Source organism: Homarus americanus, unplaced genomic scaffold (assembly GCF_018991925.1).
Source record: "Homarus americanus isolate GMGI-L3 unplaced genomic scaffold, GMGI_Hamer_2.0 scaffold12259, whole genome shotgun sequence".
In the NCBI taxonomy this organism is placed as follows: Eukaryota; Metazoa; Arthropoda; class Malacostraca; order Decapoda; family Nephropidae; genus Homarus; species Homarus americanus.
In genome coordinates this window covers 57,604-129,692 of record NW_024746250.1, presented here as the reverse complement: position 1 = coordinate 129,692, position 72,089 = coordinate 57,604, and the positions used below count along the sequence as shown (strand labels likewise).

General features: G+C 44.8%; 1 protein-coding gene across 1 annotated transcript; it reads left to right on the top strand.

Moving 5' to 3' along the window:
- Positions 1-29,624: 29,624 nt before the first annotated feature.
- LOC121879191 lies at positions 29,625-59,254 on the top strand. Its single transcript, XM_042385788.1, has 2 exons — positions 29,625-29,796; positions 58,847-59,254. The coding sequence occupies exon 2, from the start codon at positions 58,874-58,876 to the stop codon at positions 59,252-59,254; it is 381 nt and encodes a 126-aa protein (XP_042241722.1). The 5' UTR covers positions 29,625-29,796; positions 58,847-58,873.
- The last annotated feature ends 12,835 nt before the right edge of the window (positions 59,255-72,089 follow it).

Sequence of the window (72,089 nt, the reverse complement as noted above, 5' to 3'; positions counted from 1 at the left end):
TGTTTTTTTTTCCTTCCGCCTCGTTAATGATCTACAGGTTTTTCTAATATATAAATACTTTAGTGTATATATTTAATTTTTTATTTATTTTGTTTGAGGGGAGAATTTGAGGATGCAGGGGGTCATGTTGATGGATTTGAGATATTTTCGCTCTTTTTATCTCTCTCTCTCTCTCTCTCTCTCTCTCTCTCTCTCTAATTCACTCAGCATTAACGCCAATCTATTTTTTCCCTATTGTTTCCCTTTTTTTCCCTGTATATATTTCCCCTCTCATCGCTTCCCTCGGTCTATAAGATATTTTCCTCTTAATTATTTACCAGGTGTAGGGAAAAGTCCATTGGCCATTCCCACCAGTTAAATATTAATTGGTGTTTGTATTGAGCGTTGATGAAGCGCACAGCGACCTGCTCAGGTGTACAGTACAGGCACAGCGACCTGCACAGGTGTACAGTTATGGCACAGCGACCTGCACAGGTGTACAGTTATGGCACAGCGACCTGCACAGGTGTACAGTTATGGCACAGCGACCTGCACAGGTGTACAGTTATGGCACAGCGACCTGCACAGGTGTACAGTTATGGCACAGCGACCTGCACAGGTGTACAGTTATGGCATGACCTGCTGGAGTGTACAGTTATGGCACAGCGACCTGCACAGGTGTACAGTTATGGCACAGCGGCCTGCACAGGTGTACAGTACAGGCACAGCGACCTGCACAGGTGTACAGTTATGGCATGACCTGCACAGGTGTGCAGTTATGGCACAGCAACCTGCACAGGTGTACGGTTATGGCACAGCGACCTGCACAGGTGTACAGTTATGGCACAACGACCTGCAGGTGTACAGTTATGTTTAGCGACCTCCACAGGTCTGTGCAGTTATGGCACAACTGACCTGCTGGTGCTGGTTATCGGCGCAGCGACCTGCACAGGTGTGCAGTTATGGCACAGCGACTGCCTGCACAGGTGTACAGTTATGGCACAGCGACCTGCACAGGTGTACAGTTATGGCACAGCGACCTGCACAGGTGTACAGTTATGGCACAGCGACCTGCACAGGTGTACAGTTATGGCACAGCGACCTGCACAGGTGTACAGTTATGGCACAGCGACCTGCACAGGTGTACAGTTATGGCACAGCGACCTGCACAGTACTGGAGTAAAGATTTAGAGGTGAATTTCTCTCCTCTGAAGACGAAGTTTTGACATCAGAGAGAACCAACTGGACAAGAAATATTTAATGTGCTTCTGGTGGCGCTTTGTGTGTGTACGTACCACATACGTACACTGACTGGCTGCTCATGTACGTATACACACTTACACACGTATACATATGACTGATTATGATTGGTGTTGTTCATTTTGTTTGGTCCATCTATACCCATCTCTTAAATCATAATTCAGTCTTCCCCCATCTCTCTCTCTCTCTCTCTCTCTCTCTCTCCTCTCTCTCTCTCTCTCTCTCTCTCTCTCTCTCTCCATGTGCCTCATCATCCTCCGTCCTCCCCCCTCTTCCTCCCCCTCTTCCTCCTCCTCTTCGACTCCTTCCCTCTTGGAGTAACTTGGTGGGGATCAAAGGGCAACACCCCTGGAGAGCCCTACCTGGTGTCTGGTAGGGGAGACCCCCCTCTCCAATGCCCCCTGCGACCACCTCTCAGTGCCCCCTGCCACCCCACCTTCAGTGCCCCCTGCACCACCTCTCAGTGCCCCCTGCCACCACCTTCAGTGCCCCCCTGCCACCACCTCTCAGTGCCCCCTGCAGCCACCTACAGTGCCCCTGCCACCACCCAGCAGTGCCCCATCCACCACCCTTCAAGTGCCCTGCCACCACCCTACAGTGCCCCTGCCACCCACCCTACATTTCCCTAACCACCACCCTTCAGTGCCCCCTGCCACCCTTCAGTGCCCCTGCCACCACCCTTCAGTGCCCCCTGCCACCACCCTTAAGTGCCTCCTGCGACTACCCCTTCAGCGTCCTTTTCAACACCCCCTTCAACGCCCCTTTCAACACTCCCCTTCAACGTCCCTTTTTACTCCCCCTCTGACGGCTACCCTGTCTGGCCAGTGGACCCTTGACGAGACGTGCATTAACAACCCCCCAAAAAATATTTACGATCGCTAATATTTACAAACGGAGCTGAAAAAAAAATAAATTAGCTTTCGTTTGCTTTTATCCGATCATTCATCCATTCATTCAATCATTCATTATTTTTATTTACATCTTTATTACTCGTCTCACTATCATTCTCAACCTAAGTCAAGTGAATGTTTCTTTTTAACCTCTCCTCACCACCAGACCTGACTTGAGCTTTGACCACCATGATCCTCCATTAACCCTCTACCCCCTCCTGCACCCCTACCTACCACTCCCCTCCCTCCACCCCTCGTGTACCTCCTCGCTCCTAGCTAATTACCTGCCCTAGTCCTTATGCATTCAGCGGCCGGCAGGTGTGATCAATCAAAGGTTTTCTCAATGCAGGTGAAGTTTGGATTTCTTCTAATATGTGGTGATGGATGGAGAGGCTGATGAGGTGAAGTGATGGAGAGGTGAGGTGATGGAGGGTTGTTGGAGAGGTGAGGTGACGGAGGGTTGTTGGAGAGGTGAGGTGACGGAGGGTTGTTGGAGAGGTGAGGTGATGGAGGGTTGTTGGAGAGGTGAGGTGATGGAGGGTTGTTGGAGGTGAGGAGTGGAGGTTGTTGGAAGGTGAGGTGATGGAGGTTGTTGGAAGGTGAGGTGATGGAAGGATCTTGGAGAGATGAGGTGATGGAGGGTGTTGAGGGTGAGGTGATGGAGGAGTTGTTGGAGGGGTGGTGATGGAAGCAGTAGAGGTGGGGTGTCCTTCCTCCCAGCAGTAGGTGGAGGGGCGTCCTTCCCTCCCAGCAGTAGGGGTGGAGAGGGTGTCCTTCCTCCAGCAGTAGGGTGGAGGGGCGTCCTTCCCTCCCAGCAGTAGGGTGGAGGGGCGTCCTTCCCTCCCAGCAGTAGGGTGGAGGGGCGTCCTTCCCTCCCAGCAGTAGGGTGGAGGGGTGTCCTTCCCTCCCAGCAGTAGGGTGGAGGGGCGTCTTAATCTATGGTAATATATGCGTCTCATTCGCTTCTTTTTACCAACTTCATGAGAAGAAAGGAAGGTAATTTTTTGAGTTACTTAAGTAGCGCTTATCTCTCTCTCTCTCTCTCTCTCTCTCTCTCTCTCTCTCTCTCTCTCTCTCTGCACCTCACAGCTGCCCCACACCATACCACACTATACCACACCTCCCAACACCACACCATACCACACCTCCCAGGGTATTTAATAACAGATTGGATAAAAACAGGAAAGAAAAACTGCCTCTTGGGTGAATCCATTGACCCAGGAGCTGCCTAGAGGTCACGTGATTAAGACGAATGACTGCAGGGACGGACCAGGTGAGACAATTATCCCACCAGGTACACGACCAGGTGAGACAATTATCCCACCAGGTACACGAACTGATGGATCACCTGAAGATTAGCCCACCCCAGCTTAACCACCCTAACGCTAACCGAAACTAAGCTAACCTTGCTTAACCTAACTTAACCTGACCTAACCTAAATATCCAGGTGAGTATTCGCCTTACCTGACATGACTGATGGATGTATTTGGCGGGAGAAGATATTTATATTTCACTAGTGGTTTCATGTAGTCAATAGCCAGGGCTCCGTCACCACTGTAGTGTTTTGTGTTTGGTTTTGTTAGGTTAGGTTTTGAGAGTTGGGTTGAATTTTGCAAAATAGAAAATGACGAGGAAATTTACTTAATGTATAGACGTGACATTTGTAACACAGGCGTGACCTTTGTACCACAGGTGACCTTTGTACCACAGACGTGACCTTTGTACCACAGACGTGACCTTTAGTTAACCTTGGCCATCTAGTTGTCAGTATTATCCTGAGGGGGGCCGGTGGTAGAAGCCGATGGAAGTTGTTTGGACATAATTCCTAGCCCCCTGTTCACCTAGCAGTAAAGTAGGTACCTGTTGTTAGTCGAAAGTTGCGAATTCGTATTCAGGGAGTTCTTGGAGCTTCCAATAACTTGATGACATAAACCATTGACTCTTCAGGCTTCTACGCCCTTAACTCATGAGACATAAAGGCAAGCATGAACTTAGCATGCTTCCCTGTTGGGCGCTGTAAACGCTTCTGCGCTTCACCTTACACAAGGATGTAGGGGAGTGCCCAATAAATAATAAAAAAAAAAAAGTGTTATCCTGCTCTGAGCTCCTGACTTCGTGACCTCAGTGGACTTCATTACCTGGTCTGACCTGATCTAGGCTGACATCTTTTGTGACTTGAGCTATTTTAACTTACTCTGACTTCCCTATCATCTGAGTTGACTTCTTTTTTACCTCTTTAGACCTTGTGACGTCTTCCTGTCTCCGGGATGGGGGGAGATATGGGACAAGACAATGTTTTCACACAGACACACTGACAGAAAGACAGATAGGTAGACCAGACAGGCGGAGAAAGAAAGGAATGGGGGTGATAACAAGGACAATACGTACACAGACACACACAGACAGACAGAGAAGAGGAGAGGGTAATACGCACACTGGCAAAGAGTAGAAGGCAATACGTAGACAGACAGAAGACAGACAGACAAGAGGAGAGGTCAGGTCATAGAGTGTAAGGGCAAGGGTGATACATAGACGGGTTTAGTGTGAGTAATGACACGGTCGTGGTAGGGCACACAGGGGGGAGGTCAAAGGTCATCCGTGTGAAAGATGGGTCATGGATCAAGGTGGAAGGGGAGGTGTGGGTGTGGTAGTGGGAGGTGTGGTAGTGGAGGGTGTGGTAGTGGAGGGGAGAGGGAAAGGAAAGAGGGAGGTAATGAAAGAGTAAAAAAAACAAGGGGAGGATGAGGAAGGAAAGGAGAATGAAAGGGAGGAAGAAAAGGGAGAGGTGGTGGAGAAGAAGATGGGAGAGTTCAAAGGGAGGAGGAGGGGAAGAAAGTGTAAGATATTATAAACCGTGCAATATTAACACAAACACACACACACACACACACACACACACACACACACACACACACACACACACACACACACACACATATACACACACACACACACACAGTAGCAACAACCACTGATAACAAAACACAAACGTTACGACTTGGACAGAAAGAATTGAAAGGGAATATCCAATGACCTTGTGTGTGTGTGTGTGTGTGTGTGTGTGTGTGCGTGAGCTAGTTTAAAGCACAACAAATAGTCATTAGCTAATATATTCTCTTGTAGCTGAACCACTTAAATCCTGTTGACTTTATTTTAGAATGCTGGATAGGTTAGGCTAGGTTGTGGTTAGGTTAGGTTTGGTTGTGGTTAGGTTAGGGTTTGGCTGTGCTAGGTTAGGCTAGGTTGTGGTTAGGTTAGGTTTGCTGTGGTTAGGGTTAGGTTTGGTTGTGGATAGGTTAGGCTAGGTTGTGGTTAGGTTAGGTTTGGTTGTGGTTAGGTTAGGTTTGGTTGTGGTTAGGTTAGGTTGTGGATCGTTCAGTGATTTCTCGAGTACAACCACGAAAGATGAATGAATGAGAGATGAATAACAGGGAAATAACAACAATCACATTAAAACTACAAGTGGTTCCCGTTAACTCACACTGTTGGTCTTGTATCTGTTGGTGTCGACGATAACAGAGAAGTTTATAGCAGTGATAGCATCCCTCCTCTCCTCCTCCCTCTCTTCTTGTTCCTCGTTCTCTTCTCCTCTTCCTCCTCCCCGTACCTCCTCCTCCTCCTCTCCTCCTCCCTCTCTTCTTGTTCCTCGTTCTCTTCTCCTCTTCCTCCTCCCCGTACCTCCTCCTCCTCCTCCTCCTCCTCCTCCTCCAAGAGACCTGACTAGAACTTCTCACATTAGGTAGAATTGTATTGTGTACCAATCTCGTCAGTGACCTGGAGGACGAGTGTCAAGGACGAGTGTGTTGCTGGTGACCTGGAGGGTGAATATCGAGGACGAGTGTGTTGCTGGTGACCTGGTGACCTGATAAAAAATTCATGAATTTGTTTTGATTTTGGGAGTAAATTGTTGTTCTTTTTTATTAAGGGGATAATTAGGGTATTTTTTGTCATCTTCATCGTCGTCATCGTCATTATAACACCCACCTACACCCCCACACCCACCTACACCCCCACACCCACCCCCACACCCACTCATTCTTTTTCTCGCATTCCTTCTCTCTGCTTTTGCTCCTCCTCTTTCTCTTCCTCCTCCTCTTTCTCTTCCTCCTCCTCTTTCTCTTCCTCTTCTTCCTCCTCCTCCTCCTTCTCCTCCTCTTAATTCTACGTCTCCGCCGACTCTTCTTGTCAACCAGTCAGTCAGTGGTCACCGATCAGCCCGTCAACAGTCACCCAGTCAGTAGTGAGCCAGTCAGTGGTTAGCCATTAAACCAGTTAGTGGTCAGCCAGCCAGTCAGTCAGTCAGTGAACCACTCTCCCAGTTACCCACAATTCCACCTTTCTTAACCTCTTATTTTCTTCCTCTTCCCTCCTCCTTTTGTCTCGAGTCAACGGTAGTGAAGGAGGAACTACAAGAGAATAGAGAATAACAACACAACTCTCCATCTCTCTGTGTGTGGTGAAATATATTAATAATTAGGGATTTTAACATTACCATTATTATTTGCCTCCGAAAACTTTGTATAACTCATAAAATAAAATAAATAAATAATGAAGAACTGAAATATGAAAAGAAAGATTAGGTTAACGAAAACAAGCAATAATTTAGATCTGAAATACGAAAATAATGTATTATATCTGATTAGCGAATATAAACAATAACCTTACACCTGAAATTCGAAAACAAACAATAATTTAGACCTGAAATACGAAAACAAACAATAATTTAGACCTGAAATACGAAAACAAACAATAATTTAGACCTGAAATACGAAAACAAACAATAATTTAGATCTAAAATAACGAAAACGGTTTATTATATCTGATTACCGAAAACCAATACTCTTACACCTGAAATTCGAAAACAAACACGATATTCTCAACCTAAAATAGGTCAAAAGAAAGTAGGTAGTGTAGATACATCTTGGTGGGGTCACGCTGTGCTGCCCAACATACAGTATATACCGCACATCAGGGTCCGAATTCTCAGTGGTTCATACGTTAAGTTTTTTCCACCTAAACCGGGGAAGTGGGAACGCATCTAAATGACTCACTTGAAACTCTTGAGGCAAAGATGGTGAAGGTGCGTGGTGGTGGTGAGGTGTGTGGTGAGGGGTGTGGTGGTGGTGAGGTGTGTGGTGAGGGGTGTGGTGGTGGTGAGGTGTGTGGTGAGGTGTGGTGGGGTGGTGAGGTGTGTGGTGGGTGAGGTGTGGTGGTGAGGTGTGTGAGTGGTAGTAAGGTGCCGTTAGGAATCTCTCTCACTTAAACGGGTTCAGTGCTTCAGTGCTTCTCATTACCTGTTAAGGGAAAAACTAAACGATAATGTATGTTAAGGTATCTTGTGAACCTAACCTAACCTAGCCTAACCAAACCAAACCTAGCCTAACCAAACCAAACCTAGCCTAACCAAACCTAGCCTAGCCTAGAATGCCCTAACCAAACCTAGCCTAGCCTAGACTAACCTAACCTAACCTAACCTGCAAGTGATCACAGTCAGAAATTGTGTCAGGTGTTTTGTGTTGATATTGCGTGTTGTCAGGTGTATAGTGCAGGTGTAATAATTAGGTATACAATACAGGTGTAGTATTAATTAGGTATACAGGACAGGTGTATTATTAATTGGGTATACAGTACAGGTGTAGTATTAGGTATACAGTACAGGTGTAGTATTAATCAAATATACAGTACAGGTGTAGTATTAATTAGATATACAGCTCAGGTATAATATTTCCTAATTAGTGACACTACTAAACAGGTAAAGCCTTAAGGATATCATAACTATCTACCATAACAAGACACATTCACTTAAATCCGATTATAAGGTAAAAAAAATATATTACCTTAGACTATTTGAGACTTTAGACCTCAGCAATTGTTACCTGGGATACGTTCTCTTGTCTCCTGTTAAGGGAAAAAGGTATTACTGTACTGTAAGAATCTATGAGAGTTTGGACCCAGGTAATCTTTGAGACAGGTGAGTAGGATGGGTGAGGGGAAGGGAGTGGGGTGAGAGGGAGGGAGAGGTGAGAGAGTGGGTCCTCCCCTTTCATCTCACCTGCCACCGCCACACTAGTAAACTTCACACTACATGGCCCTTCTGGATACGCTGATCTCTCTCTCTCTCTCTCTCTCTCTCTCTCTCTCTCTCTCTCTCTCTCTCTCTCTCTCTCTCTCTCTCTCGCTGATCTACACTACAACCCCCTGAAGGTAATAATCGGATGTTGGCTATTTGTGAGACCAAGGTCCGTCTGTATCTTTGTCTCTCTGTAAGGTAGAGTCTCAGTGCAATTTTGATGTCATTTTAGAAATATATTTTTTTTACCGTAAGTGAGGCAGTTGAGTAAACATTCTTACACCACAAGTTACGAGCAAAGTCTTGTATATGAACCTTTTGTGAATCGACCGACTCACATGATCCGAATTATCAAAATGTCTCTTAAGTTGAATATACTTTCCTCCTCCTTAAGAACACAGTAGAGTGGTTTTAAATATGGCGTCGATGTTGTCCTAAGACTCTACTTTATCAAGGTATCAACGGTCACGTAAACTTGGTGGAAAAAATATCGTGTTTATTTATTTATTTATTTAGTTTTTCTGTTTTGTTTTTGAGAGAGAAAATATTATATGATTGTTCCTGTTGAGAGAGAGAGAGAGAGAGAGAGGATCCCACCATACTGGAGAAAAAAAGATTCTTGATAGGGAAAGAAACACAACCCTGGTGGAAAAACAGGAAGCGAACACCGTCCTAGGGAAAAAAAACCTCTTGACAAACTCCGAACTGGGGAAATTTATTCAAGAGTTGTGTGAGAGAGAGAAGGAGAGGGAAGGGAGTGGAGGAGAGGGAGGGATAGGAGAAGAAAGAATAGGAGAAAAGTTGGGGAGAGGAGGAGAGGGAGAGAAAACAGGAGAAGGAGGGAGAATATAAGAAGAGGTATGGAAGAGGAGGAAGGATGAAGGAGAGGATAGAGTCGAACTAGGAGAAGAAGGGGGACAGGGGTGATGAGAGACGAACTTCCTCCTCCTCCCTGCCTTCCTCCCTTCCTTCCTTCCTCCAGTGCCACCACAACTACTTCCTCCTCCTACTCCATAAACTACCGCCCCTTCCTCCTCCTCTACCTCCTCTTCCTCCTCCACCTCCTCCTCAACACTCTTATGACTTTACGAGTTTGAGGAAGAATCCGCCGCGTCAGGAGAGCCGCCGGACGGTCATCGTGTTTGTAAATGGACAATGAAATTTGAATTAAGGCGCTGTTTACCTGTTGTTACCTGCCACACACACACACACACACACACACACACACTACAGGTCCTGCAGGTCGAGGACTACTCTACCAGGAAAGGTTTTGTAATGTCCTGCTGTCCGGTTCATCCCTCTGCCCTAGCACACCTATCCTAGCACACCTGCCCTAGCACACTTATCCTAGCACACCTGCCCTAGCACACCTATCCTAACACACCTGCCCTAGCACACCTATCCTAACACACACCTGCTACTTTTTACCTATCCTAGCACACCTGCCCTAGCACACTTATCCTAGCACACCTGCCCTAGCACACCTATCCTAACACACCTGCCCTAGCACACCTATCCTAACACACCTGCCCTAGCACACCTATCCTAGCACATCTGCCTCATCTCATCATCCTAGCAAGACCTAGCTCACGTAACCTAACTAGCCGCGTGTCCCCCGTGTTGTACCTGGGTGGAGGACGCTGGGCTTACGATAACAGCTGATAAGACTAGTTTAGACAGGTAGACATCCCACGTGTTTATGTTGACAGCAAATTAGAGGTTCATTCACAACATTGGGCGACGTCTCCATGTGTGTGTGTGTGTGTGTGTGTGTGTGTGTGTGTGTGTGTGTGTGTGTGTGTGTGTGTGTGTGTGTGTGTGTGTGTGTGTGTGCGTGTGTGTGTGTGTGTGTGTGTGTGTGTGTGTGTGTGTGTGTGTGCGTGCGTGCGTGCGTGCGTGAGTGAATTTGTGTTAGTAATTTGCTTAATAAAATGGATTGGAGAGATTACCTTTGTTGACTGTGACAGGGTGAGGTAATTAACGCCATGGGTGATAATTAGTGGGGAATGTGGTGGTAATTAGTGGGAAAATGTGGTGATAATTAATGGAAAAATAACAAGGGAATTAAAGATAAGATAAATTTAAAGATAAACACAAAATAAATAATAATAATAATAATAATAATAATAATAATAATAATAATAATAATAATAAAAATAACCCAAAATAAACAACAACATTATCTCTCACTGAGGTAGAAGGTAGGAACAAGGAGACCAGTGATAAGAGGTAGGTGGAGGTCTCTTGTAGGAGGTAGGGAGTGGTACTATCTACTGCCATGCCGCCTGATAGTGAACCTGAAATATTTGGTAATTGACGATAATGTAACACCCGTATAGTGAAACATTGGAACCTGTCCTGAGAGAGAGAGAGAGTTTTAACATATTCACTATATTTATATCTCTTATTTTCTTTAAAACTTCATACGGATTTATTATGATTCAGTTTCCCATTTTCTATAAGACCTCATAAGCTATCATTAGTCTCAGGTTTCCCATTTTCTATAAGACCTCACACGGTAACTCTTGCTAATTCGGGTATAATGAATTAATCTTCTTAACGGTCGTTAATTTAAGTTGTATCAGGTAAAAGTGTCCCGGCTGGTCGTTAATAAGGTAGTTTTTGTTAAGTCGATGTTTGGGGACAAGAGACTGTGTCGTTTGCCGGGTTAAAGGGGGAGAGGTTGTTAAGTAAGATGATGATGAAGATAATAATAATAATAATAATAATAATAATAATAATAATAATAATAATAATAATAATAATAATAATAAATGTTGAAATTATTAAACATTCATTTTTAATTATATTATTTTTTATTAGTTTATTCAATCCTTCGGTTTTTATTTACACCCACACTTTTAATTAACACAACAAACACTTTTCCACAGTACGGCCAACAGAACATCACTACGGCCCTATAGAAAATACCCCTCTTATATATATTAAAACAAGAATAAATTAAATCCCCTTAAATGCAAACACCGTGAATATAAATAATGAAATAAATTACGTATATCAGTTATATTATTTCTATTGTCATATATTATTATTTAACCACAGGAGAATATAACGGTATAGATGATAAAATATGCGGTGTATTGGAGTATATTTATAAATTATTTGATGTGTCTCCGTACTAGACCTTGTAACAGGTGAGTGTGAAGGTAATTAAGTAAGGTAGGACCCACCTGAGACGCTCACAATGGAAGTTCATTATTGGGAGAGGGGTGGTGTGTGTGTGTGTGTGTGTGTGTGTGTAGTGTGTGTGTGTGTGTGTGTGTGTGTGTGTGTGTGTGTGTGTGTGTGTGTGTTCGACATACACATGCTTATTAAAAGAGAGAGGGAAGTAGAAATAACACACACACACACACACACACACACACACACACAGACCACCTCATTAAAAAGAGAGGAAGAGAAGGAACACAGGAGAGCGAGAGAGAGAGAGAGAGAGAGAGAGAGAGAGAGAGAGAGAGAGAGAGAGAGAGAGAGAGAGAGAGCACACACAACACTAAATCAACCAGTTTTTTCTTAACCTTACAACTTCAAGATAAAATTATCATTATATATTGTGAGCCCTAAATAATAGTTATGATCTAAAGATTTTCACACACAAAATATCGTAAATTCATTTGGATCACCTGAAAATTAGCCACCCCACTTTAGTTTATTTTACCTTATGGTTTATCATCCTATAGCTAACCTAATTTAACCTAAACCTAACCTAATCTAACCTAAACCTAACCTAACCTAATCTTAGCCCAACGTAACCAAATCACATTGCTCTCTCTCTCTCTCTCTCTCTCTCTCTCTCTCTCTCTCTCTCTCTCTCTAAGTTATGACCGCACCTTTCACACACGTTCCTCCGTGTGTAATTGGCCGTGTCCAGTTGCCCGTGGCTCACCTGAATCCGTGGCTCCGTGGCTCACCTGCCCTCACCTCACCTGACACTGTGGCTCACCTTATACCGTGGTTCACCTTATACCGTGGTTCACCTGACACCATGGCTCACTGTGGCTCTTTGGTTTACTCCATCTTAAAAATTAAAAAAAAAAATTACAACGTAGCCTGTAAGCAAGAGACTCTACTGTAGCCTGTGACCTGTAACCTGTATTTAATAGCCTTTTTAATGATACAGCAAGTGTACTGTATTTTTCTTGTTTTTGTAGTTATACTATAATTAAGGGACTACATTTTAACACTACAGAAATAAGGTAGAAAATACATTACTTATTTCTTTAAAAGTTAAAGCTAAAATTAACACTTCAGAGACAAGGTACAAAATATTAGTTTTTTTTTTTTTAAGTTTCGTCCATAATTAAGGAACTGTACTATAATATTTCAAAAGATACAGTACAAGTATTAAAGTAATTTTTTTTTGGTGTGTGTGTGTGTGTAAGTCAGAGCCATAAACAAGAGTCTGCACCATAATGTTTTAAAGGTGCAGAACCAGTTTTTGCTCCTGTAATTCAGAGAGATTGGCGCCTGCGTTTGTTTATTTTTTGCTTCACTAACACTTGTCGTTTGTTACAGTTGGTGTGGTGAGTGTGTGGGTGTGTGAGTGTGTTACTGAGAGGGTGTGAGAGAGAGAGAGAGTGTGTGTGTGTGTGTGTTCTGACCTAAGTACTAGTAATGTTAATATCTGAAGAACGTTTTTCGTATTTTCAATCAGAAACAAAATTAAATAGCACACACACACACACACACACACACACACTCACTCTATATATTTCATTAAAACAAATGGGCTAAATATATTCACTTCAATAAACTCTCAATATATTTCACGATAACTAACAAACACATTATATGAATTTATTCTTAATTTGACATAAAACTTCGACAAAATTAAATCCGGATAGAAAATAAATCAAAATTAAATATATTTCTAGATTATGATAAATGACACACGTTAAGAATTAGTATTGTAACGTAACATAACAAGGGGCAGTCTGTAGCTAATCACCTTGTTATGAGTAATTACTAAAACAAACAGCGCTAAGACTCATCCATCCACCAATCACGGTGTTGGTGGGGTGTGTCGTGAGGGGTTGAGGGGGTGGTAGGGTGGAGTGGAGTGGAGTGGAGTGGAGTGGGGTGGAGTGGGGAGCAAGGGGTTGACAAGGAAACAAAAACTCGTCATATGCTGCATTGTTCAGCTAACTGGGACAATCTGTTGTGTGATGGATGGTGTTGGAAGGAGAAGGTGGTGGTGGTGGTAGTAGTAGTGGTGATGGTGGTAGGAGTGTTGGTGGTGATGTTGGTTGTGCTGGTGGTGGTAATAGTGGTGACGATGGTGGTAGTATTGGTGATGTTGATAATGGTGTAATGGTGATGATGGTGGTGGTGGTGGTAAGAGTAGTGGTGATGATGGTGGTGATACTGGTGGTAGTGATGGTGATGTGAATAAAATGAGAAAATAGGAAGTGAAAGAGGAGAGGAGAGAAGGAGAAGTAAGATGATGAAGGAGGTGGACAGACAGGAAGGAACGGTGTGCGTGAAGGAGTGGACAACATGGCGCCCAGTGGTATTTGAGGAAGGACTTTTTGTGGGTGGGTGATGTTGGCTGGTGTTAACGACGAGAGAGAGAGAGAGAGAGAGAGAGAGAGAGAGAGAGAGAGCGACTGAAAGAAAACGAAGGAAGGAAGGAAGGAAGGAAGGAAGGAAGGAAGGAAAAATGTGTATGTGTGTGGTGTTGTCCTTGATTTCAACCACCTTACATTATAACACACACACACACACACACACACCTACTCAGACAGACAAACAGACAGACACTCACACAGCAGACAGACAGACACTCACACAGCAGACAGACAGACACTCACACAGCAGACAGACAGGCAGACATGTATAATAATTTATGGTTCCTGTAAATACTTATCAACTCACCTACGACTTTGGTCTGTATGTACACGTATCCGAATGTCGTAATTAGGAAGATATATGGGATCACCTGAAGAATAGACACCCCAGTTTAATTCACATAGGTTAGGTTAGGTTAAGTTAGGTTGTTAGGTTAGGTTAGGTTAGGTTGTTAGGTTAGGTTAGGTTAGATTAGATTAGGGTAGATTAAGGTACTGTAGGTTAGGTTAGCCTTAGGGTGGTCAATCTTCAGGTGATCCGACGTTTTTTTTTTGTACATAATCAGACTTACATAATATTTACGATTGTTTACACACATTACAAATACACACATAACCTCAAACATACATCCATACAGCCACGTGTACACAAGCTCCATACAGCCACGTGTACACAAGCTCCATACAGCCACGTGTACACAAGCTCCATACAGCCACGTGTACACAAGCTCCATACAGCCACGTGTACACAAGCTCCATACAGCCACGTGTACACAAGCTCTAAGTCTTATTGTTTTGTTTTGTTGTTTTTTTTTCAGATCCACGTCAACATTTCTCTATTAAAACACACAACAGTAACTCTCAGTGGTGTGTGTGTGTGTGTGTGTGTGTGTGTGTGTGTGTGTGTGTGTGTGTGTTTTATCTGGCTTAAAGAACTGAATGAATTAATGAAATGGGGGGGGGATGGGGGAGAGAGAAGTAGGGGAGGATATGGAGGGGGAGAAGGAGTGGTGGTAGGAGGGATGGGGGGAAGAAATGAGGTGGGGAGGGAGGGTAGGAGGAGAGAGGGAGGAAGGTGGGGGGGGAAGGGGTGAGGGTGCCTGTTTGGTACTCTCATGGGCTGGGTACTGTATATGGTGTCAGGGTGCTGGTATCTGGCCTCTCAGTGTATAATGTATCATTCTTCCTACTCTACTTTCCTTCCACCTTCTCTTCCTCTTCCCTCTACCTTCCCACACACCCTCTCTCCTTTCTCTCCCTCCCCTCTCCTTCCCCTCTCCCTGTATTCCCTCTCACCACCACCACACTCAGGTAGCTATACAGTCTATACATATAATTAATACCTGTGTGTTGAGTGGGACGAGCGAGGATCTCCCTAATGACGACTGCTTCACCTGTCGTCACCTCGCTAAACGCCTCGTTAACCAGGTCTTCGGTGTGTTCTTTGAGTGTCGGGTTCGTTCTGCAGGGTTGGGTCTACTGGGTTCGTTTTGCCGGGTTCGCTCTGTCGGGTTCAATTGGCAAGGTTCTCACTAGGGGGTACAGTCTGCTGGTTGGCTCTGCCGGTTTGGCTGTGTGTGGCTCCCTAATGGCGAGGTTAATGAATCCGTCTGCGTGTGAGAGTGGCGTCATGGTGGGAGCACTGTGCGTCTGTCTGCGTTTGTCTGTCACTGATTCCTGAACGAACGCATGGATTACCTGTGTTACAATGTTTTCTTCAGTAATGGACGCATTAACGCATAGCTTAGCTCTGAGAACCTACCATGATGCTGAGGTGACGCACAAGGTGACGCACAAATACATAGCTAATCTCTTAAAGCTGACACACACACACACACACACACACACACACACACTCACACACACACACACACACACACACACACACAGTGTCCTCATGGCTCCTTAAAGCATCTGTTCGTCGTGTACACAATTGTATGGATTCACAGAAACATGTGCACATAACAAGGAATGTCATGAACGTACATGACCCCCCCAACTCCGGCTTGCACGCACACACGTACATGGCTTCACCGAGCTTCAGTGCTTGGTGCACATTATGTGTACACAACGTCCGTGCAAGGACATGTATGTAATGACTGCATTTACCGTTCTGTTAAAGAGATGCACACATGCATACACACACTTACACACCCCCTCATGCATTTCCTCGGATGTACACATGCCAGCACGACCACACGTTCATGTACGTACACAGATGCAGACACAGGTGTTCACGAGAGCATAAACATGTACGCCCGCCTGGATGAAAGTTGGTCAGCACCCACACATCTCCCGGTGGCCCAACCCACATCCCCCTCCTGCCCACACCACCCCCTCCTGCCCACACCATCCCCCTCCTGCCCACACCCCTCCTGCCCACACCACCCCCTCCTGCCCACGCCATCACCACCACCCTGCCCACACTGCCATCTTCTTCCTGCCCCGCCACCACCACCCCCCTGCCCCTCCTGCCCCTCACTACTCCTGACACTCCTCCTTCCCCTATAGCCAGGTGAGACAACGAGACAGGTAGACTACACCACTACACACCTGAGGAAGGCCAGCCACTACTGACGAGGCTCTGGTAGGGGGGGGGGGGTCCCGAGGTCCAGCAGTAAACAATAGCAAGGTCTTAAGGGCTACAACACTTGACTGAACTAGGCAGGTTAAGCAAAATTATTCTCCAATTTGTCGATGAGATTATCTAATTAACTACCTGTGTTACTTTTGTCTTTACCTGTGTATAAGGGAAAGTAGTTTGTTATGGTAGAGCGTCCAGTGTAAGGTAGACTTCTGATTGATCGCCATCTTTAAAACCTAATCTAACCTGGTAGATGAATTATTAAAACACACAATAACTCCCACCAGGTAAATACTCAACACACGAACGAACCTTTTGAGAATCCATCGTTTGTGTCGTAACTTAAGTGAGTCAGTTAAAGGAGTAGACTTACCGTAAACACCTCTTGAGAATCCACTTTCGTGTCTTAAGTCAGTTAGATACAATTTGCTACCCGGAGTTAAGGGATAAGACTTGACATAAGACCCTTTGATAATCCGGGTCAGAGTTGTGACAGGAGGAGGAGGAAGAGGAGAAGGAGGAAGAGGAGGAGGAAGAGGCGAAGGAGGAAGAGGAGGAGGAAGAGGCGAAGGAGGAGGAGGAAGAGGAAGAGGAAGAGAAGGAGGAGTGGCAAAGATCAGGAGCATCCCGCAGGAGAGTTGTAGACGAAATAAACACGAGGGAGGTCCTTTGAGCTGTTCCTCCTTGTGAGCACCAGCAGGAAGGTTATCAGCTGTGAGTCCTTCTGTACCTCTGTGAGTCCTTCTGTACCTCTGTGAGCCCTGTATTTCTGTGAGTCCTGCTGTACCTCTGTGAGTCCTTCTGTACTTCTGTGAGTCCTGCTGTACCTCTGTGAGTCCTTCTGTACCTCTGTGAGTCCTTCTGTACCTCTGTGAGTCCTTCTGTACCTCTGTGAGTCCTTCTGTACCTCTGTGAGTCCTTCTGTACTTCTGTGAGTCCTGCTGTACCTCTGTGAGTCCTTCTGTACCTCTGTGAGTCCTTCTGTGCCTCTGTGAGTCCTTCTGTACCTCTGTGAGTCCTTCTGTACCTCATCTGCACCCTTATCTAACCCTAAAAACCACTTAGAACAAATACAAAACCACTGTCAGCCTTAAAGCCCTATTTAGGAACAAACAAAATCCCTTGCCATCCCTAAAATTCACTGAGAACAAACACAGTAGCCCTTATCCATCCCTAAACAATCCTTAAGACAAATACAGTAGCCCTTATCCATCCCTAAATTACCCTTAAGATAAATAAAAAATAAATAACATTCTTTCTTAAACTCGTCACAAGCAGAGCATATATCATATTATCATCTTTCTGGCGACCCTCTCCTGTTGAGTGTGCTATTATGTGTAGCTTCAGCCATGTTGAGTGCACTGTTCTGTGTAGCTTCAGCCATGTTGAGTGCGCTGTTCTGTGTATTTACCAAGAATCATTGTTATGAACCAGTGTATACTCCAAGCTACGAGTAGTTAATCATTCTAATCTAAGTGTGTTTGTCAGGTACATTTTCAAGAAGCTTACACACACACACACACACACACGCACACACACACACACACACACACACACACACACACACACACACACACACACACACACACACACACACACACACACACACACACACTGAAAATTATTATTTATAATTTAACTATCTGTCTTTTTAGAATATTTCAACTCAAATTCATTATACTCACAGAAATATATTGCAGGAGAAATATATATGTAGTGTTGCAACAAAGAGCATATTGATTTTCATCTCGAGTAGTCACCCCTTGTAGAAAACGGGAACGATAGAGAGAGAGAGAGGAGAGGGGAGACTGTCAGAAACATTAAATTCTCCATCTGTACCTGCAGATGTGACCTTTGTCCTTGCATATTGAAAATTGTTTGGTCATACATTTATATATGTGAGGTTTGTGTTGGTTGAAGTCTCTTTAAAGATGGTGATATTATTATTATTATTATTATTATTATTATTATTATTATTATTATTATTATTATTATTGTTGTTGTAGTACAGGAAGAGACGCGAGGGGGAAGACGATTAATTTTAGTGGAATAACGTGTGGAAGGAGGAAGGGGAAGAAAAGAGAAGAAGTAAAGAAGGAGGAGGAGGTGGAAGAGATTATGGGCTTAGAGGAGAAAGAGGAGGAGTGGGAGGAGGAGGTCATAGTTTTGAAGGAGGTACTGTTTTGAAGGATATGCTAGGAAGAGGAAAATGAGGAGAAGGAGAAGGAGAGGAGTCCTTTTGTAAAGTGGGTCAGGCAGGGAGAGAGAGACAAGGGAGGATGAAAGGATGGGGGAAGGGAAGGAGTAAAGAAGGGAGAGAGGAAAGTGAGGGATGTCAGGGTCAGGGAAGAGACAAGAAGGGTGGATGGAGGGAGTGAGGAATGAAGGATTTTTTTTTTTAGTTTAACAACTTTATTAACAAAACTTGGAGTACAATTTGCGTAATTCAGTCAGGTCTTGACACTGAGGGTGGTATCACTGCTCACTGCCACACAGGACAGAGGTTCATATACAGTATAAGTCATTTTCTATTTGAGGACTAATCAGTGTGGACCAGCAGCAAATTTTGGATAGACCGCAAGAATGTCCTCAAGCACTCCTGATTCAGTGTAATAATAACATAGTTCATGATAAACTAAGCCAGGTGGCCTGAAGTCTTTGACAGTGTCGCATTCAATAATATAGTGTTCAAGTGTATGCTTTAAAGGTTTATCACAAAGTTTACATGATAAGGAGGGTGATGGTTAGAAGATGGAAGGTGAGGGTGGAATGAGTAAGGAAAGTGAGGATCATTGAGGGTGATGGAGTGAGGAGTAGAGGTGGAGGCAGGGGGGGAGAAGGGGAGTGAAAGAGAGAGGTTAAGGGGGAAACTTGTTCTTAATGCAGGCAGGTGAGGGTCGGCCCAGGTATCATGTGTGCAATACCCCCCCTCCCCCCCCAAGGCTAAGAGACTGTGATTTTAGCGAGTGATAGATGGGTCGTGAGAGGGAGTGACGAGAGAGATAGAGTGAGAGAGAGTGGCAGACGGAGAGATAGAGTGAGAGAGATTGGCAGATGGAAAGATAGAATGAGAAAGTGTGGCAGGCAGAGAGATAGAGTAAGACAGTGCGGTAGGCGAGAGAGATTAGAAAAGAAAGAGTCATTTAAAGTGAGAGAGAGAGAGAGAGAGAGAGAGAGAGAGAGAGAGAGAGAGAGAGAGAGAGAGAGAGTCTGGCCTCACCTGTCATTAGTTAACCTCACAATCCACACCTGGACTCTCAAGAGCTTCTTAAAATAACATATAATAATTAATCCTATACAGTGCCATAAAATAATTATTATATATAGTGCCATAAAAAATATTAATTACTTTTCGTATATTAATTATACACTTAAGCTAATTAATCATATAGGAAATTAGCTTTACATAATATAAAATAATTACTGTATATATTATAGTATAAATGTGAAGGTATAATAAATGAAGATGTGTTGGAATATAATTTGTATTTATTTATTTATTAAGCTGTTTATATTATTGAGTAATTTAAATATACAGAAAAGTGTTCATTTAATATTTTATTATTTATTGGACATTTAAGTGACGAACCACAAGTAATTAAATTATCTAATCTTACTAAATAAAAAAAATATTAAGTTTTTTAATTAATGTTTTATATTTTATTACGTTAAGTAAATGTCTTCCAAAATTATACAAGTATTATTTTATTATTTTTATTAAGTAATTTAAATGTCTGTGTTTTAATGAGTAATTTAAATGTTTGCTTTTTAATGGGTAATTTAAATATCTGTGTTTTAATGGGTAATTTAAATGTATGTCTGTTTTAATGGGTAATTTAAATATCTGTGTGTTTTAATGGTAATTTAAATGTATGTCTGTTTTAATGGGTAATTTAAATATCTGTGTTTTAATAAGTAATTTAAATGTCTGTGTGTGTTTTAATGTTTAATTTAAATATTGACCCAACAGCTGCCTCAGTAGTGAGTCAGAACTATCACCAGTCAGTTCTCAGCGGTGAAAGTGAGGATGTTTTATGACGGTGTTCCGGTTATCATCACCCTCCGCTAATTACACCTCTTGGCCAGGTGGCAAATTAAGTACCTTGAGCTGTGATTGGCTTAATATCCTCTGTACCGTTTTGTATACACACCTTGTACCGTTCTTACCACATCTACCATTCCTCCTACCTTGTACCGTTCCACACGTACCCTGTACCGTATGTATAATGAGTTGAGGTCTATTCCATTGGGTTTATCTCTGAGTCTGTCCAGTGCTCGTCCAGTCGTCTCAACCAATCACTGTTCATTGTTGAGGTTGTGACGATTTTGGGTTTGTTAGTCAGTTTCGTGTCCACCTTTCCTGACCTGACTGATATTTTTTTTTTCGGTGAGGGATTTTTTTTTCTTACATTAAACACTTAAAGGGTAGTTGAGTCGTCCTGTATATACATTTATTAGAAGCTACGACCTTTACATATAACGACCAGAAGTAGTAGTAAACATATAACGACTACATGAAATTTAGCCCCCCCCAAGCTTGTATCACCTAACCACCCTTAACGCTACCTTTACCACCCTAACCTAACCTAACTCCCCAGGTAGCGTTAAGGTGTTTAATCATCAGGTGAAATAAGCTAAGGGGGGGGGGGGCTAATACTCAATTGATCCAAGAATTCCATTGTTTTACGCTCCAGGGGAAGTTGTCCTCCTAACCTAACCTAACCTATAGACTTTGTTCCAATCCATCACAAAAGTTGATACACTGTATGTAAGGATGTGTGGGCGGCTGAGCACATTCGTCACGGCTCATTAGACAATATTTATAACCCGGGAGTTCTGGCTCGTGTTGGCTCCTGTCATAATAATGGTCACACACTGTCTGGCTCACTTTATATTCCCTGATAGTTGGCGTGTTTTTATGGCTACTTTTAACCTCGTTGTGTTGATGTGCATTGTTCCCTTCTTTATGATGATAACAACGTAAGAAAACACCAAGTTCCCAAGTATTTTCGTATAATTCACATCTTCAGGGGTGTAGAATAAGTGAATTTCGGATTTATCCTACACAAGAGGTCTTTCGGAATACTCTACTGTACTGTTTTCGCGCCAAATTCATTCTACTTTTCGCGCCAAAATAATTGTGATTTTCTCGAGTTGAAACTTCTTAATTCTTACGCCGCCAGAATCTTCTTCCTGCTCTTCGCGCCAAAACTTAATAAATTTAACAGAATCCTATATTTTTGTTGTTTTTTACCAATCTATATCCCGCCATTTTAACCAATATATTTGTTTCTTTTCTAATAATTTCGTAAAATATCACCCAGGGGAGATAGTTGGTCACAGTCGTCCACAGAACTTCCTCTCTGCCTTTCGCGCCAAAACTGGATGGAATTTCCCGCCAAATCTTTTATCCAAACAAACGCGGCCTCTTGACCCCAGACGAGACAGGGCGGTACACCTCGCCATCTGGGCCACCTGTTGTGTGTCAGGAGACGCTCTCTGTCACGTGACTCATGTTGTGTCTGGTCACTGCGGCTTGTCACACCTGATTTATTGAGTGTAGGGCTTGGCTGGCTGGCTGGCTGCAGGTCCTGGTATCACTTAGTTGAATGCAAGAGTGAGTTAGGTTAGGGTTTGATAGATTAGGTTAGGTTACATTAGGTTACATTATGTTAGGTTGGGTTAGGTTAGGTTTGCATAGGTTAGGCTAGGTGTATGTGTGTGTGTGTGTGTGTGTGTGTGTGTGTGTGTGTGTGTGTGTGTGTGTGTGTTAATCTTCCTCTGGACCAAAACTCATAGTTATATTCCTCACACTCATGGGATTAACAGCACTTAAACCCTCGACTAATCCTTCCCGCTAGGAGAGATCACCTGACAGTTACCTCACCTGACCGGATACCTAATTACGCAGTACCTTTAATTAACGCGACGTCCGATGATTTTATAATTAACAAGAATCAACGCCCCTTAATCCACCATATCCGCCTTTACAGTTTTATTACAGATTCCCCTTAAGTTTTTGTTGACATTTTTTATTCAAGTTTCCCCCTAAAATATAGAGAAGATGATGTAGTGCGGTGCTTAATGACGGTGATCAGGTAGAAGTGTATTGGGCTGATTACAGAGAAGTAATTATGCACTGTAATTAATGAGTGTACTGTGTGTTGTGTGTGTAGTTGTTTATGGTTTGTGTTCTTTGTTTAGAGAGAGAGAGAGAGAGAGAGAGAGAGAGAGAGAGGATATAGGTGGAGTTCTTATCCCAGGATGTACACCGACTTATCTCACCTGTTTAGCATACTAAGTATTATTTGTATTTCATTTCCCAGGATGGAGGCACACCTGGCTTATTGTATCATGACCTTTGTAATTATTACTCTGAATCAGGAGTGCTTGAGGACATCCTTGCAGTCTATCCAAAATTTGCTGCTGGTCCACACTGATTAGTCCTCAAATAGAATATGACGTCTACTGTATATGAACCTCTGTCCTGTGTGGCAGTGAACAGTGATACCACCCTCTCCTCAGCACCCCAGGATGGAGGTGAATCTCTCTGAGTCTACAACAATCACTGTGTTTACTCTTTCAATACAGTAATAACCTGTTAACAAACGATAAAAGTCGTAGATAAGAAAATAATTTACCTGTGATTGTTGGAATTGTTTAGATAACTACATTTATTACCTGTTTTTGTAAGCAATCTTCAACTAATTATTTTATGATTATGCTTTTCTTGCTACTGATTCTCAGCTAATTATTTTGACCTCTTATTGTTAATATTAATCAAATAATTTTATATCTAGTTTTTATAATACCCACCAAAGGTTCTTTACCACAACTAATCCTCTACGACAACTAATTTCTAACTCTTAGCTTTGGTGCTCAGCTAACTTCTCCGTTCTCTAACACAGCTAACTACACCACCACAGCTAACTCTCCACCATTAACACAGCCCCCGCCTTGCCCTGTTGACTTACTGATTGTGTTGTTCTCCTGCCGCGAGAGGGAGTTTTTTTATTTCAATGCATCTCGTTATTAATGCTGCCAGACGTACAAACGACACCGTACTAAGGCAGCTATGTGTTCTGTGAATAGTGTGTGTGTGTGTGTGTGTGTGTGTGTGTGTGTGTGTGTGTGTGTGTGTGTGTGTGTGTGTGTGTGTGTGTGTTACAAGGCATCTGTTTATACACATATACACAAAGGACTTTTTTAAATAGAAGAAAATGAAAAAAAAACGTTCATAAAACCTTCTTTTTTATTAAACCTCGCACATAATTTGGTTAAAAATATTGACATTATCTGTAGGAGGTGAAAGCAGAGGTTGTCAGGCAAAGAATTTCACTTACAATAACTTCCTTTCATAAGCAAATGTAATTTTTTTTTCTCCCTTCTGCAACATTGACTTGAGTTGCAAACGTTGACAGTTGAGGAAACGTTGCATGTTGAGTTAACTTGATATTTTCTTTATCCCAGGTATGACTGTACAGGTCTTAATGAAATTTGTTGTATTAGGGGATTAGATTCATCCCTTTTCTCTCCCCCTGCCTCCCTTCCCCTGCCTCCTTCTCTCCCTCACGCCTCTCCCCTCACACGCTATACCTGCCTCCCTTCTCCCCCTCCTTCTGCCCCCTCCCTTCTCTCCTTCTCCCCTGCCTCCTTCTCTCCCCTCCTACTCTACCTCCTTCTCCCTCCTCCCTTCTCTCCCTCCCTTTCCCTCCCCCCAGTACTGCGAGGATTAGGTCTTTCAGATGTAAAGTCTTTTGTTATTATGTTTTCTCCCCAGTTAATTAATTTATTGAGGTGTATATTTATTAATTTATTTAATTACTCACTCGGGGAAGTGTACGAGGGGGGGGTGGAGTGTGGTGTTGTGTACCTATGATGTCACTCAAGCGGCGACAGTCAACATACGGAGGAGTGTGTAGAGAGAGAGAGAGAGAGAGAGAGAGAGAGGTAATCCTATTATTTACATAGTGTGTTTAACCTGATGCCTCCCTGAGTAGCTCCGTGTATCTCTCTACTCTTCCTCTTCCTCTTCTTCCTTCTCCTCCTCTTCCTCCTCCTCCTCCTTCTCTTCCTCCTCCTTCTTCTCCCCTTCTTCTCCTACTCCTCATCTCCTTTTCATATTCTTGTTCCTGTATGTCTCTTTCTCCCCCTCCTTCTCCCCCTCTTCCTTCTCCTCATGTATCTGTCTGTTTGTCTCCTCTTCTTCCTCCTCCCCCTCCTCCTCTCTGTGTCTCCTTTGCTAATCGTCTTCTCCCTCTCTTCCCCATTCTTTCTTGTCTTCGAACTTTCTATCCCATCTCTCTCTCTCTTCCTGTTCTCTATTTTCCTTCTTCCTCTGTCCTTCCATCTTCCCAATCCCCTCTTCTTTTCTCCCCTCTTTCTCATCTCCCTCTTTTGCTCCTTTTCTTTCAGCCCCTCCTCCTCCTTCTCTTCCTCATCTTCACACTCTCCTCTTCCTCCCCTCTTCCTCTTTCCTCTTTCAACACTCCTGTACCTCCTTACCTTTTCAAAAGGGTTTTATTGGGTTCTGAACTGGTGGTGGTGGTGATGGTAATTGGTGATGGTGGTGGTGATGAGTATTATTAGTGGTGATGGTGGTGGTGATGAGGTGGTAGTGGTGGTGATGGTGGTGGCGTGGTGGTGTGGTGATGAGTGGTATTGAGGTGGTGATGGTGGTGGTGATGGTGTGGTGATGGTGGTACGGAGGAGTGGTGGTGATAGTGGTATTGGTGGTGATGGTGGTGGTGATGGTGGTGATGGTGGTGATTATGAGGTGGCGATGGTGGTGGTGATAGTGGTATTGGTGGTGATAGTGGTATTGGTGGTGATGGTGGTGGGAGTAATGGTAAAGGCGGTGTTGGTGAAGTTTGTGGTGGTGATGGTGTTAGTGGTGGTGATGATGGTGGTGTTGATGAAGAATGTAGTGGTGAAGGCGGTGATATTGGTGGTGGTGGTGGTGGTGGTGGTGTGGTGATGGTGGTGGCAGTGGTGGTGATGTGTGTGATGGTGGTGGGAGTAATGTGTTAAAGGCGGTGTTGGCTGGGGACTGGTGGCCCGATGGTGGTGTGATGAAGAGATGGGTGGTGGTGGTGGTGGTGGTGGTGGTATTGGTGGTGATGGTGGTGGCGATGGTGGTGGTGATAGTGGTATTGGTGGTGATGGTGGTGGGAGTAATGGTAAAGGCGGTGTTGGTGAAGTTTGTGGTGGTGATGGTGTTAGTGGTGGTGATGATGGTGGTGTTGATGAAGAATGTAGTGGTGAAGGCGGTGATATTGGTGGTGGTGGTGGTAGTAGTATAATGATGATTCTGTAGCTACAGGGTCTGGTGTTACGTGGATGTGTCCCAATATAGCCCAGACCAGCCCAGTATAGCCGAGACCAGCCGAGTATAGCCGAGACCAGTCCAATGTAGCCCAGACCACCGCCAAATTAGCTCCCAGGCCGACAATCAGGCCATGTTGAACGCGTACCTCACCTCCTCCTGGGTAGAGAGAGAGAGAGAGAGAGAGAGAGAGAGAGAGAGAGAGAGAGAGAGAGAGGTAGGGAAGAAAGGAGTAACCCATACAGGTATACAGTACAGGTAGGTGGTCCAGATAACAAGGGACTAGTAAGGTCATAACGAGGGCAAATTGCTGATGATATGTCCATTTGGTTTGGTCATGTCAGTCCCTATTTGCCCACCGACTAACTCTCACATCCTCACTGATTGACTGATAATGTTTTTTTTTTCCGCGTGAGGGAGTTTTTTTGCTGATGTATGTGTCATGTTACTGCCGGACGTATTATTTCTTCGTTAACTCTCTATGATTATCCTTGTATATTTGTATGTATGTATGTATGTACATTATGTATGCGGACCCGAGTTCGATCCCCGGGCAGGGTGAAACTATGGGCAAGTTTCTTTACGCCATTTGCCTCTGTCTACCCAGCAGTAATTAGGAACCTGGATGTTAATCGATTTGCGCATGGTGTTCCGGGGTAATGGTTAGCCAGTGCAGTTGGCGAGTTGTCCGGTCTTCTCGGACTATTCCTTGACACTGGGTCATGCAACTCGTTGACTTAGGGTGTGGTTGTTGTGTTGGCGACAGCTTCTACACCTTAAACAAATTCACGCCTAGGTGGCCCTTGGGTCGGCCATCATCGATTATTATTATTATGTATGTATGTTACAGGTGTGTATTTATAGTGGCCAATGTGAACACCACACACACACCACACACACCACACACACACACACACACACCACCACTACACACACCACACACACCACACACCACACACCACCACTACACACACACACAATACCACTGTCAACAGTGACTGGTAGCAGTGACTGATAACGGTGACTGGTGACTGGTAACAGTGATTGGTAACGGTGACTGTAATAACGATTGGCTGTACATTTTCACACACACAGGGAAGGGAGTCAACAGTAGCCTTGCTGACCTCTTTAAGTGGAACCAAAGGCGTTTTTCCTTACACGTGTCAAGAATTAAACAGTCAACTCCTAGTGTGGGACTGGACACACACACACACACACACACGGCGATCATTTTAATAAACTTTTTACTTGGTTTATGTAAGATAGACTAATTATTTATATATTGAACGAAAAACTTTATGAGGGAAAGGTGGGGGGTGGGTGGAGGGGGTAGAGAAACGTGGAGGGAAGGGAGGGGGTGGGATAGGGGGTGATGAGGGAGAGAGGGCTCGGAGAAGTGTTCATTCACTCACATAACCACGATGACAGAAAACTCACCCAAATTACATGGGAAACTGAGTGCAATAACATGTAATATAGTTCTCATTGCTACAAGTACTACCTCATCCTGTCGTATATTATGATTATAGTGTAGGTGAGGAGATTGACACGCAGACATATGGCTGGTGTGTGTGTGTGTGAGAATGCCAAGCGGGTGGTGGTGGTCGGCAGCGGGTGTGTGATTGTTTTCCTGAGTAAAGATTATTTGACGGGAGGAATTAGTATTTCCTCTTGTTTTGCTGCACATATTTCTCGCTGTTGTCTCTCACACACCAGTAGTTAACGTTGGCCATATGCTGGATGTAATTACGTTTAATCACGTGTCTCATAATTTATAGAAGTTGGATATAATAACATTTGCAGCGTCTTCCGTAACTGCCTGGGTAGGTTGTCTGAATGTTGAATTGAATTGAAACATTTTATTTAGCCAGAAAAACACAGATACAGAGTGGATGATAATAACAATATTAACATGGCTGAGCCAGTTGAGAACCTGAACTCTCTTTTAGGCACCTGATGTATACTGTACATGTATCTCAAGGAAGTATTATGTAACATTTAGTATCATCTGGAATAGTACAATAGCATGGTGGTAATAAGAACATCTCATAATGTTACCACGGTTATCACTTCAATATTTATTTATTTTATTTATTTATTATTTATTTATTTTTTAGTTTATTTGTTTTATTTATATTATAAGTATATACATAAATTACAGTGGAATTGAAAAACATAAGTATAATGGGGGAGCAGTACAACCTGGGTTGTACAGTATTAAGGTTGAACAAGAGGACAGAGCTGTCAGGATGATGTCTAGTTGGCAATTATGTTTATTGCAATGGTAATATCTTATCTATTTACATGATAATTTCCGATAAAACGGTTTTGATGGTATAATAAAAGCAGGTACTGTAAATATAGTAGGTATTACAAAAAATATTAATACTTAGACAATAGATATTTTTTAGAGATGGTTTAAAGGAAGGGAGCGTAGTCTGCTGGGATGGGTGGGGGTAAGTTGTTCCACACCTTCACACGGGGATATTTTATGGAGGTCTGGGACTGAGAGGAGCACATGGTGGGTGGTCTTAGTAGCTCTGGGTGCCTTAAGTTGTATCCCTGATTATTCCGGAACTGGAAATAATTATTGTCAAGCAAGTGATTGATAGATGTGTGAACAAAGAGGGCACAGCAGTAGGTGTTAATATCTTCGAATTTTAAAAATTTCAATATAGCAAATTTTTCGTTTGTGTGAACTGTTTTTTTCAAGTAGGTCATTGTCCGTACAACTCTCTTTTGTGCAGTAACCAGAGATTGTGTTTTTGAAGAGCCAGAGGCCCCCATAGTGTGTGACAGTGTATCAGGTGTTGGTAAACAAGAGTTTTCTTTCATTGCTGTGAGAGTGAGTGACTGTCGAGTGTGATACATGATACCTCACTGTTTATTGTCTTTACCTGGATGGCTTGTATGTGGTTTCTCCAGTTAGGTTTCTCATCAACAAAAACTCCGAGGAATTTAGTATTTTGTTCGCGTTTAAGGACTATATTACCAAGGTACAGGGGGTCCAAGTCTGGGGGTAAGTTTTTCCTTCTGTGAAAGATCGTGTAGTGGGTTTTCTCAAGGTTTAAGGTCAGTTTATTACGTATTACCCAGGTGCTGACTTAAGTTAATTCAGTGTTCATAGTTCTCATCAAGGAATGGAGGCCTGAGTTGCTGGCATAGAGATTACTATCGTTTGCAAGTAAGTTGTATTTTATGAGTGTGCTGGCGTGGACAATGTCGTTTATGTACAACAAAAACAGTACTGGACCGAGAATGGAACCTTGGGGGACGCCATACAAGATTGGCGAGGAGTCAGATTGGTGATTATTATAGCAGACATACTGCATCCTGTTGGACAGATATGAGGCAAACCAATTGTGGGACAGACCCCTAGCGCCGTAATGTTCAAGCTTTGAAAGGAGGATGGTATGGTCGACAGTATCGAAGGCCTTAGAGAGGTCCAAGAATATACCGACTGTGAATTGACTGTCATCAAAGGAATTTAACATGTCATTAGTAAAGGATAGCAAAGCACTCTCAGTCGACCTTCTAGCTCTAAATCCAAATTGGAAGTCTGTAAAGATGTTATTGGCATTGCAGAAGGAATTTAGTCTACTACATGCTAGCTTCTCCAGTATCTTACTCAAGGCTGGGAGGACTGATGTGGGGCGGTAATTCTTGAAGAGACCATTGTTGGTGAATCGTGTTTGCTTCTCTCGAGTCTAAAATCCAGTTAAATCTTACAGAATCCCTCAAAATAATATGAATAGAGAAATAACGAAGAAAATACCAAAGTCGACCAGTGGCATGTTGAGTTGTGTTTAGAAGGCGGTGGGAGTCGGTGTCATACGCGTGGCAGTTAAGCGCAGGGGTGTGGGGCGGAGCCGAGGGTAGGCCGGCAGTGTCGTACAGCAATCAAACACACGCGTCAGTGTGGTGTAAACCTTAGTGGGAGGGAGACTATGGAAAACCTCGTCGCCATTGCACTTTGACTTGACAACTTTTTTTTTCCTCTTAACTCTTTGATAAGTTTCGTTGTTCGTTACAGTTATATAGTGGAATAACTAACAGTGTACGTACTGGGAACTTAGCAGAACTTGAGTGACTCGTTAGATGTGAGTACTATACTTTTTTGTACTTTTAAAACTTTAGAATACTTTTTTTTTGTCGTGTAAACGTATTCTACCTCATTACCGGACGGGGGTTTATATTTACGGTCACTGTTATTATTGAAGGATAATTTATATGCCGTTTTAGGATGTTGAAGACATTTTAATAAGACTTTCTCAGTGGCGACATAAAGCTGTCATTTGCTATCTGTTAACGTCACCCCCACAGATCTGTATTACCAGTCATGGCAGTAATATACATGGACTTGACACTGTCATATAGATAGTGTCAACAAGGTGAAATTTACAGCTTGACGATATAAGACCTTGTGGTTTTGATGGTCATGGACGTCATCAGTTGATTAATTGATGTCAAGTCAGAGCAGTGATGTCAAGTGTCATATCTGATTTTGATGTCATGGTGTTATATCAGTCAATGATTTTAGGGTGTCAGCCTTGATGTCAGGTGTCGTATATGATCCTGATAATGGTGTCATATCAGCCATTGATGCCAGGGTGTAAGATGTCGTTGATGTCAAGATGTCAATGCTGTGACAGCCCTTTTGTTGTTGTCATGATCATTGATAACATGGTGTCATTCCAATCATTGATGTCATGGTGTCATTTGAGTCATTGATGTCAACTTTTCAGGGCTGTCATTGATGTCCGCCTTCTAGTCTTGCCATTGACGTCAGCCTTCCATTCTTGTCATTGATGTTAGTGTGTCGACTTAGTAATTTATGTCACGTGCCACTTAAGTCATTGATTTCAGGGTATCAGTCGAGTTATTGATGTCATTGTTAATCCAGTTACTGATTTCAGGGTATTAGACCTGGCATTGATGCCAGGGTGTTAATCCAATCATTAATACCAATGTTAACATAGTTGTTGATGCTAAGCTGTTGACCTGGTTATTGATGTCAGGGCGCAAGTCTAATTAATTATTGATGTCACTCGGCTGCAGATCACTATAAAAAGCTCCCATACTTTACCTCTGACACAGTATATGACATCAGTGAGATTGATGTCACTCCAGACTATCACCCAGGTAGTGATGTCTCCAGAGGCCACAGCCCATACGTTGATGTCAATGGACCACACTTGTGTCTATTGATGTTAGTAGATTAAAACACATTGATTTAGTAGACGGCTATATATTGATGTCATCAGGTGAAATAAGTTGAGGTGGGGGGGGGGTAATCTTCAGGTGATCCTTACAGCCAAACCAACGCGAGGATAGCAGACACCAGTACAGGAAAAGACAGACAGACACACAGACAGACACACAGACAGACACACACAGACAGAGACACACAGACAGACACACAGACAGAGACACACAGACAGACACACAGACAGACACACACAGACAGACATTCGTTCGGTCAGTTTTCACTCCTCTGATTACACCTGTCAGCCGATAGCCTAATCATCGCCTTCGTTAAGAGTTGTCAGGTAGACCGAGTCATCCTAACTACTGCTGTTTGTTAATGATCATACGTCCAGGTTATCGTCATCTTGGTTTGGTCATCACAATAAACCTGGTTGGTCCTCCCTTCTTGCTAGTGGTCAGCCAGTGTGTGTTTGTTGGTGGTGGTTAGTTAGCAGTGGTGATTGTGGGATGGGAGGGGCATACCGTTCTCACCCCCCAAGCAAGCAAGGATGATCATTATACCTCACTAGTTGTAGGAAGGATTAATTTACTTAAGCCTTCTCTCCCTACTCCCTCCCCCACCCCTCTCCCTCCACCCCCTCACCCCTCCCCCTCCCCCCAACAGGTAAAAGAGAACTCCCGTTACTTGACCACAGCGTCTTGTATCTCAGGAGTCTGTTGAGCCAGGCAGACACGTTTTATTTTTTGTTTTGCCTTGTCATTTGTAGGCTTATTGTGAAAGGATCACCCCACCCCTCCCCCTCCCCCTTCCTGCCGTCTTCCCCCCCTCCCCCCTCCCCCTCCCTGTTACCCCCTTTTACCCTTTCCTCTCTTCCTCTTTCATCCCCCCCCTCTGTTATACTCCCTTTCTCCTCTTACCTCTTCACCCCTTTTACCCTCGCCTTCCTTACCCTCTCCCCCTTTCTTATTTTCCCTCTCCTCCTCTTCCATCCCTCTCCCTTCCCTTAACCCCTTCCTATACCTTGCTCAAGCCCACCAACAATCACGGAAAATATGGCTGCTTGCTGTCTGAGTCTTAATGTATTCGTTATCAAAGCCTCCCCCTAAAGTCAAACCAGTTGCTTGTTTTTGCTTGGGGTGAGGGAGGGAAGGGGGGAGGGGGTTTGTGTGGCTATCTTCGCCAGGGATCGCCTTTCCTTTTGTGGGTGGAGGGAGGAGAGGGAGGGAGGGAGTTGTCGTGTGATGTTGGCCTCAGTATATATGAGATGGTTGTATTTATTCTGTGCTTATTTATTCATTGGTCTTGTCTCAGGTTGTATTATTGTTGTGTGTGTGTGTTTGTGTGTGTGTGTGTGTGTGTTTGTGTGTGATGGGGAGAGAGGGATTGATGTCCGTTTGTGGTGCTGTAGTTTGTATATTTGTGTGTATATGTAAACAGCAGCTAGTTTATTGTGCACCCATTACTCATCCTGTGAGCGGCAGGGTAAACAGGATTATATAGTAGAGGTCACAAAGGATCTGTGTAACTAACCCCAGTGGTCAGGATATTGTGTGTGTACCTGTGTGTACGTATATGGATGTATTCAGTAAGTATGTATGTAAGCTTGTGTGGGTTTACTTATGTGTAGAAATGTTTATGTATATATGTGTACCTGTGACATGTATGTATGTGCACCCAAACATAACCCAACATACCAACATCTCATTAGATCCAGGTGATGGGGGAAGATAGGTGGCTATATATGTACCTGGAGATCTAGTTTTCACTTGATTATCATTCAGAGTTTGTCATGCAGTTATCTCCCCAGAGTGTAGGAATGTAACTCCGAGTAACAATGGTCGGGGAGAAACAGTGGGGGAGGAGAACGTGCCATAAATGGGGAGGAGAACATACCTTAACTATAATAAATATCAAGTAAATATTGCCACAAGTACGTGAGGAATTGTGGGTGCAGCTCATCTCGTCTCTGAGTTAACCTACGGGAGGAGTCGAGTGAGGGGGAGGAGGGGGGTGGCGTTCCTTGGTTGGTTATATTATTTATTTTACCCCAGCCTACACCAGACCCCAGCCAACACCAGACCCCAGCCTACACCAGACCCCAACCTACACCAGACCCCAGCCTACACCAGACCCCACAGCCTACACCCAGACCCCAGCTACACAGACCCAACCTACACCAGACCCCAGCCTACACCAGACCCCAGCCTACACCAGACCCCAGCCTACACCAGACCCCAACCTACACCAGACCCCAACCTACACCAGACCCCAACCTACACCAGACCCCAACCTACACCAGACCCCAACCTGCAGACAAATTACCCCCATCGTTGTTGGGAGGAATCAGGCGAGGCAGGACAGAGAGGGTTAAGCTGGCCTTGGTTGAATAAGGACACGTTCTGGGGTCGAGTCGTGAATGTAAACTACAGGATGAGGCTACAGTGATGGAATACCTTGATGTAAGTGTGGGCGGCACGGTGCTAAGAGGGAGACTGGACTGTATGGTGAATGATGTGGTTTACTTGGTGACTGATGTGGTTTACTTGGTGAATGATGTGGTTTACTTGGTGAATGATGTGGTTTACTTGGTGAATGATGTGGTTTACTTGGTGAATGATGTGGTTTACTTGGTGAATGATGTGGTTTACTTGGTGACTGATGTGGTTTACTTGGTGAATGATGTGGTTTACTTGGTGACTGATGTGTTTTACTTGGTGACTGATGTGGTTTTACTTGGTGACTGATGTGGTTTACTTGGTGAATGATGTGGTTTACTTGGTGACTGATGTGGTTTACTTGGTGACTGATGTGGTTTACTTGGTGAATGATAAGTTTTTTAGTTCAAAAGGATGGAAAAGAGAGGAAGAGGAATATGTGATAAGAGAGAGGAGTGATGGAAGAGAAGGATAAATGAATGTAGAAGAGAAAGATTACTTTACACTTGGCTGCCCACACACACACACACACACACACTTATAAATCTGCCTTAAGTGACCACCACAACTATTCTTAAACGAGTAAGCTAAAAATACTCTAATGACTCATTCCGTAATAGCAAGAGATGTGGTAAATACTTAGTGGTGTTGTTATTCCGGGCTGAGGTAGTTAATGCCATAATAAACACGTTGATTACACGGAGTTAGAATTATAGGAGAAAATGTAATAAATGACTCTGTTGTGGACGGGATTGTGTGAGACCCGACGGTTCTGTCTCTTTCACCCTCTCTCTTCCTTCCTCTCCTTCTCTATGCCTCTATTCCCTTATTTCTTCTCTCCTATTCTAACCTCCTCCTGTTCCTCCTCAAAGTCCCCCTCCCCTTCCTTCCTACCACCTTCTCCTCCTCCTCTCTCTCTCTCTCTCTCTCTAAACCTCTCTCTCTCTCTCTCTCTCTCTCTCTCTCTCTCTCTCTCTCTCTCTCTCTCTCTCTCTCTCTCCCTCCTCCCTGGTGTTGTTCAGTAGGTCAACATCTGTTCATTTCGTGTCCTATAATAATCAGCAAAAAAACAGTGTGTGTGTGTGTGTGTGTGTGTGTGTGTGTGTGTGTGTGTGTGTGTGTGTGTGTGTGTGTGTGTGTGTGTGTGTGTGTGTGTGTGTGTGTGTTAGTTACTTCCTGTTAGAGACCTGTTCTGCTTTTCTTTATTTTGTCTGTATATTTTAGGGTTAGGTTAGGTTATGGTAGTTTGGGTTAACGTTAAGGTAGGTTAGGTGAACGGTGGGTTGGTAAATCTACAGGTAAACCGAACTCGTTAATTACCTGATACAGTCACCAGGTATACTGATTTCTATGGACATTTTAGGGAGGCTGGTGGAAGGGTGAGGCCGACACACACACACACACACACACACACACACACACACACACCACCAAGTTCTGACTCACTGTAGAGAGTGACGTCATACTGGAGTGAAGAACAGGTCATAGATTATCACAACACTAAGATGACAACAGACACCTTGAACCACCACCCAGAACCACAGCTTAATACACACTCAGTCAGCTTACACACACGTCACACACTGTACTTTAAACACAGCCACAGCTTAACACACACTCAGTCAGCTTACACACACGTCACACACTGTACTTTAAACACAGCCACAGCTTAATAAACACTCAGTCAGCTTACACACACGTCACACACTGTACTTTAAACACAGCCACAGCTTAACACACACTCAGTCAGCTTACACACACGTCACACACTGTACTTTAAACACAGCCACAGCTTGACACACGCTCAGTCAGCTTACACACACGTCACACACTGTACTTTAAACAATCACATTTTTGGTTTTGTAGTTGTTGAGTTATTGCAGTTATTGATAAATCACAGAGCCAAATAGTGCTGATCTCTAGAGTGCCTTGTATAATTTAGAGTGAATTTTTGACAGGTATTCTTATTTGTTATATTTTTGTAAAGGATTACCTGTAGATTAATTTATTTTACCTGGTGGTTAATGTACCCTATAGTGTTTACCTGTGGTTGGTAGGTTAGGTTAGGTCAAGCTAGGTTAAGGTGTAATATTTGATTAGGTTAGGATTTGTTTCGTTAGATTAGTGATGGGTTAGGTCAAATATTTGGTTAGGTGAGGTTTAGGTTAGGTTAGGTTAGGTTAGTTAATCTTCAGGTGGTTTTCTTTCTCTCCCATTTCTTTCATTTTCCAACCTGACTGCAATCTTCTTTCGCCACCTCCTCCTCTACCACACACACACACACACACACACACACACACACACACTTCCTGTTCTTTCTTCGTTCTCTCTCCCTCGTTTCGTTTCATTCATGTTCCCCCTTCATCCCTCTTCCTTCTTCCTCACCCCCTTTTTCTTCTTCTTACTCCCTATTCCTCTCTCTCTCTCTCCAGGTGAAATAATCTAGGGGGTGTCTAATCTACAGGTGATAACGAAGTGGGGAGGGAGCTTATAGTACTAGGCGAGACTCGACCACCCGAAGGCCACATAATGAAGTGCTTGACCCATATCTCTCACCACCACTTACAGCCCCTGACCTCTTAGACACCGCCTGGCCATTAATACCTCAGGGTTGTGTTTCAGGGTTGTGTTGATATGTAAAAATGAACTCGTATCTAGATGTTGGAGGTTTTTCTGACTGACTCTTATATATCGCTAGGGTGTTAGTGCTTGGAGAAGGGGGTGTTAATATGATCTTGTAGGGGGTATGTCTGGGGGGTATGTCTAGGGGGTATGTCTAGGGGGTATGTCTAGGGGGTATGTCTGGGGGGTATGTGTCTGGGGGTATGTCTATGTCTAGGGGGTATGTCTGGGGGGTCTGTCTAGGAGGGTATGTCTGGGGGTATGTCTAGGAGGGTATGTCTAGGAGGTATGTCTGTGTGTTGGTGGTGTATGGGGTAGGGTGAAGAGGTTGATTAATTACTAAGACACAGTGTAGGATATCTGGATTATGCCCACCCATCCACCCATTTTCCCACCCTCACACCCACCCTAGCCACCCACTGTCTAGGCTACCTGGATTCTACCTAGAGAGGATTCAAGGGGGTTTCTTCATCAACCTCCCCCTCCCATTCCCTTCCCTCCTTCCCTTCATTCCCTCCCTCCCTCTCTTCCCGCCCTCCCTGTACAGTAGCTTGACCTTGTGGACTATGAGGCTTCCTGGGGGGGTGATCTGATCGACTAGGCTGTTATGTCAAGACTCAAAATGTTTATCTAATGTAGAGTAATATAGTTAAGGTAGAGTCTCAGTGTAACTTTGGTGCCATTTTGTTTTTGGTTCCTTTCCTTCCTTCATTTTACTCTCCCTTTCCTTCTCCTCTTTCTGTCATCTCCATTCTACATGTTCCTTTTCTATTCTACTCTTCTTCCTCCTCTCCTCTTTATTCCCTTCCACCTTACTTTCCCTATCCCCTCTCACCCTCTCTTCCCTCATTCTCAAGATATCCTTCTCCCACTCTTCCTCCCTTTCTCCTATCCCTCTCTACTTTATGACGTTCATCCTACTCTTAATCTCTCCCTCTCCCTCACCCTCATTCTGTCTTCCTACCTTATCACTCTTTCTCTTCCATCCTATACTCTTTCTTTCCTCCACCACGCTCCCTCTTCTCCCTCAAACCTCCCTCCCTCACCCTCCCTCAAACCTCCCTCCCTCACCCTCCCTCCACCACCCTCCCTCTTCTCCCTCAAATCTCCCTCCACCACCCTCCCTATTCTCCCTCACCCTCCCTCCACTTCCCACTCCTCCAGCCAAGGTATAGGTGGCCGACAGGTAGGGTAGTTAATTAGGTGGGTAGCACGGTAGGTGGGTGGCAGGGTGACAGGGTAGGTGGGTTGGTGGGTGGCAGGGTGACAGGGTTGGTGGGTGGCAGGTCGTGGGTGTGTTTGTTTACATACTGGCTGGCCTCTGGGTGGGACCTGCCGCCTCCAACACTGACTCCTCTGATGTGACCCTCACCCACCTCCTCCTCCTTCACTACCCTCCTCCTCCTTCACCTACCACCTCTTCCTTCACCTACCTCCTCCTCCTTGATCGACCACCTCCTCCTTCATCGACTACCTCCTCCTTCACCGACCACCTCCTCCTCCGCCACCGACCTCCTCCTCCTCCTCACCGACCTCCTCCTCCACCCACTACCTCCTCCTCCTCCTCCTTCACACCACCTCCTCCTCCTCCACTCCTCCTCCTCCACCGACCTTCCTCCTCCACCCACCACCTCCTCCTCCACCCACCACCTCCTCCTCCACCGACCTCCTCCTCCACCCACTACCTCCTCCTCCACCGACCTCCTCCTCCACCCACTACCTCCTCCTCCTCATATTCCTGATTTAACCTCATCTCTTACTCAATGTCCTTATTATTCCTCTATTTATTCAACCTATTCTCCAATTTTCTCATTTCCTGTTTCCTTATATTTCATTATTTACATTTCTCTTTCTCACAAACTGCTAAATAACTTCCGGTAATGGGGTGCAGAGTTCCCACAACACCTGGCTCTGTTGTTAATGAGGTTTTCCCAGCAGGTGACTTTGTTAAATGAGAAATTGTTTAAAAGGGGGAAAAGAAAAGTCCCAGGTGAGATATTTTCAGCAATAATTTACCTCATCAGCGAGACTTTTAGCGTCAAATGGCTTCCTTCTTAATGAGGTGCTGGGTTTAAATAGCTCCAGGTGTAGTGGGGGGTTTTGTTTTTTGTTGTACAGGTAATGGCTTTTGTAATCGGACTTTTATTTTCTTGGATGTTTTGTTAACTTTTCATGACAAATGGTTTTTCCAGATACATTGAAATGACTGACTTTTTTGAGGTTTATGTAAATACTTTTTTTTTTGAGGAACTTTGTAAAATATTTTCTGTTTGGTCTTGTAGTTACTTTTGGAGGTCTTGTAATCACCTTTTTTAGAGAAACTTTGCATTTTTTTTATAAAGTCCTTCAAAAATACATATAGTAAATCCTGTAATTTCCTGTAATATGTTCACCAGTTTGTCATAGAATTTTATTAAAGGTAAATGGTAAAAAATATTAATTCTGTTAATGGATGAGACAACAGCCAATCACAGCTCTAGTTTTTTTTCTCTTACGTTAGTTTTAAGTCACAGAGACACTTAGTAATTTTGTTTATATGTTAGGTTAGGTTAGGTATAGTCTCGGTGCATTTTATCCGCCATTTTTCGTGTGTGTGTGTGTGTGTGTGTGTGTGGTAAGTAGCTAATTTGGTTTAGGCGTGTTCTTGTATTTTCAAAGTGAGGATATTTTAATGTACGGGTCTTGAGTGAACTTTCTAATAATTGAAACTTTTTGAGAACTTTTTGTTATACGAGTCTTGAGAACTTTCTAACGTACGATAATTTTTGAGAATTCTCTTATTATACGAGCCTTTTGAGAATCCCTGGCCGTGGTTTGGCTGCCGGAGTGCTGGTGGTAATTGGCCAATAAATAATTTGCCATTAGCGATTAATTTCGCACGTTGCTCGCCTAGTGAATATCTTATGTTTTAGTGTGTATCTCCAGCTGTGTCGGGGGGCTTCTCCGGGGATTCTTAGAGGTGTTTCTCTGGCAAGACTGATTTAAGGGGTTATCTCCGGGGAGGTTTTTTAGGGGGGTTTTCTCGGGGGTAGATTCTTAATTTTTTTTTCAAGATTTTTTCTCTGGGGAAGCCAAGTCTTAAGGAGGTTTTCTGGACCAGGGATCTTTAGGATACCCCTTTGGGGAAACTTCTCTGGGGGTACATACACAAAAGGAGATAGTAGTATAGGATAGGATAGGATAGACAGTAAGAATGTCCCCAAAGACTCCTGATTCAATGTAGTAATTACAAAGTTCATGATACAATAAGTCAGGTGGCCTGAAGTCTTTGACAGTGTCACATTCAATAATATAGTGTTCAAGTGTATGCTTTAAAGGTTTATCACTACATCACATTGTCTGGTTCTGTCCTTTTACCGGTACCTCTTGTCACAAAATTTGTCATATTTACTAATGCTACAACTGCCAGGCTTCTGTGCATTTCTCAGTTCTTTTAGATCAAAGTTCACGATTTTGACTTGTATGTTTTTAAGTACAGCATCGGACAAGCCAAGGTCCCGGTGTATGAATCTCTATCCTGTGTGGCAGTGAACAGTGACCGCACTCTCAGTGTCAACACCTGACTGACCTACTCTGATTAGGCTAATTGTACCTTTTAAGTTGCCATAAGGTTGTTTAACTAATTGTCTGGGGAAATTTCAGGGGTGTTTTAGTCTTCAGGAGGGCTTCACTACAGGGGGGGAAGCTCTTCATTGAGGCTTCTTCTTGAGAGGCTCTTCCAGAGTCTCATACAATGGGAAGGTTTCACACAATGAGGCTTGAATTATGCGTTCTGTCAGACTTGTAAATGCGCACTACTGTCGGCGCATGTATGAAGTGTGCGGTGCATGTTGTAAGTTAGCGGTGCATCACAGGCGTGCGGTGGATGACTGTGGCGTGCGGCGGGATGGTCGCGCATGGTCCTTTGAGTTACGCGCCTCGTTAGTATGACCGCACGTGTCCACACCAGGCCCGGGACAACTGTGTGTGTGTGCGTGTGTGAAAATTGTGTACATGTATGTGTATTGACTAATGAGAAACTGACGATTTACGAACGTGTGTGTGTATGTGTACTAATGAGATGTATACCATATGTGTACTGCTAGACTTGTGTACATGTCTGTAATGGTGATTTATGTACTGTGTGTACATTTGTGGGTATTGATATGATGTATACACGAGTGCTGATTGAGTTGTGTGCATTTGTGTGTGTATGTGTGTGTGTGAAACTGTTGAATTGGGTATGTGTTTGCTCTCTCTCTCTCTCTCTCTCTGCATCCTGCATTCATAGGCTACATCCACTAGTCGTCTGGTCGATTATGCCGCATGTTCAGTATTCCAGTCGAGCTGCTGTAATATATTTGTTTATTTAACCAAGTCTTGAGCCTGGGGCGGGGGTCAGACAGAGACAGTGAGTGGGTGGTGTGTGGGGTGGGGGTGGGGTGTGTGTGGTGTGTGGGTGGGGTGGGTGTGTGTGTGTGGTGTGTGTGGTGTGTGGGGTGGGTGGTGGGGTGGTGTGTGGGTGGGGTGGGTGGGTGTGTGGGTGGTGTGGTGTGTGTGGGTGGGGTGGGTGGTGGGTGGGGGTGGGTGTCTTGATAACCTGTTAAGATTAGCTAGGTGAGATAAGTTAAGGTTAGGTTAGGTTAGGTGGAGCGGGACACTACCTCCTCCTGGGCCCTGAGGCAGACTGACTGGAACTGACCTGCTGCCTGCCTCACCGTCCCTCCTTCACCTCACCTCCAGTTATCGCTCTCAAACTTTACCTACATTTTATCAATATCTCCACCACCAATTATGTCATCAATATCCCTTTATCACGTTTTAATGTCAGTTTTTTTTATCAGCCAAATTAGTTTTTATCGTGGCGGGTGTGTAGGACATTTTAAGAGAGCTTTGAGAGTCTAGGTTGACACATGGTTGGGGTGGGTTGTGTTGGGATATGTTATTGGAACTGTTTTGACGCTTTCTGAGGCTCTTGATTTATGTGTTTAATATCGCACCGTCAGTAACGTAAACATGACATAGTGTATTTGTTAAGTGAAAAGGTAAAAAAGAGTGTGTGTGTGTGTGTGTGTGTGTGTGTGTGTGTGTGTGTGTGTGTGTGTGTGTGTGTGTGTGTGTGTGTAGACTGATAAGAAAAAAATACGGATAAAGAGGTAAAGCAAGAGAGAGAGAGAAAGAGAGGGAACGAAAAAGACTGACAGACAATAAAAGAGACTGAGACATCGGAATAATCAGATAGAGAGAGAGAGAGAGAGACGGTAGAGATAAACAGAGAGAAAGAGAGAGAGAGAGAGGTTGGCAAGACAGAGTGACTAATGCAAATTCTTCAGCACTTCCACAAGCAAGGGTTGTAAACCTCGCCCTAAACCGGATTTAGTGTGTGTGTGTGTGTGTGTGTGTGTGTGTGTGTGTGTGTGTGTGTGTGTGTGTGTGTACCCTCATCACCGTGACCAATACATTATCAAATACAAAATAATACAACTTAATCATCAAGGTCTACCTCCATAACGCTACGTAATACCTCACCACACGGAACAGGTATGGAGAAGACAGGTATCCCCCCCCTCACATAGCCTATTTCACCTGATGATTAAACACCCTAACCTAACCTAACCTAACCAAACACTCACACAACATGACCAACACACGTTCTGGTGCCTTGAGCAGAACATGGTACAAAACTGTTGACGTAACACCTGTCTAGTTACGTGATGGTACAAAATTAAGATCACCTGAAGATTAGTTACCAGTTCCTTAGCTAATTTTACCTCAAAACTAATTACTGTAACGCCACTTGGGAGTTAGATTACGTTTGGTTAGGTTAGATTAGGTTAGGTTAATGTTAGGTTAGGTTAGGTTAATGTTAGGTTAGGTTAGGTTAGGTTACAAAAGGCGAAGTTTGCAGCTTGTGGCAGGAGGTGTCTGTGTCTGGGGTTAGCTAGGGTTACTCGGCCGAACTTGAGGCTCTGATCTTCAAGTCCTTGTTTGAGTGTGTGTATGTAAAGCATGTATGTTGTATGTGTGTGTATGTAAAGCATGTATGTTGTATGTGTGTGTATGTATACTCGCCTCGTAAGTGAGTGGCCCCGGGTTCGATCCCCGGGCAGGGTGAAACTATGGGCAAGTTTCTTTATGCCATTTGCCTCTGTCTACCCAGCAGTAATTGGGGACCTGGATGTTAATCGATTTGCGGATCGTGTTCCAGGGTAATGGTTAGCCAGTGCAGTTGGTGAGCTGTCCGGTCTTCTTGTCCTTGAAGCTGAGTCATACAGGATGTGGTGGTGTTGGCCATTATGTATGTATGTTGGTGGCTTTGTGTGTGTGTGTGTGCGTGTGAGATAATGTAATATGTGTGAGTGTATGTAGGTATTTGTGCTGGTGATTATATTCATGTGTGACTGTGTTGTGTGTGTATATGTAGGTGTGATACTTGTATGTGTTTTTGTATGTACAGTATAATATGTTTGTGCATGTACGTGTTTGGTACACACACACACACACACACACACACACACACATATATCTCCGGCACTGACAGCTTCCTTAATAACATAAAGGCCACAATTTATCACATTAGTGTAGGTTTGTGTACCGGCGCCAGACTCCTCCCACGACTCACTGTACTGTACACACACACCTTTACCTGCTGTAAGGTCGTCCCGCTGCTACTGTACACACACACCTTTACCTGCTGTTAGGTCGTCCCGCTGCTACTGTACACACACACCTTTACCTGCTGTTAGGTCGTCCCGCTGTTTTTTACCTTGTACGTCCTGCTGCTACTGGTGGGCACACACACACCTTTACCTGCTGTAAGGTCGTCCTGCTGCTATACTGTTACACCCACACCTTTACCTGCTGTAAGGTCCTCCTGCTGCTACTGTTACACACACCTTTACTCTGCTGTTAGGTCGTCCCGCTGCTATTGTTACAATCTAATTCCTTACCTGCTGTACGTCCTGCCAAGCGCACACACACCTTTGCTCTGTTAGGTCGTCCTGCTACTGTGCACACACACACCTTTACCTGCTGTCCTGTCGTCCCTGCTGCTACTTGTACACACTTACACTTAACTGTTATTATTGGCTTAAAGAATGTCCTGCTGTTACTGTTAACACACACCTTTACCTGCTATGTCAGGTCGTCCTGCTGCTACTGTTACACACACACCTTTACCTGCTGTTAGGTCGTCCTGCTGCTACACACACACCTTTACTTCCGTTGTAAGGTCGTCCTGCTACATTGCGCACACACACTTTTACCTGCTGTTAGGGTCGTCCTGCTGCTACTGTAATACGCCATACCTGCCTGTTGTAAGGTCGTCCTGCTGCTACTGTACACACACACACCTACTGTTGTTAGGGTCGTCCTGCTAAGCATTGTACACACACACCTTTATTTCCGTGTTAGGTCGTCCCATACTGTACACACACACCTTTACCTGCTGTCGTCCTGCTGTTATCACACACACCTTTACCTGCTGTAAGGTCGTCCTGCTGCTACACACACACCTACACACCTTTACTCTGCTCCTGTGCTACTGTACACACACACCTTTACTCAGTTGTTAGGTCGTCCCGCTGCTACTGTACACACACACCTTGCTACGTCTGCTGTAAGGTCGTCCTGCTGCTACTGTTACACACACCTTTACCTGCTGTTAGTCGTCCTGCTGCTACTGTACACACACACCTTGTGTTGTCGTCCCATACATTGTTACACCCAACCTTACCTGTTGTTAGGTCGTCCTGCTGCTACTGTACACACACACCTTTTACCTGTTGTTAGGTCGTCCTGCTGCTGTTACACCCACCTTTACCTGTGTAGGTCGTCCTGCACTGTTACACACACACCTTTACCTTGCTGTAAGGTCGTCCTGCTGCTACTGTTACACACACACCTTTTACCTGCTTGTTAGGTCGTCCCCTGCTTCTTGTACACACACACCTTTTACCTGCTGTTAGGTCGTCCCGCTGCACTGTACACACCCACCTTTGCTGTAAGGTTACTGTACACAACACCTTTACCTGCTGTAAGGTCGTCCCGCTGCTACTGTACACACACACCTTTACCTGCTGTAAGGTCGTCCCGCTGCTTCTGTTACACACACACCTTTACCTGCTGTAAGGTCGTCCCGCTGCTACTGTACACACACACCTTTACCTGCTGTAAGGTCGTCCCGCTGCTACTGTACACACACACCTTTACCTGCTGTAAGGTCGTCCCGCTGCTTCTGTTACACACACACCTTTACCTGCTGTAAGGTCGTCCCGCTGCTTCTGTCACACCCACCACATCTAACCACACGACACCCTGCTAACAAAACAATGTGATATATTCCCACCAGCTGTTGTATCTCTTAAGTTAAGTTAGGTTAAATATTGCTGTACGGTGCCGACCTAACTAGTTACTGCCGACTAGAAGGATCATAGTGAGGAGTGCCAACATCAGTGCCACAGCATAATGCCAGCACGAACACCGTCACCATGAACTATGTCAACAAGTGGCCGGTATAACAGTGCCACAGTGACCGCAGTAAACATGTCCACCAGCCGTGCCAGGCAGTGAGCCGTGCCAGGAGGAACAGCTCGAGGGAGGCAGCGGCAGCTTGTAGTGTGGGGAGACCATTCATCACGTCGAGGACCACTTGAGGGTGTCACCACCTCTGCTTGTGCTTGTTGCACTTCTTGAGGGTGCTGCCACCCCTTGTTTGTGCTTGTAGCAACATATTGAGGGTGCCAGCTGTATCTTGTGGTGGTCAGTGCCAGTGCTTGTGACCGCTTTGCTTGTGTTCGCCTCCACACCTTGTTTACGGCGCAGTTAAAGGTCGTTAAGGGCAGTTGTAAAAGGCTTGGCTGTGTGTTTGAAGCATGTGGGTGTTTGCTTTCTCAAGGTGGTTGAGGAGTCACCTAATACGTCTCTCTTTGTTGCTGATTATTTATGTTGGTGCTGTCTCCTTCCTCCGCCGCCCTGTGATGAGGTCTATGATATTTTTATTAAGGCGAGAGCCGGGTGGTGGGCGAGAGCCGGGTGGTGGGCGAGAGCCGGGTGGTGGGCGAGGGTTTAATCGTCCACGGGCTCTATGGCTAGGTCTGGAAATAACAATAACAAAAATACTAATAATAGCCTAATAATAACAACCACCACCAGTAAATAGTTTGATTAATTTAGAAAAACATTAATAGTCAAAACTTTTTTTATTCTATTTAGTAAACAGTAGAATGTAAAATAGATCAGGTGTTTTGGTCTCGTTTCCAATATCAAGATACTAAATTACTCATAACTACTCGTTTGACATAACAGCTTGTTGGTCAGGTCGTTTCTGCCCTCTCAACACACACACACAGACTCGGTGTTTTATCAGTCTTGTGTTGTGTTTTCGTAAGAGTCCCTGGTATGGCTGGGAGGTTTAGCTAGGATATCTGGCTAGGAGTCCTGAGTGAGTGAGGGTTGATCGAGCTAGGATGCCTGTAGGATGTAGCCTGGGAGGTAGAGGATGAGGATGTGGGGCTGAGGTTCGAATCCTTTGGGTATAGGAAATATGTTTCCTTGGAATTTCCTTCTGGTATCCCCCTCCCCTTCTTGTTTTTCTTCTTCCTCCTCCACCTCCTCCTCTTTCCTCTTCCTTGCATCTTTCTTTTTCCTCCTCCACCTCCCTCCCCTCCCTCCTCCACCCCTCCTCCTCCTCCACCCCCCCTCCACCCTCCTCCTCCACCTCTCCCCCTTCAGTAGCCCTTTAGAATGCAAGGTGAGTTTCTTCTCAAAGGGTAAATGGCCCACAAAATGGCTTCTCTTTATGGGATCAGGAACGCTATTCGGCCTCGGTGTAGTGAGGGAGGAGGCTATAGAGTCGCCTTTGGGGTCAGCTTCACCAAGAGGCTCAAATATGTCCTCTTATTTACCTGGTCTTGTGTTTTTCCTTCTCATTAAGGTAATTTTTGTCTCCTGGTTACATGGTTTGCCTCTTGCGTTCCTCTCCCTCCCACACTTCCTCCTTTCCCTCCCTTCCACCCACCCCTCCCTCCCTCCCCACCTCCCACCCATTCTGCACTACCACTCCTCCCTCCCCCACCCACACACACTCCAGGACAAACAGGTGTGATTGTGTTGACTGTCAGGGTGACCTTGTTTACACCACCAATAAGATTAATTAACGTTGACACCTGCAATGACGAACCTGTGTTGATTGATGTTGATGTTGCAATGTATTACTGTCTCGTGTGTAGTCTAACCTAACCTAACCCTAACCCAACCCCACCTACCTAACCTAACCTAACCCCCACCTAACCTAACCCAACCAACTCCCCACCCAACCTAACCACCAACCAACCCAACCCCACCTCCACCTAACCTAACCCCACCTAACCTAACCCCCAACCCCCCAACCTAACCTAACCCCCCAACCTAACCTAACCTAACCTAACCTAACCCACCCAACCTAACCCCCACCTAACCCAACCCAACAACCTACCTAACCTAACCTAACCAACAACAAATAAATAGCGAGAAAATTAAACCTCTTTAGTTGTTAGTCGAGGCAACACGAGATGGATGTTTTAACTACCTTAATACCATATGTTTCTCGCTCTTAAGTACCTACATAGTATTATCTTCCCCCCACATGGTATATCGTGAAGCAAAATGTGAAATTGCACTGAGACTCGACTTTCTTGTGGCGTTATATCAGGGGTTCAGACATGACTTTGAACCCCTGATATGAACCCTCAATACTGAACCCCTTATGTTGAACCTCCTTGATATAAACCCTTTACACTGAACCCCTTTAATATGAACCCCTTTACACTGAACCCCTTTAATATGAACCCCTTTACACACTGAACCCTTTAAACACTGAACACTGAACCTTTACCTTTACACTGAACCCTTGATATAAACCTCTTTACACTGAACCCCTTGATATAAACACACTGAACCCCCTGATATAAACCCCTTTACACTGAACCCCTTGATATAAACCCCTTTACACTGAACCCCCTTTAATATGAACCCCTTTACACTGAACCCCCTTTGATATAAACCCCTTTACACTGAACCCCCCTTGATATGAACCCCTTTAACAACACGACCTCCTTATCCACGTCGTAAACAGGAAGTGGACGTGTTTACATCTCGTCTGTCTGTTTTAATTTTATTTCTAATTGAAACTACACACCACCAGACTGGATGATGATTACACAACGCTTACAATAATGAACTAACAGCATGGTGTCCCCCCTCTCGCCTGCATTTCCCAGTATTCCCAAAACTAATTACACCTCAGCGCGTTGTACAGTATTTTAATAATGATAATACTAATAATATTAATAAGCTGATGTGGCTCTAATTATATTAATATTGGTTGGTGTATTTTAGTTATTTATTATATATTGGAATGGATTATGGAGGTGAAATTGAAGGTAATTAGTTGTGATCATCCTGGGAATAAAATAATGGTAGTATTATAGTGTTTATGGGACATCCTGGGGAAAAAAAGGTGTGGGAGTTGCTTAGTCATTGTCGTAAGTGAAGATTAAAATAAAAAGATAAACTTCTACTTTAAGATTTTTTAATTAAGGTAAAAAATACAGAAATAACAACTAAATTATACCCAAGTACTTAAGCTATACACGTTAATAACAGTTTATATACAGGTTTATCATACGTGTTGTATTAAAGTGTGTTATGGAAACCAGGTGTGTGTGTGTGTGTGTGTGTGTGTGTGTGTGTGTGTGTGTGTGTGTGTGTGTGTGTCTGGTTTCTCACTCGTCAACAAAAACAATTATTTATTTTTCATTGCTTATGTTACCCCGACCTTTTTTTTCTAACTTTTGGGAGCTTTTATTTTTGTGCTCGGTCCAATTTTAGATTAAACAAAAAAGATCTGTGTTTCCGTGGTGTGTGTTGTTGATGAGGACCACAGAGCTGTTTTGTTTTGCTTTTATTATTTATTAGTGTTAAAATTTGGTGTTGCAATGGTAGATGCTCTCTCTCTCTCTCTCGCAGGGAAACCAGTTAAACCAGTCAGCTCAATTTTAGAAACCCCCAGTTAAGCCAGTCATCCCAGTTTTAGATACGTCAGGTCACCAGTTTTGCAGCCAGTTCAAAAACGTCTCCCACCACCACACCCTAATCCCACACACCCACAAAACACTCCCACACACGCCTACCACCACCCCACACACCCACACAGTTCAGCCAGTTACTTGCGGTAAGTACTCCGACATTCAGCAACACGAAAAGAAAAATAAATCTGCTTTTAATTCATTTTACACGTAGAAGAGTCATTCAGGGCGGGTCTTGGTCTCCTCCCTCATTTCTTATTCATGGCAGAAAACTCGCCATTTCACGCCTTTTCATTCATTTACCTGTAGTAGTGAAGATATTGTTGTGGGGGGGGGGGGTGTAGGAGAGGAGGAAAGGTGTTGACGGGTGAATATATACACTCCTCCTATCCTCCTTCCCAGCCTTTCTTCCTTCCTTCTTCCTCCCCTCCTACCCTTCTCTTTTTCCTATCTCTCTTCCTTCCCTTCCTTCCTTTCTCCCCTCCTCCCTTTCTTCCTCTCCTCTTTCCCTTCCCTTCTTCCCCTCCTTCTCTTCCCTTCTTCCCTCCTCCTCCTCCTTCTACCACTCCTCCTCCTCCCCCTACCACTCCTCCTCCTTCCCCTCCTCCTCCTTCCACCTCGTTGATATCCATTAAAAAATCTCTCATTTGAAAGTGTTATTCAGTTTTATGTTTGTTTGTTTTTATGTTTTTGTTTGTTCAGTTTAGTTTTTTTGTTTGTTGTTTTATGAATCTTTATTTGTGACTTGTTTGTTATATTACTACGTGTTGGTGAAGAGTTGTAGCAATTTATTTTATTTTTTTTCAGGATATATATTTGTTTTTTATTTAAGTTATGTTAGACTTAATTTATTCGTGTTTACTTTGTGATAAGTTTTATATTTAATTATTTGATTACTTTTTAATATTTTATTATATTAATACACAAGATTGTTTTAATGTGTGTTATTGATCGTGTGTGTGTGTGTGTGTGTGTGTGTGTGTGTGTGTGTGTGTGTGTGTCTCTCCTACATCTACCGTTATATACAAAATGCCACAGTCGTGTCTCGTCTCTGGTATAATTTTTACTGTCAGAACACCCTATCTCCTGGACGGAACTCACTGGTGTATGGAGGACCTGACCGTCTACCTGTCACTCCTACTTCATTGTTACCTGCTCAATTTACCAATTATCTGCCCTAGACGGAACTTGTCTCAGTGATTGGAAATTGTTAGTAATGGCTACTGGGTCATGTTTGGTACTTTCTCATGGGGAGGGGGGGTGTTAGTCTCTACTGTCCATAAGATACTGTTAAGTTTGTAGGTCACTTTCCGGTGGTGGGTCACTGTCTATCGGCACTGTCTAGTTTGTAGGTCACTTCCTCGGTTGGTCACTGTCCTCCTGGCGTACTGTAGTTTACTCCAATGGTCACTGTCCAGCTGATACTCTCCGATAGTCACTGTCTAACTGATACTTCCCGCCGAAATGCTTCAATGGGAAGAAAGAGGGAAGGAGAGAGGGAGAATGGAGGGAAGGAGGGAGAGAAAATGGGGGAAGGAGGGAGGGAGTGATGGTGGGGAGAAGGAAGGAGGGAGGGAAGGAAGGAGGGTATATTAAGGATTCCCTCCACTCCTACAGAACATGGAAGAGGTATGGGGCCGCCTCCTGGTAACATGTGTTCCTATTAGCCTCTGAGCCTCGACAGATTCCTATACATTCCTACCATTGTATTCCCACACATTCCTACCATTGTATTCCCACACATTCCTACCATTGTATTCCCACACATTCCTACCACGCTCTCGGCTCGAGGTAAAGAGTCACTGTGTAATTTCGACGCCATATTGGTTGGTGGCAGTCAGTCTTGGAGCCGAACTGAGGTGAGGTGACAGACGTTCCCTCATCTCTCACTTAACCAGGAAATTTAGCTTCTCTTTCCATTTCCCCTTCAGCACTTCTCACGCTTGGCGGGGGATCGAACCCGTAAACGGTGCTTGTGCAGGAACCCTCCTCCCACCCAACCACATTTCCATCCCCCCTCCTCCGACCCCCTCCCCTCTCCCTCCTTCCCCCTCCCTCCTTCCTTCTCCTTCCTCCCTCCCCCTTCCCCTCCTCCCTCCTACCCCCCTCTCTCGCCTCTTCGTCGTCGTCAGGTACTCACGTCAACTTGCAATACCTGAAGCAACTTTTACCAGTACGTGCAACAACAACAACAACAGAAGTAATCTATGAAACAAGAAGACATAAACAATAACAAACTGACTTTAATTCATTTCTACCTAAGTTTCATCTCATTTTCCATATAAAGGTTTTCAGTTTTCCACCACTATAGCTAAGTCAGTCAGTAAGTCAGTCAGTCAGTCAGTCAGTCAGTCAGTAAGTCAGTCAGTAAGTCAGTCAGTCAGTCAGTAACCTAGTAAAATAAATGTAAGAAAAACAATCTTCAGTTTGATGGCAGAAAACGAATCATATTGGTATAGAAAACGGAATGAGGTTTTGGTTAAGGAGGAACTGATTTAATTAGTTTGTAATTGTCTTAAAATGGTATTTCTGGACGTTGAAGAGTTGGTTTAAGTGTTTCATTAGTGGTTAAGTCATCTGTACTGTATGTTGAGGTGAAAATTGTGAAGGAAATAGACAATTATGATGGTTTATATATCATAGTGTAATTGGTGTGTTTTACTCAGCCAATTTACAGTGTTTATGGTATATATATTTTGTCCTTGTCAGTTGTATCGTAATTTGGACCAGTAACCAATTAGACGCTACTCATTTATTCTGTAACCAATTTAAGTTCACTAATTTGGTACGCCTTAAAACAAGACCCCATAATGTATGTCAATAAACTAAGTCCTTAAAATGGCGGCGAAATTACCTCATGACTTTACCCTTAATAGAAGCGATCAATCATCATCAGTTAAGAGTAAGAAGTTAAGAGTATCGTTGATGGTTGGCAAGAATCAATTAGTGTTTCTTGATCCCGTAGCTGTCAGCACCCTCCACCTCCTCCTGTTAATACAAATGGAATATTAACATTAAGCTGCCTATACCCCCCCCTCTCTCTCTCTCTGTCTCTCTCTCTCTCTCTCTCCTTGTTCCACCCTTGTCTCTTTCCTATCCTCCTAGTCTGCCTTCCTTCCTTCCTTTATTTTCCCTCTCTCCTCTCTTTTTACCTTTCTACTCTATTTCTTCTCATTTTCCATCCACTCTCTTTGTCTTCCATCTTTCTCTCGCCGTCTTTTCTTCATTCTCTCTCTCCTTCTTTCCTTCTTTCTCCCGTCGTTCTATCCTTCATATATTTATTTCTCTCTCTCTTTCCTCCCATCCTACCTTCTCTCTTTTACCCTCTTTATTTTCTGTGTCTCCTGCTTCTCTCTTTCTTTTTCCCATCCATCTACCCACAGCGTCCCTCCCTCCCCCTCCCTCCTCCTCCTCCCCCTTCCCTCCTCCCTCCCTCCCCCCTCCCCCTCCTTCCCTTCCCCCCTGTGGTTTATGACTTATTAGGATTTAAGTATATTAGTGTTTTTCATTGGTATTAACCCTTCCCCCCCCCCTCATCCCGTTTTCTTTCTAGGGGGGACTATGGTTTAAAGGCTTTTGTTAATAAGATTTTTTTTTTGTCCCTGTGAAACTTGATCGTTTGTTTGTTTGTTTTTGTTTGATGTGTTTGGCAGATGTTTGTATTTGTTTTTTGTTTATTTTCGTGGGAATAAAAGTTAGATTTGATTAGTTGTATAAAGTGTTCAGTATGTGAGTTGTTATTTGGGATTGTTGTTGTTGTTGTTGTTGTTGTTGTTGTTGTTGTTGTTGTTGTTGTTGCTGTTGTTGTTGTTGCTGTTGTTGCTGTTGTTGTTGTTGCTGTTGTTGTTGTTGCTGTTGTTGTTGTTGTTGTTGCTGTTGTTGTTGTTGTTGTTGTTGTTGTTGTTGTTGTTGTTGTTGTTGTTGTTGTTATCTACGTGTAAGTGGTTGTAGCTGGAGTCACTACCATCAACACAACACATTGCCGGCATCAGTAAGCTATTCCTCTCGTTTATATGTCTCTCCGTATCTCCCCAATCGCTTAGGTGGATGCTATCGGCTTGGCCAATCTTGACTTAATCCCTACAACGACGAAAATAATCCCTTGGGACTGCTACGGGATTATCGATAAGGATTAGGCACGACTTGGCCCTAGGACTTGTCTCGGGCGCAATTGATTCACATTGGTAGTGGTGATTGGTAGTGGTGATTGGTAGTGGTGATTGGAAGCTGTGGTTCGGTTACGTCTGTGTAGAAGGAAAGTTTATAATATATTGGTAAGATTATACGAAGGGGAATGAGAATAGATTCGGTATGATGTTTGACGATTGGTTGTTTTGTGAAAATATTAAAATAACGTAGATTTAATTTGACCTCGATACTCCAAGCTTGTGTGTGTGTGTGAGGGTGGGGTATCCTCTAACTGTTGGGGTGTGTGGGGTGTCCTGTAACTGTTGGGGTGTGTGGGGGGGTCCTGTAACTACGATAGTGTGTGGGGGCTCTCAAGTGGGGGAGCCGCCTACAAGGGGTTATGAGGTCAATTCATTCATAAATACTTTGTTGTTGTTGACACATTGTAAGGTAAATAATGTTGTTCTTTTACGACTAATAGTAAACATTGTAACGTTGATTCATTGATTGTTGTTTTTGTTTACCTATTGAAAGGTAAACAATGTTCTTTAACAGGTAAACAGAGTAATAGAGTCATTCATAGGTCTTGTGTTTGTGTGGTTTAAATATTGTGGTAATTGGTGTTGACTTATTCGTATGTTTAATGTTAAGGGTTGTTTAGTGTACAGTAATCACGTCATTACTTAGTTGTGAAGAGTAATGATTAATATTACTGTTGTTGTTGTTGTTTATTGCGTATAGTAGAGATTCATTTATAAAAAACCCTATGCTGTTGTGTGTGTGTGTGTGCGTGTGCGTGTGTGTGTGTGTGTGTGTGTGTGTGTGTGTGTGTGTTGTGACTCGCCAGTGTAAGATTACTGGCTGTTGTTGGTGTTTCAGGAAGGTAGGTATCGACACACACACACACATTCTGTTTTAATATCCTCTTTCCTGGGTGTACCGTACGCACTACACCCAGCCTCGTCTCTTCCGTGTACTGGCCCTCTGGATGATGGGTGTAGGCGGGTGTTGTGTTAGTTCAGTCTTATCTTCATGTTTATTATTATACACGTGTCTCCTGAACCCAGTAGTGTGTCGTGTTGTGTGGTGCAAGTGTTGATTGATTCATGGACCTGTATCAACACAGTGTAGCCAGAGTGTACTGGTGGGTGTATCGTCCTACACTGCGCCTCACCATCAGAGGGTCGGTGTCATGTTTCTCGAATGACGAAGGTGATTGTTGGTGCCGGTGACTAGCCAAGAGTTGACCGCAGCCCCTCGACCGCAAGCTTCTCAACAATCAGGGGCCATCGCGACCGCAGGAGTCTGGAAATTGCATTAGGACGGCGAACCTTCTTACGTGTGTGTATGTGTGTATGTTTGCGTGTGTGTGAGTGTGCGCGCGCTCTGTACCGTTACCTGCCTGATGTCCAATCTACTTACCTGTCCACACACCATATACAAGGAGGTGTTATTCGTGTTCACATCTTCACTATGAGGTCCACCCCTTTTAACCCTACGAGGCGAGGATCATGGATATAACCTCACTCGGGTTGAATTTCAGTAGCTATATTTTTTTCTGAACGGTTCATTTTATATCAGAGTCTGCCCAATACTTGATCTGTCTTCTCGTCGAGTATTTTAGTATTTGGGTGTTCAGGGTGTTCATCCTCGTGTTCAAATGTTCTTCGTGGTGTTCAGGTATTGTCAAGGACTTCCCATGTTAAGTTTCCCTTCCTCCTAATAAATATCTCTTCAGTGTATTTACCTGGATTAATTAAGACAGGTAAGGAAGCCTCTGACGTCATAACAGTGTATGGGTAGTTTATCTTGCCTTAAGTTAGTTGTATGGTGTTGGTCTTCAGTGATTGGTGGATCAGATCAGGTGTTCATAGGTGTTAAAATTAATTAAGATTTTGTTACCTTTTTCGTATTTTTATTATTATTATTTTTATTACTATTATTTGCAAGTATTTTCCTTATTCTTATATTTATTTCTTTTATCTTTTCTCCTTCTTTTCTCTTCTTTGTCTTCGTATTTTTTCCCACGTATTTTCTTCCCTCTTCCCTTCCTTCCTTCCTCACATCTATCACATAAAAACATTGCAATTGTCTCCCATTCCACCACTTCACACCTCGGCACCAAGACTCTCGAGGTGTAGTTAAGATGATTCACACTCACTATACTCACTATCACACACCTATAAGATACTCACTATGTTATTATACACCTGGGCTATACTATTCTGACTGACTGCCTCGTAATGCGTCTGTCCAGTAGGGTGAACGGGGGGTGAGAGTACGGTGGGGGGTGGGGGGGGGTGAAGGGAAGGTTGGGGAGACAGGGAGGTGGGGAGAGGTGTGTGTGGGAGAGAGATAAGAGTGAGGGGGGGATAAGGGTTGTGAGAAAGGTGAGGGTGAAGGAGAGAGAGAGAGAAGTGAGGGGGAGAATGATTGTGTTTCTGAAATGATTAGAGTATAAGTCATCGTCATCATTATCATCATCATCATCGTCATCATTATCATCATCATCGTCATTGTTTACAACCACATACAACCACATTGTCTATGGCGTCACAACCACCAAGGTCTCTTAGTGGTCAGTTCGGTAGTCACGTGAGTAGGCCTACCTGTCACGACTTATAGGCCTACAGTCACCTGGTTGGTGTTTCAAAATAGATTAGGTCTGGCTACACACACACGCACACACACACACACACACACACACACACACTAATCCGCCTGGGAGTTGGTGGCCCACAGGTCCAGCCTTAGTTAATTTCCTATTAATATCATCATCATCATCATCATCATCGTCATCATCGTCATCATCGTCATCATCATCATTATTATTATTATTATTGCTTGAATTTTGTGTATGTATGTATGTAGCTTGCCGTTCGCTCGTTCAATTAATCGGCAGTTAAATGAGTGGTTGTGGTGTGACGTCAGAACAGTTAATGACCCAAGGCAGGAGTGAACGGCTGAGTCCCTTCTACAGCACCAGGGCGTGTTAAGGAGGCGTGGAGTGTTGGTGATGCCAGAGTGTTTGGTGATTCAGATCGGGTCATTGGGATGTGATTGGATGAGGGGGATTTATGATGTGAGATGGATGTGTGTGTGTGTGGGGAGGTAATGTGGTTTTTGGATATGTGGATGTAGAGTTACTTTTGTTTACAGGTTTATCAATTTAGGTTAATTTTGATTTTGGGGATAATTTACTCGTAGATCTAACCTAACTTTAAAGACCTTGAGAGAAAATACACACACACACACACACACACACACACACACACACACACACACACACACACAATATTCGTCCTTATTTCCTCCTGGTGAATATGTAGCTGTTAACTCAGATGGTGATGGTGACGTATGAGGGTGGTAAAAATGTCTCTCTCTCTCTCTCTCTCTCTCACTCACTTGTTTGTATTTGTTAATTGTTTGTTTTCATGATCGGGAGAGGGGGAGGGAGGAGTGGGGGGGCAAAGAGAGGGTGGGGAGGGGGTCATTATACCACCCACCATCGATCTCCTCCTGTTCATCATTACCATAATCCATAACACCATTATTCCATTGTTCTTACACTGGGTCCTTCATCTCCCTCCTTCCCTCCTTCCCTCCCTCCTTCCCTCCCTCCTTCCTTCCTTCCCTCCAGACTATTAACTCCTCGCTGCCTCTCCTCTTCTCATTCCATCGTCGTCCCCCTTCCCTCTCCACTTCCAACCTCCTCCTCCTCCTCCTCTTTCTCCTCCTCCTCCTCTTAACATTATTTACTCACATCCTCCCCATATTATATCATCCACAAGGCTACAACAACCACTCCCATCACCCACCATCACCCACCACCACCACTATCACCACCATCACCCACCATCACACCACCATCATCACCCACCACCACCACCATCACCACCATCACCCACCACCACCTATCACCACCACCACCACCACTAGGGTCTGCAGAAGGGACTCTTGTCATGTGAACTACCTAGAGAGCTGGCGACCCACACGCCATCTGCTGCTGTGTCCTCTCATCACTGCTGCCACTACTGCCCATGCTACTTCCTCCTTCCTCCCTTTCTGCCCACTACTTCCCCACCCACCTGACCACTACCCTTACTACTTCCCCCACCCCTTGACCACTACCCTTGCTACTTCCCCACCCACCTGACCACTACCCTTGCTACTTCCCCACCCACCTGACCACTACCCTTGCTACTTCCCCCACCCACCTGACCCACCCACCACCACTACCCCCTACTACTTCCCCTCCCTCTCTCCCTCCTGACCACTACTACCCCTACTACGGCTACTTCCCTCTCCTTCCTAATTACTAGCAATGCTACTTTCCTCACTCTTCCTTCCTTACCTTCCTCTATCCACACAAACACACACACACACACACACACACACACACACACACACACACGTACTTATTACAACTGACACACACAATCGTTGTCAGAAACAGCTGGTTTGGGTGCATCTGGTCTGACAGCTGACCCTAACATAAACAGCTGACTCACACGAGTGACGGACATGATGTGATAATAAAACTCTAAGCTGGAGAGAGAGAGAGAGAGAGAGAGAGAGAGAGAGAGAGCCGAACCTAATGTACTCGTAACCTTACCTAACCTGACCTGACCTTACCTGACCTTACCTGACCTGATTCGGTGGATTCTTTTCTGTTGTGTGTTAAGAAGTTATTACTGGGTTGTTTACATCACGGAGGAGGAAATTGACCAGCTGTTGCATGCAAGAGGACCTTCTGAGAGCCCGGGGCATCTGTACAGTGTTGCACGACACATGTGCTGCATTGCTGAAGCCCTTGGCATACCTTACAGCAGCTGCAGGGGAGGTAATGTTGCAGGAACGAGGAAGAGAAGCTTGGAAGGGTCCGGGGCATCTGTGCAACGTTGCAAGAGTCTTCTGGTGGCGTGTTGAAGCCCCGTGGTGGTGTGTTGAAGCCCCATGGTTGTGTGTTGAAGCCCCGTGGTGAACTGTTGAAGTGGTGGTGTGTTGAAGCCCCGTGGTGGTGTGTTGAAGCCCCATGGGTGTGTTGAAGCCCCGTGGTGGTTGAAGCCCGTGGTGGTGTGTTGCCCTGTGGTGGGTGTGTTGAAGGTGGTGGTGTTGAGCCCCGTGGTGGTGTGTTGAAAGCCCCGTGGTGGTGTGTTCCCGTGGTGGTGTGTTGAAGCCCCTGAAGCCCTGGTGGTGTGTTGATGCCCCTGTGGTGGTGTGTTCAAGCCCCGTGGTGGTGTGTCTGCCCGTGGTGGTGTGTTCAAGCCCCGTGGTGGTGTGTTCAAGCCCCGTGGTGGTCTAGGAACAGTTAAAAAAACGTCATTGTAACCCAGGTAACTGAGATCTTTGAGAGGGGCCCAGTTAATTAGTGCAATGTTACAGGTTTGTGATACATTAATGACCTCTTGTGGGTGCCCTTGCAACACCTGGGGAGGGGGTGGGGGGTCTACCTGCAACAATAGCGTACCTGTTGGAATTTGTTTAATCTTTAGTAAGTATAATATTAATGATGAGTCTTGGTGTGTGTGTGTGTGTGTGTGTAGGTAATGTGAACTTGGAACCTGAGGAAGTGTTTGTTTGGTATGTGTGTTCGTTGTTAAGATGAGGTGTTGAGAGAGAGAGAGAGAGAGAGAGAGAGAGTTGTGTTTACGTCACGCAGCTTCAGACATAGGAGCATCGCATTTGATATACTCATGAGGTTTCGATCCTGAAGTAAGAGGATTTGAACCTTTGTACCTTCAGAGTCCCTTACCTTTGGGGAACCTGTGTACTTATATTATCTTAAGCACTGAAGTAATAAATAAAAGCATCGTAGTTTGTATAGATGCCAGGGGATCCAAACCGGTTCTGACTTGACTAGAAGGGATTTGAAACTTTTTTTTTTTTTTGACATCCTGAGTTGGGTTATCATTCTAAGTCCATATTAACCTCTTTTTCTCTCAGTTTATTAAGACTCCTGATTTACTTTATGATTCTAAGACTCTGAAAGGAACGTCTTAGTTTAGGCTCAAGTCTTAAAGGTATTTTTTTTTCTCGTATTGGATTAGAATTTGACGTTTATCCCAGCCTGGTGAGTTTTCGTGTCGTGATTGGTCAGTCTGGTGAGTTGTTTAGTGATTGGTCAGTTTGATGAGTTTGGTGATTAGTGATTGGTCAGTTTGATGAGTTGTTTAGTGATTGGTCAGTTTGATGAGTTGGTGATTAATGATTGGTCAGTCTGGTGAGTTGGTGATTAGTGATTGGCCAACTAGTATTTCTCTTGCTAGTTGTGAAGTGTGGTGGCTGCTATGTTGATTGTTGCTATTACTATTATTATTGATGTAGATGGTTTCCTTTTAATTTAAAGAGGAACAAATATAATCTACTTTCGGTTTTTGTGATAATAGTAAATAGCAGAAAGTTTTAAGGGTACTGTAATAAATGGGTTTACATTGAGGTTAATACAGGAGGTATATATTTTTTTTAAGAGTTGTGGTTTGGGGAAAAAAAAGACAAAATAATCCTATTACCATTAAGGAAAGTTTCCATTTTCACCTTTGATAATTAATTAGTGATTTTTTGGTGATCTTGGGAAATGTTTCAGGTGTGGTTGTGTTAATTAGCAGGTGTATGTTTTAGTTCCTTGAGATGTGACAGGTGTGCTGGCAGGTGTATCAACTCATGGGGTAACTGTCAACAGGTGTACTAACAGTTGTTGTCTCTTCCCCAGGCAGTGAGTGAGTGGTCGGCGGCAGTGATGGTGGGGGAGCGGCGGCACCCTCTCTTGGCCCAGATGCCCGCCCCGGCCGCCCACGCCCCGCCCCACGCCCACAGACAGCACATCGTGGGCGTGCCGAGCGTGGGCGTGCCGGGGGTGGGCGTCAAGTTGATGCAGGAGCCTGGGTTCGCCGCCCACGACTCCCACCTGTACACCCGTGACCTCCAGCTTGGCTTACGGTACCGTGACGACTCCCCTCAGGGCTACGTGGCCCAGGGGCTCGGGACGCCCTCGGGGGTCAGGTACCCCCCCGGAGTACTGCCGTTGGGTCAAGCAGGGGCCGAGGAGGACCCCAGGAGACAGAGGGCGCTGTCCCCTGGCTCTCAACACTCTGCCGCGGCCACGTTCTTTGCAAGGTGAGTGAGAGACGGTGTTAGCTGTGCCAGGCAGAGGCAAGAGGCACCTTTGGAGTGTTGGAGTATGTTGGAGTATATCTTGGAGTGTATATAGGAGTATACTCAGGCTCGGGGAGGGAGGGAGTGCTCCACCAGGAAAGTTTGGTGACTACAGTAAAAGTTTGTTTATGAACCCTAGAAGTTATTAATTTATTGTACAGGTAAAATATGTCTGTGTTTAAGCCTGACGTAAGCTGACCTGACCTAACGTAACAGGAGATTCAATTGTGGCCTCTGTTACTTTGGGAACGATTGGAGTAAGTAGTGAAGGGGGTGGGCGAGTGAAGGTGTTAGGGAAGGATAGAGGGAGTGTGGGAGTGAGTCTCTACCTACGAGGAGACTCACATATAAGTCTCAAAAGTGGAGTTTGTGGGTCAGAGGTCCCCAGGATGGTGCCTTTAAGCTTGTGAGTCAACACGTGTAGAGTCCAATATAAGGTGGGGGGGGGAGGAGGTAGGAGAGGAGGAGGGGGAAGAGGAGGAGGAGGGGGAGGAAAAGGAGGTAGGAGGAGCAGGAGAAGAAAGGGAGAAGGGGGAGGAAGAGGAGGAGGTAAGGAATAGAAAGAGGAAAAGGAGGGAGGGAGATAGAGAAGAGGAGGGGGACGAAAGGAAGATGAAAGTAGAACAGAAAGAGGGAGGAGGAGGAGGGATAAGGGAGAAACGAGAGGAAATTAGGGAAGGAGAAGGAGCAGGCAGAGGAATAGGGAAAGAAGAGAAGCAGAGGAAGGGTAGAGGAGGAGATGGAAGAGGAGGCAGGTGTCAACAGGAAAGGAGAAGAGGAAAGGCAGGTAGGAAGGTACTGAAGAGAAAGAGGAAATAAGAAATAAAAGGAGGAGGAGGAGGGAGAAGTAGGAAGAGGAAGGAAGAACAAGATGAGGATAAAGAAGGAAAGGAAGGGGAAGGAGGAGGGAGAAGAGGAAGCAGGAAGAGTAAGGAATGAAGTAGAGAATTTTAAAAGAGAGTCGTGGTACTACTCAGTCATTGTGTATAAACCCTCATGTACACCATTATGTTACGTAAAGAAGCATGTTGTTGTTGTGGTTGTTATTGTTTTTGTTATTATTGTTGTTGTTTTTGTTATTATTGTTGTTATTATTATTATTGTTGTTATTATTATTATTGTTGTTATTATTTTTATTATTGTTATTATTGTTGTTTTGGTTGTTATTGTTATTAATGTTTTTATCATTATTATTATTATTATTATTATTATTATTATTATTATTATTATTATTATTATTATCATTATCATTATTATTATTATTATTATTCACTCAAACAGATATCAACAAACACTTCTTATAAATTCCCAGTAACTTCATAAGTCAACCGATGCCTCAGATACAAACACAAGCACCTGTTTGTTTTGTGTTTGTTTGTTTGTTTGGAAGTCTTAAATGTGCAAATATACTTACACACAAACATACACAAACACCTAATCTAGCATACACAAACACCCACGTAATATTAATATCTTCTCTTCTCTTCTCTTCTCTTCTCTTCTCTTCTCTTCTCTTCTCTTCTCTTCTCTTCTCTTTCTTCTCCTCTTTTGTCTTCTCTTCTCTTCTCTTCTCTTCTCTTCTCTTCTCTTCTCTTCTCCTCTCCTCTTTTGTCTTCTCTTCTCTTCTCTTCATCATGAGAATAAAACACGTGTATCATATAAGACATTGTTACGTAATCCACTACTGGAGGATGATGGAGGGAGGATTGTGGAGGATGAAGGACTGTGGAGGATGAAGGACTGTGGAGGATGAAGGACTGTGGAGGATGAAGGACTGTGGAGGATGGAGGACTGTGGAGGATGGAGGACTGTGGAGGATGAAGGACTGTGGAGGATGAAGGACTGTGGAGGATGGAGGACTGTGGAGGATGAAGGACTGTGGAGGATGAAGGACTGTGGAGGATGGAGGACTGTGGAGGATGGAGGACTGTGGAGGATGAAGGATGTGGAGGATGAAGGACTGTGGGAGGATGAAGGACTGTGGAGGATGGAGGACTGTGGAGATGAAGGATGTGGAGGATGAAGGACTGTGGAGGATGGAGGACTGGATGATGAAGGACTGTGGAGGATGAAGGACTGGAGGTGGAGGACTGTGGAGGATGGAGGACTGTGGAGGATGAAGGACTGTGAGGATGAAGGACTGTGGAGGATGAAGGACTGAGGATGAAGGACTGTGGAGGATGAAGGACTGTGGAGGATGGAGGACTGTGGAGGATGGAGGGACGTGTGGAGATGGAGGACTGTGGGAGGATGAAGGACTGTGGAGGATGAAGGACTGTGGAGGATGAAGGACTGTGGAGGATGAAGGACTGTGGAGGATGGAGGATGTGGAGGATGAAGGACTGTGGAGGATGAAGGACTGTGGAGGATGGAGGACTGTGGAGGATGATGAAGGACTGTGGAGGATGGAGGACTGTGGAGGATGATGGGACTGTGGAGGATGGTGACAGGAGAAGTCAACACATGAAGGAGGAACTGAAGGATCTCCCTCTTATATCCTTCAGGACTTACATCAAGGACAGGATGAAACAGATACTGAGTTGGAGTCCTTGGGGGGTCGAGGATGAGCTTGAGGACCTTGGTTGTGTGTGTACTGTAGGATGTCTCTTGAGGATTAGGTGGAGTCCTACTATATGTGTGGGGGGTGGTGGTGTGTGGGGGGTTATCTCCTCCTCCCTCATTCCTTCCCTACTCCCTACTCCTGCTATTCCTCCAACTTCCTCCCTTTCCTCCCCTTCCTCCCCTTCCTCCTTCCCTCCCCCTTCCCCCTTGTGTGTGCTTACATGAAGGTGTTTGTGTTCCCTTGTTTACATCAGGGCTTAGGTTCCATCCTCTTCCTTCTCCTCCTCCTTCTCCCTCCTTCTCTACTCTCCTCCTCTTTTTCTTCCTCCCCCTCTACTCCAACCCTCCCTCTCCTTTCTTTCCTTTTCCCCCATCCCCTAATACTCCCCTTCCTCCTGTACACCCACCTTCCTTAACTCAGTTCATTATATTAATTAGTCTCTCTGCCTCACCAGAAGGACTTAAGAAAATGTCATTGTTTTTGTTATGATGCACACCTACTGGACCACCCTGGCTCTAGCAACACTGACAGAGAGAGAGAGAGAGAGAGAGAGAGAGAGAGAGAGAGAGAGAGAGAGAGAGAGAGAGAGACGATGAAATCAAAGCAGGTTCTCTTGAGAGGAAAAAGAATATAGACATTTCTTGTAATATTTTTCTTTAAGATGCGTTATCCGCTCTGGCCAGGGAGGAGGAGGAGGGGGTGGACGAAATTAGACCTTCGGCAGGCAGGTCATTGAGGCGTTTTTCCCCCTTTTGTATACTTCGAGTGTTCAATAGCTCTGGGAAAAGCGACCTTAGGATGTGAGGATGTGGAGGATATTGTGTTAAGGAATCCCAAGCCTTCAGAGCAGAGGTAAAGCGACCTTCAGGCCCCAGCACGTAGAGGCGGTGTTACCCCTGCCCCTCCACACACACACACACACACACACACACACACACACACACCACCCCACCACCCACACCCCACCCCCCCTACTTTCCCCACACCCCCCCCCCACACCCCACACACCCCCCCCCACCCCCACACACACACCCCCACACCCCCACCCCCACCCCCACACACCCCCCCCCACACACCAACACACCCCCACCCCACACACCCCCCCACACACACACCCCCACACACACACCCCCCACACACACACCCCCCCACCCCCCACACACACCCCACCCCCACATCCCCACACACACCCCACACCCCCACACCCTCTCCCCACACCCTCTCCCCACACACACCCCACACACACCAACACACCCCACCCCACACACCCCCCCACACACCCCCCCCACACACACCACAACCCACCTCTCCACACCCCCCACACACACACCCCACACACACTCCTCTCCCACACACCCCCCACACACCCCCCACACACTGAGATACAAAGTGTTTTCTAGAATGTGACTTTTAAGACCAGGCGCTAAGAGTCCTCTGGCGGCCATTTATTGTAACACTTGTAATTACTCTACGGTGGAAGATCAAACAGACGGATATAACGCGGTATATTCCCCAGGCTGTGTGTTTGGTATAGCGAGTGCTGGTGTGCTGGTATATCTGGCCATGGTGTGCTGGTATATATGGCCATGGTGTGCTGGTATATATATCATGGTGTGCTGGGTATATCTGGCCATGGTGTGCTGGGTATATATGGCCATGGTGTGCTGGTATATCTGGCCATGGTGTGCTGGTATATATGGCCATGGTGTGTTGGTATATGCGGCCATGGTGTGCTGGTATATCTGGCCATGGTGTGCTGGTATATATAATATGTGCTGGTATATCTGGCCATGGTGTGCTGGTATATTATATGGTGTGCTGTATATATGGCCATGGTGTGCTGGTATATTGGCCATGGTGTGTTGGTATATATAATATGGTGTTGGTATATCTGGCCAAGGTGTGCTGGTATATATGCCATGGTGTGCTGGTATATCTGGCCATGGTGTGCTGGTATATCTGGCCATGGTGTGCTGGTATATCTGGCCATGGTGTGCTGGTATATCTGGCCATGGTGCAGTATATATGGCCATGGTGTGCAGTATATATGGCCATGGTGTGCTGGTATATCTGGCCATGGTGCGGTATATCTGGCCATGGTGTGCTGGTTTATATGGCCATGGTGTGCTGGTATATATGGCCATGGTGTGTTGGTATATCTGGCCATGGTGTGTTGGTATATCTGGCCATGGTGTGCTGGTATATCTGGCCATGGTTGGGTATATCTGGCCATGGTGTGTTGGTATATCTGGCCATGGTGTGCTGGTATATCTGGCCATGGTGTGCTGGTATATCTGGCCATGGTGTGCTGGTATATCTGGCCATGGTGTGCTGGTATATATGGCCATGGTGTGCTGGTATATCTGGCCATGGTGTGCTGGTATATCTGGCCATGGTGTGCTGGTATATCTGGCCATGGTGTGCTGGTATATCTGGCCATGGTGTTGGTATATTTGGCCATAGTGTTGGTATATCTGGCCATGGTGTGCTGGTATATCTGGCCATGGTGTTGGTATATCTGGCCATGGTGTGCTGGTATATTCGCCATGGTGTGTTGGTATATCTGGCCATGGTGTGCGGTATATCTGGCCATGGTGTGCTGGTATATCTGGCCATGGTGTGCTGGTATATCTGGCCATGGTGTTGGTATTCGGCTGGTGGTGGTATATCTGGCCATGGTGTGCTGGTATATCTGGCCATGGTGTGCTGGTATATCTGGCCATGGTGTGCTGGTATATATGGCCATGGTGTGCTGGTATATCTGGCCATGGTGTGCTGGTATATCTGGCCATGGTGTGCTGGTATATCTGGCCATGGTGTGCTGGTATATCCGGCCATGGTGTGCTGGTATATCTGGCCATGGTGTGCTGGTATATTCGGCCATGGTGTGCTGGTATATCTGGCCATGGTGTGCTGGTATATCTGGCCATGGTGTGCTGGTATATTCGGCCATGGTGTGCTGGTATATCTGGCCATGGTGTGCTGGTATATCTGGCCATGGTGTGCTGGTATATCTGGCCATGGTGTGCTGGTATATCTGGCCATGGTGTGCTGGTATATCTGGCCATGGTGCTGGTATATCTGGCCATGGTGTGTTGGTATATCTGGCCATGGTGTGCTGGTATATCTGGCCATGGTGTGCTGGTATATCTGGCCATGGTGTGCTGGTATATCTGGCCATGGTGTGCTGGTATATCTGGCCATGGTGTGCTGGTATATATGGCCATGGTGTGTTGGTATATCTGGCCATGGTGTGCTGGTATATCTGCCATGGTGTGCTGATATATTTGGCCATGGTGTGCTGGTATATATGGCCATGGTGTGCTGGTATATCTGGCCATGGTGTGTTGGTATATCTGGCCATGGTGTGCTGGAGTATATCTGGCCATGTGTGCTGGTATATCTGGCCATGGTGTGCTGGGTATATCTGGCCATGGTGTGCTGGTATATATGGCCATGGTTTGCATATCTGGCCATGGTGCTGGTATATTCTGGCCATGGTGTGCTGATATATCTGGCCATGGTGTGCTGGTATATCTGGCCATGGTGTGCTGGTATATCTGGCCATGGTGTGCTGGTATATATGCCATGGTGTGCTGGTATATCTGGCCATGGGTGTTGGTATATCTGGCCATGGTGTGCTGGCATATCTGGCCATGGTGTGCTTATATATCTGGCCATGGTGTGCTGGTATATCTGGCCATGGTGTGCTGATATATCTGGCCATGGTGTGCTGGTATATCTGGCCATGGTGTGCTGGCATATATGGCCATGGTGTGCTGATATCTGGCCATGGTAGCTGGTATATCTGGCCATGGTGTGCTGGTATATCTGGCCATGGTGTGCTGGTATATCTGGCCATGGTTGCTGGTATATCTGGCCATGGTGTGCTGGTATATCTGGCCATGGTGTGCTGGATATATCTGGCCATGGTGTGTTGGTATATCTGGCCATGGTGCTGGTATATCTGGCCATGGTGTGCTGGTATATCTGGCCATGGTGTTGGTATATCTGGCCATGGTGTGCTGGTATATCTGGCCAAGGTGCTGGTATATCTGGCCATGGTGTGCTGGTATATCTGGCCATGGTGTGCTGGTATATCTGGCCATGGTGTGTTGGTATATCTGGCCATGGTGTGCTGATATATGCCATGGTGTGCTGGTATATCTGGCCATGGTGCTGGTATATATATGGTGTGCTGCTGGTATATTCGCTATGGTGTGCTGGTATATCTGGCCATGGTGTGCTGGTATATCTGGCCATGGTGTGCTGGTATATCTGGCCATGGTGTGCTGGTATATCTGGCCATGGTGTGCTTGTATATATGGCCATGGTGTTGGTATATCTGGCCATGGTGTGGTATATCTGGCCATGGTGTGCTGGAATATCTGGCCATGGTGTGCTGGTGTGTGCAAGAAGAGGAAATAGAGAATAGGATTGGATTCCTTAAAGGAATATTGATTGAGAGAGAGAGAGAGAGAGAGAGAGAGGAGAGAGAGAGTCTTCAAAGATGCCACTACACAACTTCAAAGAACCATTTTGTAAATAACAACTACTACTACTCTCTCTTCTCTCTCTCTTCTCTCTCTCTCTGTTGTTTATAGTGTGTGTTTACTACAGTTTGTTTAGGCGTTGTACGAGGCGGGGTAGCTTGTTTGTGTGTTACGTCACCACCACCATCATTACTACCACCACAACTGAGACTATCTCCACTACCACTATTACCACCACCATTATCACCCCACAACTATTATCACCACCATCACCACAACAACTACCACTATCACCACAACTACTACCACTATCACCACAACAACTACCACTATCACCACAACAACTACCACTATCACCACAACAATATTATCACCACAACAACTACCACTATCACCACAACAACTACCACATATCACCACAACTACTACCACTATCACCACTACTACCACCACTTAGGATACATACACTACTACTGAACTTCTACCGGTACTATTAACTATTGGTACTGTTCCTATTAGTACTATTGCTACCACACACACACACACCGGGTTGACCTCCCCCAATATCATCAATTACAGGTTAATTACACTTAATTTCACACGTCACTGGCCTAATGCTTTAAACGCACTAAATACTAATGGTGTCCTATATTACTGTGTGTGTGTGTGTGTGTGTGTGTGATGATTGCTACGTGTTTAAAAAATTTCAGTAATGCAATTTTTGGATCAATTCTAAAAAAAAAATTCTTCGTTGAAATTATTATATATAAATTCTAATAAACTTTCAATATCAAATTCCAATACAACTATTTATATAACTATGAATTAATCTCTTGATATAAATTCTCACCTTTAATACAGTGAATATATATTATTTATTATTTACATTACAATAGAAATCTGACCCCAATAAATTCTAAAGCCTAAATATCGGGGTTTTTTTGCGGACAGCGAGTGTGTGTGTTAGCGAATGCCATTAAGGAATTGAGTATTGAGGGATAATGATCTAAAATATACAGTTGAGTTTATAAATGATTTTGTTGTATTGTGAAAAAAATGATGTATTGTGTGTTTGTTCATGTTGGGGTTGAAGGGTGGGGTGTGGTGTTTGTGGTGGTGGTGGTGGTTGTTGTTGTGGTGGTGGTGTGGTGTGGTGGTGGGTTGTTGTTGTGTTGGTGGTGGTGGTGGTTGTTGTTGTTGGTGTGGTTGTTGGTGGTGGTGGTGGTTGGTGGTGGTGGTGGTGGTTGTTGTTGTTGGTTGTTGTTGTTGGTGGTGGTGGTTGTGGTGGTTGTTGGTGGTGATGGTAGTGGTGGTTGGAGGTAGGTGATAGAGGGGAGGGGGATGGAGAGGAGGGAGGTAGGGTTAGGAGAGAGAGAGAGAGAGAGAGAGAGAGAGAGAGAGAGAGAGAAGAAGACATGCACCTAAGAGATTCAGCCTAAGAAAACGCCAAGAAAATCCCCCAAAAGGCCAGGAGGAGGGATTCACACGGGGGGGGTCGGGGGATTAGTAGGAGGGATTTAGGGTTATTAGGTGAGGGTGGGGAGGATTGGGGTGGGGGATGGTGGAGGTGGGGAGGATTAGACAGTCAGATGAACAGAGAGAGAGGAAGGATTAGATCAGGTCAGGTCAGGTCAGGTTAGGTCAGGTCAGGTTAGGTTAGCAGTAAGATGGTTGACGTTAAGGTGAAATAAGCTGGGGCTAAGCTTCAGGTGATATGAATTCACTTATTTTCTTCTTTAAGTTTAATATTCTAACTAAAGGTATTATGACCACCTGACTTTTATAACTTAAGGTAAATCACAGGAACCAGGTGTGTGTGTGTGTGTGTGTGTGTGTGTGTGTGTGTGTGTGTGTGTGTGTGTGTGTGTGTGTGTGTGTGTGTGTGTGTGTGTGTGTGTTTTACGTAAATGGCTCCCAGAACTTCCTTAATTAGTGTCTTTACAAGGCGGCAATAAAAGTTTTTTTACACTAATTGGTTCATTATTTTAAGTGACGCCTCGACCAATGGGTGTTCATTGGCGAGTGGGGGGAGGAGAGGGGAGGGGGAGGAGAGGAGGATGAGTGGGGAGGAGGGGAGGATGAGGGGTAGGAGGGGAGGATGAGTGGGGAGGAGGGGGGATGAGGTGGTAGGAGGAGGATGAGTGGGGAGGAGGGGAGGATGAGGGGGGGAGAGGGAGGATGGGAGGGGGAAGGAGGGGAGGAGGAGACGGTAATAGAAGACGTAGGAGGAGGAGGAGGAGAATGTAGGAGGAAATGGGTAGGACACGCGAGGGAGTGGACGGATGATAGGAGGATGGAGAGAGAGGAGGGAAGAAGAGGAGAGAGGGAGGGAGAGGAGGAGAGGAGAGAGGATGCTGCTTAACCATCTCAATAGTTCTCATGATCACTAACAAGCAAAAACTACGCCCCTTCCCCACCTTCCTCCCTCTCCTCCTCCCTTCTCTTCTTTTCGCTCTTCCTTCTCCTCCTCCCTTCTCTTCTTTTCGCTCTTCCTTCTCCTACCTTCCTTCTCCCTCCCTCTTCGTGATGGATACTCGTCAGTTTGGGGAGTGACATTGGAAACCTTATGAGGGGGCTTAAACCCCTTAAATCCTCCACTGCTCCCCACTTGTTTTTTCGCGACGCTCACTTGTCTGGTGATTAGTTACGTCGTCTATACTTATCCAGGCGTTTATATTTTAAGTGTTTTTCCGTGACTTTTAAGTGTATTCACCAGTGGAGTCAACAAGTGATGTTTTAACGTGAGATTCTTAGCCAACAGGTGTAAAAAAGATCCATGGGAATATACAGGTATGCATAGAGTAATTATATGTATAGTTATAAGGGTTAATAGAACCAGTATGTATAGAATCACTTAATTGGGTTTTTTAATTGACGGTATAAGCCTCACCCCATTATAGTTCCTCTCAGCTCATTGGCTCATATATTAATATTCGATTATTATTTATATATCGTAAAAAAATATCCTTTTAAAACAGTTAACAATACCCAGTTATGGTTCACTTTAATGCCTACTCCACCATAAGTGTCTGCCCAGCTGGAGTCTTGAGTTCCACGGATTTTCCCCCAAATTTACAAAGTGTATTTTTTTCGTTGTCTGTAATGTGAGTAGGCGACCAGTTATTGTTATTATTTGTTATTTGGTAATTGTTGTTGTGATTGTTCTTGTTTTTATTATTGTATTTTTTTGTTATTAGAAGTTTATTTACTGTTTTTGTTATTATTTGATATTGTTGTTATTATGAATATTGTTATTACTTATTTTGTTTATTATTATTATTATTATTATTTTTTATTATTATTATTATTATTATTATTATTATTATTATTATTATATCATCATCTCAAAGTTAACTGCCCCTCATGTATCCGGGTCAACTAGGCGCGCCTGACTCAGTGGCCACCAGCAGATCTCTTAACATGTGGCCAGAGAATCAAAAAATGGCACAAAAAATTAATAAATAAAATAAATAAATAAAAGTGTTGAGAATATGAAACTATAATCATTTTTTTTTCTTCGTCTCTTTCTTTAAGGAATTGAAAGTAAAAAATGAGACGAAAGAAAAAATCCAGAATAAATTAGAAGACGATATTGACCCCATTGACTGTGGACCCCAGATATTGACCCCATTAACTGTGGACCCCATATATTGACCCCATTGACTGTGGACCCCAGATATTGACCCCATTAACTGTGGACCCCATATTACCCATTATGTGGACCCATATTGAACCCATTAACTGGACCAGATATTGACCCCATTAACTCTGGACCCCAGATATTGACCATTAACTGTGGACCCCAGATATTGACTCCATAACTATGGACCCCAGATATTGACCCCATTAACTATGGACCCAGATATGACCTGACTGTGGACCCCAGATATTGACACTTTAACTTGGACCCCATATATTACTCTTAACTGGGGACCCCAGATATTGACCCATTAACTGTGGACCACAGATATTGACCCTTAACTGTGGACCCTAGATATTGACCCCAATGTGGACCCCAGATATTGACTTAACTGTGGACCCCAGATATTGACCCCATTAATTGGACCCCAGATATTGACCCCATTAACTGTGGACCCTAGATATTGACCCCTTAACTGTGGACCCCAGATATTGACCCCTTAACTGGGACCCCAGATATTGACCCCCTTAACTGTGGACTGTAGAAAATTGACCCCCATAACTGTGGACCCCAGATATTGACCCCTTAACTGTGGACCCCAGATATTACCCCTTAATGTGGACCCTTAACTATGGACCCCAGATGTTGACCCCTTAACCCCAGAGAGTGAGACAGTCCTGGTATTTATATGGAGTTACTCAGGATCCATTAACCTTGAGTCGAGTGTTACAGCCGCTATAAACTCGTGGGGGAGGGGAGGAGGTAAGGGGAAGGGGATTGAGGTTGGGGTGGGGGAGAGGTAGGGGTGGGGAGGGGGGTGGGGGGAGAGGGGTGGGGGGAGGTAGGGCTGAGGTAGGGGTAGGGGAGGTAGAGGGGGAGAGGTAGGGGGTTGAGGTTGGGTGGGGTGAGGTAGGGGAACAGGGAGGGGTTGAGGTAGGGAGGGTTAAGGTTTATACCCCTACTTTGTGATGACGATAAACCCCAAACACTGTTGTTCTCTCGATAGCTGACTGAGATACCCACCTGAGATACTCCACCCACACCACCCACTTCTGCTAACTCCACCTTACCTACCTACCTAGTACCTACCTTACCAGTTACAGCTCCCAGACCTGCAGGTGAGACACAAATCCACCTTCCCTTCTCTATATTGTACTTACCCTTGCTATCCACCACCACCCGCATCCAATTTGCCATCTACCACCTACCACCCGCATCAACTTTGCCATCCACCACTCTTATTATCCACCTTGTCACCCACTACTCACATCCACCTTGTCACCCACCCAACTACATCCACCTTGCCACGCTTTCACACCTTTCATCCCCCACATCCACCCACACCTGCCACCCTCACCCACCATTACCCCATTCCCCACCCACTGCCCACCCACTCAGACACCACCCGGCCTTCATTCCCTCCCGCCCATTCCCTCTTTCCGCCCAGTCTGCCCACCCTAATTTTACCTAGACTCTTTCTGCGCCCACTCGGTCATGCATAAACTCAGTCTGGTCACCTTCTCACTCACTCACTGCCCAGACTTCTTCCTTTCACCCCACACCCACCCACCACCCCAGCCACCCACCTACCCACCCCAGCCACCCACCTAACCACCCAGCCACCCACTTATACCCCTACCACCCAGACTCCTATCCTCACCCGTCTTGCCGCTCCTACACTCCTCCCACCCCCATCAAACCACCCACCCTGGCACCTCTCAGCCCCCACCCCACCCACCCACCCGTCTTGCCGCTCCTACCTCCTCCCCCCCATCAAACCACCCCCCTGGCACCCTACTCAGCCACCCCCAGCCACCCACACAGCCACCCCAGCCAGTGAGCAAGCGGCGTGACCACTGTATATTTAACCTTTGTCCCAGCTGCGTCGACTTGTCCCTTTGTGTACGCTACCATTGCTGTCTCCTCAAAGCTTCTTCCTCCTGGCAGCGGTGGCGAGGTGTACCCATGGCCTGTCCTCCCTCACTGACCAAACACACACCACCTCACTACGGTCCACTCTCCCATTTACATCTTACATGACGATCGACTCTATGGACATGATGTGGTATAGCTGGTTCATCCTTCCTCCGGTCACCCCATCACA

Coding starts and splice junctions, on each gene's coding strand:
- LOC121879191 (XM_042385788.1), top strand. CDS start 58,874: ATGGTGGGGGAGCGGCGGCACCCTCTCTTGGCCCAGATGCCCGCCCCG.